The sequence below is a fragment of the Protopterus annectens genome, chromosome 10.part0 (genome assembly GCF_019279795.1).
Source record: "Protopterus annectens isolate FY-2018-M chromosome 10.part0, PAN1.0, whole genome shotgun sequence".
Classification (NCBI taxonomy): Eukaryota; Metazoa; Chordata; order Ceratodontiformes; family Protopteridae; genus Protopterus; species Protopterus annectens.
Genome location: NC_056744.1, coordinates 1,543,121,144 through 1,543,193,232, shown reverse-complemented (window position 1 = coordinate 1,543,193,232; position 72,089 = coordinate 1,543,121,144).

The window sequence follows — 72,089 nt, the reverse complement described above, 5'->3', positions numbered from 1 at the left end:
ACCTGTCCTTTATGTATATTGCTGACCCTCGTCTGTCCTGTGGTGTGATGTCTGTTACATGTTTTTATCTACGCTTTTCACTGCCTCCACCTTCCATGACTTTGCCATACATTCAATTCTTCAAACAAACAAAAAACATGGGGTCTATTCCTACCAAAAATTGCAAAAAGTTATCCATGCCCTTTGACTCTCCCTCTGACCTTCCCCTTCACTCATCCGTCTTATGTCACACTCTTCTTCACCCTCACCGTACATGTGCTTTTCTATCATCGTGTTTCTTAGGGTGTGTGCATTACTTGGTCCCACACAGATGTCACACACCTTTTGTTAGCTACAGTTAGTGCTGGCAATGTGGTCGTGTATGCCACTTTGTTGTAACTAATATTTTTTATGGATTTTTTTGCAGTTTATTATGGATTCTGCAAATACATATGTAGTACTGTGTAATTTTTCCTTTCCATTTTATGACAGAATCTGCACTATACTGTTGATTTTGGCAGTCTAGCAGGGATATTGTTGACACTCATTTACATTCTGACAGTCTTAAATCACATAATAAATATACATACATTTGGTACTGTGTCCCTGCCATATACAAGCCTTAATAATGGGAACTTGTCTACTTACAGACATTTGTTCTTCAGCATGCAGTTTCAGGTTATGACTGATGTTTGTTAACATTACTCCTTACCTGTTGTGCCTGCATTATACTGAGATACACTTTTCAAACTGATACATATTTGTGTATTACCAGCTTTTCCAAAAATCTTGTGCTGAACTCAACACACTTTGATGAGTCCCACAAATCTTATGTAATCCAGTCAAATGTATGAGCGCTGTTTCTTGATAATTTGCATCTGAAAACTAAGCATGAAAGCCTTGCTTTTCTTCACACTCCAGGCTACATTATTTATCTCAGATGTTACGCTGGGAATCTGTGACTGATAAGGCACATTTAAATGCCAATGTTTAAGAGCTCCCCTGTGATCCTCATGTGAGTAATACCGATACTTAAAAATGAAGGCATGAGTGAACTTTATCATAAGATATGGATGGCACTCATGAAATAAATAAATATCAAACAATTATATACAAATCTAATTGAATCACTCAACTAAAGCCCTGTCCCAACCAAATTAACCAACATAATATTTTACCATAGATGCTAGATATACCATAATCTAAAAAGCACAAGACAGCAATGAGCTGAGCTGCTTGTGAGCAATGTTACCTACACTGAGACTGAAGTCATAGTTAACCCACTGCTAAATAAATTAATCTATAACTTTACCCCTCTCTTCCCTCCATCTGTCCCTCAACAACTGGCTCACCTCCAGCTATCACACAAGACCAAGTCCTAAATGTGCTATCAAAGGTTAAACATATTGCATTGATGAGTCCTGACAATATTGCTGGATGCATCTTAAATAGCATGAAGCATGATTTATCCTCTCTCCTAACAATGTTGTTCAATCTCAGCCTCTAAAAAGGTTTTGTACCAAGCGAATTGAGAACAACTACATGTACTCCCCTGCTTAAGAGAAGATCTTCCCCAGACCCAGGGAATTAAAAACCATAAGTCTGACCAGCTTCAGACAGAAAGCCATGGAAAGACTTATCATGGAATTAGTCAATCAGGACACAGGGAATCTGCAAACACTGGACCCATCTCACTTTGGATTCATCAAAGACATATCATGCTTACTCAACCTGGTGGATTTTTTGAAAAGGTCACCAAAGCAATGGATGAAGGCAATACCTTGACCTTGTCAAAGTTCTTGACACATTTCCCAACTCAAGCATAGCAGAAAAGCTAAATAAATTAGCAATAACTCCTATATCACCCACTGGATTGCCAGCTGATTTCCAGATTGATTGCAGATAATCAAAATAGGTGACATTACCTCCACAAAGAGACCAGCCACCAGTAGAGTCCCCCAGGTTCTATGCTGGGCTCTCTCTCTGTTTGGCATCTATTTTTCTGAAATAAAAGTCAACACAAAAGGGTTATGCCTGGCTAAGTTTGGAAATGGCTGCAAGCTAGGAGCAGTCATTGAATCCCCAAATGACTTAGCCACCCTGCAGGAAGGCTTGTCCTAAAAAAATAACTGGTGCCAAAATAATGGATTGAAACTAAATCCAAAATAATGCATTATGGTATACTTTGGGAAGTAATCTATCCCAAGGAACTACCTTATTGGCTCAGTTGTTCAGGATTTGGCAACGTATTTAATTAGTGACCTAACTTTTGATCATCATGTATCTGTTGTAGTAAGAAAGTCCTTCTATACACAGATTATAAACAAATGGATTGTGTACAGAACTAGGGATGTCACTGTCCCCCTTTACTCACATCTCAGTCAGCCAATCATTGCATATAATGCCCCATTTGGCATATATCTGTCCAAACACATGCAACAGCTGGAACACCCACAGAGATATCTTACTGATATGATACAAGGCCCAAACAATATGTTCTATGGACTGACTCAAAGTGCTGTAACTATACAAGGTGTGTTACAGACTGTTAAGAGGTAACCTGTGCCTGGCATACAATGTATCCTCTAACTCATTACTGATGGATTTAATCCACATAAACAAGTCAAATTGGATTAGAAATACTCTGTCTAGGGATCTAAACCTCTTCTGCAACATTAACAGAATGGTATGGAGAGACAGGTATATCTCACAGAGGATACCACTGTTGTGGAACAGACTGCCCATCCACATAAAACAAAGATACATCTCTGTCCACATTCAAGTGCAAATTATATCTATGGAAGGGAAACAAAATTTATCACAGGACTGCCCTCTCTACTACTAATGGACAGAGGCAGTTCCTATATGCTTTATCCCATGCATGCATACTGTTAGAATAGGCCTGAAAATATAGTCAGATGTGTTTTCATTTATTCATGCAGTTTCAGGGAAAGGCAGTTAAGTAGAAGAGAAAAGATACTCTTGCTGGCTAAGCATGAAATGTGCAGAAATAACAGCTCTCAAGGGAAAGTTACAGAATGTTCCTTTCTCAAGGGAAAGATATCTCTATTTGCAATGGAATACTAGAGAAATAGTAGACAGCTAGGCACTTTGAGGCATATGCAAGACAAAGCTTGAAACCCAAGGATAAAGAGGCATGTAAAATATTACAGGGTTTTTGGTATTATTAGGAAACACTTCACACGTCATCAGTCGAGTCAGTTAAGTTAGATTTTGGACTGATATGCAGAAAATCTTTGCAGTACAGACACTCAAGTCCGAGTACTGAAGTCAGGTCAAATATCCAGCATTAATGACACTATTCAGTAGGAAAAGACTGTTTCAGTTTATACTATTCGGGAGAATCAGAATACATGTGCAGAAACTTTGGATATATTTATCGGGACTGTTATATTTATCAGCACTGTTACTGGAGGCACTATTTGGATATTGTTAACATCTACCTCCATTGTACATAATAAAACATTCTTAACTGAACTACTGCGTGTGTAGAATTAGAAGACAAATTGATTAAATAAACAACTGAATCACGTTACTTGCCACAGAACCAGACCGAATACTTCCTAAAAACTTAAATATGAAGCGCTTTTAGTCTTGCCTTTTAGCAAGACTTCTTCAGATAACAAATACTTTCAATCCTACAAGTTATATACACATTAAATTAGTCACATGATCAATTTAAAAGCAATAAAGCACACACTTTTTCACTACACCCCTCCCATAACATTCCATCTGGCATTTAACCCCTCAGCTCCCATTATATAAACTTTTTTTACTCACTACATACAATGTAAAAAATTGTTATAATTTATAAATGCATACTTATGCTAGTTTATCTCATTCCCTCCAGTAGAGCTCTTTTAAGTGTGTACTTTTAACTCCCAGTGGGTGTGGCTTCAGTCTTTAAAAAATTAAGTTATCACCTCACAGTTCTACCAAATACTAATTGACAGAGCTCATATATGAATACAGTTGTGCTTGCCATCATGTATGCTTCAAGATAAAATATTCTGATACCTTGTGTGTAGCATGGTTTTGGAATTATTAATGCGAGTATGAAAAAGTAATATTTGACGCCTAGAGGAGCAGTAGGAAGTAACCGCAGAAACGCCTGGAGACGTCACTCGGCTGTAAAACAAACTTACTTTCACACTTAATATACTTCATAATAAAATTATTTATAAATTAACACAAGTTAAACTTCATCTATTTAAGCTTCTCAACTTTAAAATACAGAAAATGGAACACATTTTTTTCAGACCAAGGTAATGATATGCATCAGAATGAAATTGCCACAACAGTTCCAATCTATCTAGCAACAATATTTCTGGGTCACCCCTTCCAGCTGGTATAATGCAATCTATTGTTCAGAATTTGAACTGATGTGGGTATTCTTTTATATGCCTTGCTAAGGCGTTCTCCAATTTTAATTTACTAATAGCATATTGATGTTCGTAGACTCGATCTCTCAGTCTTCTTTCAGTTTTGCCTATATAGAAGGCTGGGCAACTTTGGCATAAAGCTGCATACACCACTAGCTTAAATTGGCCATCTAGCTTGTGTTTTGTCTTATAACGTTGCCCCGATGGTAAGATTCTGCCCTATAGCTATATATTTACAAAAATTACACATAAGGCATTTAAACATTTCTGTCCTATGTGTAAGGAGATTCAATTTCCTCTCCAAGATGCTTTTCAAATTGGGATCCCACTTGAAGGAAGTATGAGGGCGCTCTTGTAGTTTTTGTCTCACCATACAGTCATTTTGAACTATATCCCAGTTTTTAATCAGGATAGAATACATTTCTTGAGCATTCACGCTATACATCATGACTAGATTGTGTGTACCATGGAATGATTTTGCTGAATTATTCATACATTCAGTCAAATCACTATTCGGTGGCACTAATATTTCCCTCTGTGATAGAATGGATTGATAGAAACCTGCGATCCTTTTATGGTTTACCTCCCACATCACTTCTGATACTAAATTCTGGGGGTATCCTCTTTTAGTAAACATGTCATGTAAATTTTTACATTCATAATCAAAGTCAACATCTAAAGATGTCATGCATGCTGCCCTTAGAAACTGACTCTTGATTACTGACTTTTTCTGGTGAAGTGGGTGACAGCTACTGAAATGTAGTAATGAGTTAGAGTAAATTTCTTTTCTAAAGATCTTAGCTATAACACATTTATTAATACTGTCTTTACTCAAATATACATCTAAGTAGGCAATCCTGTTGGAATTAAAATTATAAGTAAATGTCAGAAACTGGGTAGTAGAGTTAAAGTAAGTCACTAACTCTTCTGCTATAGATGCATCACCTTTGAATATAATAAAAATGTCATCCAAAAATCTAGTATAATGACATATTTTTTCTTTTATTCCAGTTATTTTAAAGATATATTCCTGCTCCCAATAAGCCATAACTAGATTGGTAAAGCTGGCCCCACAAGGGGAGCCCATAGCCACACCAATTTTTTGCAGGAAATATCTGTTGATAAAGGTGAGAAGACTGAGAGAATGAGTCTATGAACATCAATATGCTATTAGTAAATTAAAATTGGACAGCGCCTTAGCAAGGCATATAAAAGAATACTCACAACATTAGTTCAAATTCCAAGCAATAGATTGCATCATGCCAGATGGAAGGGGTGACCCAGAAACATTGTTGCTAGAAAGATTGAAACTGTTGTGGCAATTTCGTTCTGATGCATATCATTGTTTTCCAGTCCACAACCCCTCCTAAGAGCAGCTAACAGGTATCTGCCCGCTACCCAGGTAAAATCAATACCCCTACACCTAACATTCCTCACTCCTAAGAAAATATTGCTACTTCATTCAACACACACTTCACACAAACCATACTATCACTAGGTAGACAACACATCCCCCTTCCCTACACCCACACCTTCACCCAGTAATCTCCCCACACTCTTCTCATTTTCTCCCATTCCTATCTCCAACATAAGAAAACTCTTAACTAAACTTAAACCCACAAAATTAGCAGTAGACAACCTCCCAAGTAAATTCCTACAAATTGCAGCTGACACCCTAGCCTACCCAGTATCCATCTTGATTAACCGATCTCTGTCAGAATGCTACGTCCCTACACTATGGAAAATGTCACACATCAGTCCCCTTCACAAAGGCAGCCCCTCCTCAGATCTAACCAACTACTGCCCCATAGTGATTCTATCTCCACTCTCCAAAATACTTGAGAGATGCATTCACTCTCAAATCTCAGACTACCTCCTTACTAACAACCTCCTTTCTAATACTCAACATGGTTTCCGACCAAACCATAGCACCACCACTGCCTTACTCTCTTTTACTAACACTATCCTTCACCATAAAAACAATGGCCATCTCTCCTCTGCTACTTTCCTAGACCTGTCTAAAGGATTTGACATGGTCCCGCACAAACAATGCCTCTCTGTATTCAATAACCTATCCTTTTCTCAGTCAGTCACTAACTGTTTTCACAGTTACCTGTCTGACCGCCAGCAATCTGTTGTATGGCAAAATGACATATCTCCCCAACTACCTGTCTCTATTGGTGTTCCCCAAGGATCCATCCTTGGACCCCTACTCATCTCTATGTTCACCAATAATCTAGCCTCTGCCACCAAACATGGCACACTCATACAATATGCAGATGACTCAACCATCATCTGATCCACCCATTCCCTACCTGAACTGCAAAAGGTCACACAGCATACCTTTTCCTCTGTTGAAACTTGGCTATCCGATGCTCAGTTAATACTCAACCCAAACAAAACTAAACTCATCTTCGAACCCACCAAACATACTCAAAACAACTCTCACTTTAACATTACAGCAAAAGACAACACCACTATCCACCCAAAAGATCACACCAAATTGCTAGGAGTTGAAATAGACAACAATCTCAAATCTGACATTCACATATCCATGACCATAAACAAAGTCCACCAAAAACTAGGAGCCTTGTACAGAAATAAGCATCTCCTTACCAAAGCAGCTAGGATTTCAGTTGCAGATTCGCACCTTATCTCCACCCTACTTTATGCCTCTCCAATATATACCAACCTAAGGCAATGCGATCTAAATAAACTCGAGACCTGCTACAACAAAATTGCCAAATTCACCACCGGGGCATCCTATCACAGTCACCACTGTCTCTCACTTACTGAACTAGGCTGGCTAGAACTCCCTCACCTCCTTCAATGGTATCAACTCACACTCGCCCACAAACTGGCTAACCATCCTTTAAAGGTCCCATCCCTCCAGTATCTACTCCAACCCTATCTCACCCAGACTGTTAGATTTTATGAATATAAATCTGAAATTAATTATGTTGTAAATATGCTGAAAGAAAAGGCTTGCTTAAATGCAGAAACAAAGTTTAAGTAATATGTGATCAGCAGTCATACTAAATGACCATGGCTTGGAAAAGGAATCTGCTGAATGGACATTCTTCCCTTACAGACTCAAAACAGGATGCATGCAAGAGCAAAATACAAAATCTGCTTTTAAAGAATGAACATTTTTCCCTTACAGACTCAAAACAGGATGCATGCAAGAACAAAAATGCAAAATCTGCTTTTAAAGAACAATGACATGTTATTCTGCATGGAAAAACAGGATGGCACAAGAACAGATGTTTTTTATACAAAGATCCAAATAAAATACAGGATGTTCACACTGTCAGAAAAGCTGATCTCTGACAATGTGTTTTCTCAAAAATATGTTTTTCTTCATAAAAAACAGGATAAGCAATTCTCCAAATAGAATACAGAACAATGTATTTCCTCAAAAATATGTTTTTCTGCATAAAAAACAGGATATGCTTATCAGCATTGGTACAAGAACATATGGTCATATACACAGATCCAAATAGAATACAGACAATGTGTTTCCTCAAAAATATGTTTTTCTACATGGACATCAGGACACTGTTACAGGATATTCACACTGTCAGAAAAGCTGGTCTCTTACAAGACATTGTTAAACAAGGAAGCTTAGTATTGTTTCTACAGGACTAAAACTGTATATAAAGAGCTGTATAAATCCAGCTAGGTTAGAGGTCTGGTAGGGACACAAGTCCCAAGGTAAATGTTATATCTCTCACATCATCTGTACTATATGAGAAGTAAAGTTGGAACAGTACTTTTAAGCTGCAACGTTTGTCCAGTTTTATTTATTATAAAAGTTATTGGTTACTGCTCTTAAAGACAAGTGCTGCAAAGTATATTCTCTCATCAGTGTATATTCTGCAAGTTTCTGTATGCAACAGACTGTGAATGCAAATATAATCAGACTTTGAATTTTAGCAGAATCCATCTCACAGCAAGAAGCAGCAAGCAGTAAGCAAGTAATATTAAAATATTTTTTCAATGGCGAGGCAGCTGAGTAAGCAGCTCCATGTAATTTTTTCAATGGCAAGCTAGCCTGCATTTGAACCTACAATCTGCATTCAAACACAGGAGGAGTGATGGTAAGCCCTGCAGAGGGTCACTTCAGTTCAATTGCAGTAACTAACATTTGTACGTATGTGTAAATCCTAAACAGAAGTATTCCAGTTTATGCAGCTTGCAGTAGTAAAGTTTTTTTAGACGTCTACAATCCGGAGTGAGACTAGTTCAAGAAATTTGCAGTGCCATAAATTCTTCAAGAAAGGGGGATATCCACTAGCCCATCAGTCCACTGCCTGTTGTGCTTTCCCAGCATCTCAAGTGACTTTGGAAAATTTCCAGCCATCTGCAATAGCAGCCTGATCACCTGTTTTCTTGCTAACTGGTAAGACTTTTTTCTGTGTCACATATTTAGTGTGGATGATGTTAAAACAGTTTGTATATTCTTAAGAGAGTTTTTATATTCTTAAGACAGTTTGTATATTCATATATAGTTTCTGTATTCCTAGACAGGTTGTATATTACTAGATAGTATGAATATTATTTATAATTCATGCAGGAGTAAACTAAACGTTAGTAAATTGCAATGTTGGTATACACAGCACATTAGTAAATGTAAAACCTTATTAGGGCAGGTTCATAGTAAGGCATTATGCAAATGTATTACAATATTTGGCTGGTATCTCAAAGAAAATCATATGAAATATGACAAATGTTTATTGTGTGATTCAACAAAAACTGCATTTTGTGTATTATGTCATAAAAAATATTGCATCATATTGCTAAAAAAATAGACTGTAAAGACAGATCTGAAGAATTAACTAAGGGTAAAGTGTTTCCATTGCATTCTGATGTTGAACAGTTATGTCCTGTCACCACATGTGAGTCAAATCAGTTACTGATAGAACCCCTAGTACATTTTGTTACAAAGGAATGTAGTAAACTTCTAAAAGACAGACACAATGAGTTCAGGAAGCTTAGACAAGTTATACATACATCTTTTCAAAAGTGGGCAATTAAATTCTGGGGGTATCCTCTTTTAGTAAACATGTCATGTAAATTTTTACATTCATAATCAAAGTCACCATCTAAAGATGTCATGCATGCTGCCCTTAGAAACTGACTCTTGATTACTGACTTTTTCTGGTGAAGTGGGTGACAGCTACTGAAATGTAGTAATGAGTTAGAGTAAATTTCTTTTCTAAAGATCTTAGCTATAACACATTTATTAATACTGTCTTTACTCAAATATACATCTAAGTAGGCAATCCTGTTGGAATTAAAATTATAAGTAAATGTCAGAAACTGGGTAGTAGAGTTAAAGTAAGTCACTAACTCTTCTGCTATAGATGCATCACCTTTGAATATAATAAAATGTCATCCAAAAATCTAGTATAATGACATATTTTTTCTTTTATTCCAGTTATTTTAAAGCTATATTCCTGCTCCCAATAAGCCATAACTAGATTGGTAAAGCTGGCCCCACAAGGGGAGCCCATAGCCACACCAATTTTTTGCAGGAAATATCTGTTGATAAAGGTGAGAAGACTGAGAGAATGAGTCTATGAACATCAATATGCTATTAGTAAATTAAAATTGGACAGCCTTAGCAAGGCATATAAAAGAATACTCACAACATTAGTTCAAATTCCAAGCAATAGATTGCATCATGCCAGATGGAAGGGGTGACCCAGAAACATTGTTGCTAGAAAGATTGAAACTGTTGTGGCAATTTCGTTCTGATGCATATCATTGTTTTCCAGTCCACAACCCCTCCTAAGAGCAGCTAACAGGTATCTGCCCGCTACCCAGGTAAAATCAATACCCCTACACCTAACATTCCTCACTCCTAAGAAAATATTGCTACTTCATTCAACACACACTTCACACAAACCATACTATCACTAGGTAGACAACACATCCCCCTTCCCTACACCCACACCTTCACCCAGTAATCTCCCCACACTCTTCTCATTTTCTCCCATTCCTATCTCCAACATAAGAAAACTCTTAACTAAACTTAAACCCACAAAATTAGCAGTAGACAACCTCCCACGTAAATTCCTACAAATTGCAGCTGACACCCTAGCCTACCCAGTATCCATCTTGATTAACCGATCTCTGTCAGAATGCTACGTCCCTACACTATGGAAAATGTCACACATCAGTCCCTTCACAAAGGCAGCCCCTCCTCAGATCTAACCAACTACTGCCCCATAGTGATTCTATCTCCACTCTCCAAAATACTTGAGAGATGCATTCACTCTCAAATCTCAGACTACCTCCTTACTAACAACCTCCTTTCTAATACTCAACATGGTTTCCGACCAAACCATAGCACCACCACTGCCTTACTCTCTTTTACTAACACTATCCTTCACCATAAAAACAATGGCCATCTCTCCTCTGCTACTTTCCTAGACCTGTCTAAAGGATTTGACATGGTCCCACAAACAATGCCTCTCTGTATTCAATAACCTATCCTTTTCTCAGTCAGTCACTAACTGTTTTCACAGTTACCTGTCTGACCGCCAGCAATCTGTTGTATGGCAAAATGACATATCTCCCCAACTACCTGTCTCTATTGGTGTTCCCCAAGGATCCATCCTTGGACCCCTACTCTTCTCTATGTTCACCAATAATCTAGCCTCTGCCACCAAACATGGCACACTCATACAATATGCAGATGACTCAACCATCATCTGATCCACCCATTCCCTACCTGAACTGCAAAAGGTCACACAGCATACCTTTTCCTCTGTTGAAACTTGGCTATCCGATGCTCAGTTAATACTCAACCCAAACAAAACTAAACTCATCTTCGAACCCACCAAACATACTCAAAACAACTCTCACTTTAACATTACAGCAAAAGACAACACCACTATCCACCCAAAAGATCACACCAAATTGCTAGGAGTTGAAATAGACAACAATCTCAAATCTGACATTCACATATCCATGACCATAAACAAAGTCCACCAAAAACTAGGAGCCTTATACAGAAATAAGCATCTCCTTACCAAAGCAGCTAGGATTTCAGTTGCAGATTCGCACCTTATCTCCACCCTACTTTATGCCTCTCCAATATATACCAACCTAAGGCAATGCGATCTAAATAAACTCGAGACCTGCTACAACAAAATTGCCAAATTCACCACCGGGGCATCCTATCACAGTCACCACTGTCTCTCACTTACTGAACTAGGCTGGCTAGAACTCCCTCACCTCCTTCAATGGTATCAACTCACACTCGCCCACAAACTGGCTAACCATCCTTTAAAGGTCCCATCCCTCCAGTATCTACTCCAACCCTATCTCACCCAGACTGTTAGATTTTATGAATATAAATCTGAAATTAATTATGTTGTAAATATGCTGAAAGAAAAGGCTTGCTTAAATGCAGAAACAAAGTTTAAGTAATATGTGATCAGCAGTCATACTAAATGACCATGGCTTGGAAAAGGAATCTGCTGAATGGACATTCTTCCCTTACAGACTCAAAACAGGATGCATGCAAGAGCAAAAATACAAAATCTGCTTTTAAAGAATGAACATTTTTTCCTTACAGACTCAAAACAGGATGCATGCAAGAACAAAAATGCAAAATCTGCTTTTAAAGAACAATGACATGTTATTCTGCATGGAAAAACAGGATGGCACAAGAACAGATGTTTTTTTATACAAAGATCCAAATAAAATACAGGATGTTCACACTGTCAGAAAAGCTGATCTCTGACAATGTGTTTTCTCAAAAATATGTTTTTCTTCATAAAAAACAGGATAAGCAATTCTCCAAATAGAATACAGAACAATGTATTTCCTCAAAAATATGTTTTTCTGCATAAAAAACAGGATATGCTTATCAGCATTGGTACAAGAACATATGGTCATATACACAGATCCAAATAGAATACAGACAATGTGTTTCCTCAAAAATATGTTTTTCTACATGGACATCAGGACACTGTTACAGGATATTCACACTGTCAGAAAAGCTGGTCTCTTACAAGACATTGTTAAACAAGGAAGCTTAGTATTGTTTCTACAGGACTAAAACTGTATATAAAGAGCTGTATAAATCCAGCTAGGTTAGAGGTCTGGTAGGGACACAAGTCCCAAGGTAAACGTTATATCTCTCACATCATCTGTACTATATGAGAAGTAAAGTTGGAACAGTACTTTTAAGCTACGTTTGTCCAGTTTTATTTATTATAAAAGTTATTGGTTACTGCTCTTAAAGACAAGTGCTGCAAAGTATATTCTCTCATCAGTGTATATTCTGCAAGTTTCTGTATGCAACAGACTGTGAATGCAAATATAATCAGACTTTGAATTTTAGCAGAATCCAGCCAGCAAGACTGAGTGTCTATAAGAACACTGCAAATCCATCACTCCAAGCAAGTAAGCAAGTAAATCTCAAGATATTTTTTTCAGGTCACACAGCATACCTTTTCCTCTGTTGAAACTTGGCTATCCGATGCTCAGTTAATACTCAACCCAAACAAAACTAAACTCATCTTCGAACCCACCAAACATACTCAAAACAACTCTCACTTTAACATTACAGCAAAAGACAACACCACTATCCACCCAACAGATCACACCAAATTGCTAGGAGTTGAAATAGACAACAATCTCAAATCTGACATTCACATATCCATGACCATAAACAAAGTCCACCAAAAACTAGGAGCCTTATACAGAAATAAGCATCTCCTTACCAAAGCAGCTAGGATTTCAGTTGCAAATTCGCACCTTATCTCCACCCTACTTTATGCCTCTCCAATATATACCAACCTAAGGCAATGCGATCTAAATAAACTCGAGACCTGCTACAACAAAATTGCCAAATTCACCACCGGGGCATCCTATCACAGTCACCACTGTCTCTCACTTACTGAACTAGGCTGGCTAGAACTCCCTCACCTCCTTCAATGGTATCAACTCACACTCGCCCACAAACTGGCTAACCATCCTTTAAAGGTCCCATCCCTCCAGTATCTACTCCAACCCTATCTCACCACCAGACCACTACAATCCAGCAACAAAAATCAATTACAGGTTACTAGACCCAATAACACTGCTGGAGAAGCACTATTCTCCAGTGCTATAGCCAAATTATGGAACACCTTCCCCCCCACAATAACTTCTCTACCATCATGCACCCACTTCAAAGCTTTACTTAAAGCGCACCTAAAAACATGCTGGCTATGCCCTTGTAACTCTCCCCTCTAACTTTTCCCACTCCATCTACCCTCTACCTCTCTTCCACCCCACAAACTACCTTTGATAACAACAAGCTCTGATACTTCCATGCCTATCTACTTATTATATGGCAGTAACTTCGTATTGTAACAATTGTTAATATCTGCTATGACTTCGTGGATAGAACAGATGCTAGTTATCTACTGAATGTACTATGTTCTTCGTCTGTAACTATGTTTGTAATATTTTAATTGCTAGGATTCTTAATCTGTAACTATGTCTGTAATATTTTAATTTGTGGAGCTTTTCTCCCCGGGCCTCTGCTGAAAATGGACCTGCGTCCCGTCGGACATTCCCAGTCAACAAATGTAAATAAATAAATAAATAAATAAATAATTACCCTGGTCTGAATGAAAATGTGTTCCATTTTCTGTATTTTAAAATTGAGAAGCTTAAATAGATGAAGTTTAACTTGTGCTGATTTATAAAAAAAATTTATTATGAAGTATATTAAGTGTGAAAGTAATTTTGTTATAAACTAAGTATGCATATATAAATTATAACTGTTTTTACATTGTATGTAGTGAGTAAAAATGTTTGTATAATGGGAGCTGAGTGGTTAAATGCCAGATGGAAAGTTATGGGAGGGGTGTAGTAAAAAAGTACGTGCTTTATTGCTTTTAAATTGATCATGTGACTAATTTAATGTGTATATAACTTTTAGTATTGAAAGTATTTGTTATCTAAAGAAGTCTTGCTAAAAGGCAAAATGAAAAGCACTTCATATTAAAGTTTTTAGGAAGTACTCGGTCTGGTTCTTTGGCAAGTAACTTGATTGCGTGTGTAGAATTAATTCTGAAAAGTACAAGAAGACTTGGCAGATAAAGGAGAGACCGGCAACTATTCAGTCCAAGTGTGGGCAATCAACAGATAAAAACATTCATTCCAGTATCATTTCAGTTGTTTCCAGTTAATTCCAGTGTACTACAGTCTTATCAATTCTTTCAATGTTGACCCTACCATTGATGGGGGTACAAAAATTAAAGTAAGTCCCAAAACCCCATAGCAACCTTATCAGCAGTCAGACTACATGTATTCCACAGAATGGACTTCAGGCCAAAGTAAAAGCAGTCTCTGAAGTTACACTTTTTTCTAGTCTATCAGTAACTGCAGCAGAAGTGTTTCATAACAGTTTTTAGCAGCACACCAGTGTTTTTCCAGATGGGAGATGGTGAACTCCATACAGAATAAGTAATGTTCCAGATGTAAACTTCATACAAAAAAACAGCCAGAGCAGATGACATAAAGTAATTGTGGCCATTAGACAGATTGGAGAGAACCAGTGTGTTTATTCGAAACACTACTGCAGAAAAAGCCTCAAAGAACATCAACAGATCAGCAGTACTTCAGAAAATCTCCAAACTTGAGCAGTGTTCCTTCAGAACAATATTCAAGACAATATTCAGTTAACAGCAATGTACTTCACCATCTCTGCACAAACTTTCAAGTTTCTAGATTGTCACACAGCCAAGAAGCAAGAAAAAGTTTTGAAAGCTACAGATTAAAGGATACATTAATCATAAAAGAATTTATGTACGTTTAGCTGTCAGGCAGTAACTATCAGAAAAGTTTAAATACATCAGTTATGGTACATTTTATAAATATGTCAATCAATACTTTTATAGTAAAGACACCAGAAAATGTTTGGCTTAAAGTAAAAAAATGGGTAAGCAGTCTAAAAACCCATGTTCCAGAAATATTCATTTAAATTTAAAGGTTATTAGTTCAGGAATGTTGCATCTTTCCAGATGCAAAAGGGTTAAATCATAGAAACACACTGCAACAGACACACAGTCACGTGATTCAAAGAATGAGTCAGCTTCTTTCAGTATGGTTTCAGACTTCACACAAATTCATTCTTTATAGTTTTCAGAAATACGGTTACCACCCATCCCATTATCAGCGGGACACTCACGGGTTAAGCCTTTTCATCCCGTTGCCCGCATTGTCAGGCAGTGGAACTTTAAAAGTCCCGTTTTTCAGTGTAGTTGAATTGCCATGGAAAAGCTGAAAATACTTCCGGTTATTCCACGGCAATGCGGCTACGTCACCAACCTGGACCTGCAGTTATAAGCATTCCCTGTTAGGTCCGGGTGGTGTAATTCAAGCAACAATTGTCTGCAAGGATGGAAGGGGGCATGGATTCGTGTTGGAAGAGCCCTACAAAGGTTGCAGCTGTAGAGCAGTTTTGTATTAGTGCTCTACAGCTGCTAATAACTTCATTTCGGAATTGGAAAGGATTGGTAAAAAGCCAGCCAAGAAGCCAGCAAGGGAGCCTGCTAGCTAGCTAGCCAGCCAGCAAGAGAGCCTGCTAGCTAGCCAGCCAGCCAGCCAAGAAGCCAGCAAGAGAGCCTACTAGCTAGCCAGCCAGCTAATAAGCCAGCAATGGAGCCTGCTAGCTAGCCAGCCAACCAAGAAGCCAGCAAGGGAGCCTGCTAGCCATCCAGCCAAGAAGCCAGCAAGGGAGCCTGATAGTTAGCTAGCCAGCCAGCCAAGAAGCCAGCAAGGGAGCCTGATAGCCAGCCCAGCCACTCAGCAGACAGAGAGCCAGTCATCCAGCTAGCCATTCCAGTAGGACGGAAGCCAGCTAGTCCAGCAATGACTGTGATAGTGGTAAGTACATAGTATTTTGTGACTTTAGTTATTTAAAATGGGAATATCGTGCTTTAAGTTTTTAATGTTTAGAGGTCAATGGGGGGTGTAGTATGGAGTATTTTAATATGTGCAGTGCTAATTTTGAGATTTCAAAGTAGTAGTTTTAAATGGGAATATTGTGCTTTATTTAAATTTAAGTTTTTAATGTTTAGAGGAGAATGGGGGTGCAGTACACAGTATTTAAATTTGTACAGTGGTTATTTTGAGATTTTTAAGTAGTAGTTTTAAATGGGAATATTGTGCTTTATTTAACTTTTTAATGTTTAGAGGTAGATGAGGGTGCAGTAAGCAGTATTTAAATCTGTGCAGTGGTTATTTTGAGATTTTCAAGTAGTAGATTTTAAAGATATAACACCTGTATGTATATGTAGATGTATATGTATATGTATATGTATATGTATATGTATATGTATATGTATATGTAATTGTGGTTGCTGTTGGGGGTATGATTGGGAAGTGTTACTTTTTAAAGGCTGAACTGTGTGCATAGAAGTTTTGTTTATTTCTGGTGGGGGGGGGCAGTCTTAAATATAAATGTAGTGCGATGTATTTCTATTGTTGTAACTTTTTCAGGGTACTTTCTGTTTGCAGATAGAAAATGTTCGAGCATAGTTTGCCCTTTTTAGTGTGGAAATGTGTGCAATTACTGCTGTTTTCAGGAAGTTAGTATATACATTTTGGGTAATTTTTCCTGTTCTTGCAAGTCAATGTGCATGTGGTACAGGTCTACCTTTTGAGGGGGACTGTTAATTGTTAACGTAGTGCATTTATTATTCTAGTAGGTACATGTTGCTAACTTGCTGAAGCTGTTTCAGGATTTTCATTTATAGTTGTAAATGTGTGCATTTTATTTTTTATGCTGCCTTTAATAAGGTTAAAATGTCCTGCTTTGCTTGTAATGTGTGAATATGGGGGTGCTGATTTTGCTTTGGCCTGTTTATTGCATTGCTGTGCTGGGTAAATTACTATTAATTGCTATATTTTGAGGTAAAAGGGGGTCCATGGAGTCTGCCATACATTGTCTTTTATTTTAGCTGCTCTTGCAAGTATTTTTAAAAGTTAAATGTTTACGGACTTTTCCCTTTTTTTTTTTTGTGGATGAATGCTCAGAAGTTAATGCAGCGCATTTGAGATTGTGCTAAACCATGTTGTTGTTACTGGATAGTTTGGTTTATAAGTAGCAAGTCTGTATTTTTTGTTTTTAGTGATGTCTTCAATAAATTTACAATGTACTGCTTTCATTTTAATCTGACAGTGCTGCTGTTGGGCATGTTCATTAATAGATCATTGCGCTGTGTAAATTAGTGCTATACATTTATTTCTTTTAACTGCTGTGGTCAAAAGCTAAATCAGGTCTATGGTATCCCCTGTGCATTCTCATTTTAGTGTGTTTTGGTACAGTGAAAATGTTTAACTTAATTTTCTGGAGGGATGAGGTGGGAGTTATGTTCAACGGTAAAAATAATGCATTTTGTTTACTATGAGCTGTGTTAATGTCAAAGTTTTCAATGGCCAAAATGCCCCCTACATTACCTCATTTTACTATTACCTTTTTCAAATGGCTTGTAATGTTAATTCTTTTCTGCGCCATTCGCCAGTTCTTTCATATGCCAATGTTTTTCAAGACAGTTCTTCCGTATGCCAATATTTTTCAAGTCAGTTCTTTCATATGCCAATGTTTTTCATGCCAGTTCTTTCATATGCCAATGTTTTTCAAGCCAGTTCTTTTGTATGCCGATGTTTTTCAAGCCACTTCTTTTGCATGCCAATCTTTTTCAAGCCAGTGTCTGTATTCATCCATCTAAAACCCCCTTTTCCTGTTTTTGCACATGGGGTCATTGGGACGTTTAACAGTGGCAATAATCTAGAGCCAAGGTCAGTTTGTTCTCAGGTCTTCACTGAATCTATATCACATTAAGCTGCCTCATGTTTTATATGCCAATGTTTTTATGATCTCAGGTGCCAGTCTTTTTCAAACCAATGATTTCATGTGCCAGTGTTTCTAGCCAGTTTTTTCATGTGCTACTGTTTCTAGCCAGTTCATTCATGCACCAATATGTTACTGCACCCTGCTAACACAGTTTTACTAAATATGTTGCATATCAGGTAAGTACAAATTCAAGAATGAAGAGATCAGCAGCTTCATCGCCGTCAACCAGCAACAAGAGAATGTGCAAGTGTCAGGATGTTTGGAAAACGGAATTCGACTGGATCGAGAGATGCAGTGATGTCAAAGCATTCTGCAGATACTGCAAGAGAAAATTTCTAGTGACCCACGGTGGAAGAAATGATGTTGCACGACATAAGGCAACTGAACAACATAAGACTGCTATTCTTCAAGCTAAATCCAGTCACCTGATGACAAAGTGGGCAAGGAACACAAACATTGAGGGACCAGAACTTAGGATCATTGCAGCAGAAGCCTCTGAGGTGTTCTATGTTGTTAAGCACAATATTTCCTGTAACAGCTTGGACTGTGCTGTAAAGTTGGCTAGCCAGTTGTATGGTGACTCAGACACTGCAAAGAAACTATCTTGTGGAAGAACCAAGGCTGAAGCCATAGTCAGAAATGTTTTGGGACCGCACTCATTGGAATGCCTCCTGCATGACCTTCAAAAACCAGGCACTTCATTTGCAATTTCATCAGATGCTTCCAACAAGGGGAACATAAAATTATTTCCACTTGTTGTGAGGTATTTTTCTAAAGAAGAAGGGGGTGGTGAATGGCCTTTTGGACTTCTATGAAGACCCTGATGAATCTGCACAGGCCATACTGCAGAAAATTGCAAACATTATGGAACTGCACTCCTTGCCCTGGAACAGTGTTTCGGCATATGGGGCTGATAATGCAAGTGTGAACTATGGGAAGAAATCTAGTGTGTATACCAGATTAAAAGAAAAGTGCCCATCACTCCAGAAGGCTAACTGTGTTGCCCACATCATTCACAATGCAGCCAAAAAAGCTGCAGCACAACTACCGTACGATGTGGAAGTATTTGTAATTAAACTTTTCAGCCATTTCTCAGGTTCTGCCACAAGGACCAGAGACCTGAAAGACTTCTTTGAGTTTTGTGGCATGGAATTTGAGAGTCTGTTAAGACATGTGCCAAGAAGGTGGCTATCACTACTGCCTGCCATTGAAAGAGTAGTGAAAAATCTCCCAGTGCTCCAGTCTTATTTCCTCTCCCAGGGAGAAGAGGAGACCCCCCCCCCGGCAGATATGGCAGTACTTTTCAGCTAATGAGCATGGTGAGAATGAATTAACTACACTGCCCCAGTACTATTTGCACTTTTTCTGTAATGTTCTTGTTGATTTTAATGAACATATAAGTACATTAGAAAAAGCAGGACTTACTGCCATGGAAACTTTTTGTGTAATGGTCTCTTTGAAGCAAAAACTGCGGGTAAGAGCTGAAGGTGCTTTCTTTGGAGGGAAACTTAGGGCACTTATGAGCACATTAGACAGCACTTCTGCTAAAAAAACTGAATAGAGACTTCAGTGTGTTCTTGGAGACAGCAGTGAAGTACTTGGAACAGTGGTTTGATTATACTGAAAACAACTACTTGTTTACACTGTCTAAGTTATGTTTAACTGAGCCCTTTGCTTTCAGTGACATACTCAATGTGATCACTTCCCTGAGTCTGCAGGCTGTAAATGAAGACCATCTTTTCAGAGACTACTTGACAATTAGACCCTTTCTTGAACAGTTATGTAAGACAAGCTTGACCCCAGGAGAAAAGTGGCTGAAGCTTTTCAGAGAAGGGCCTGAGCTGACTGTACTATATCCGGTAATTGCCAGGGTATTTTCTATTCCGACATCAAATGCATTTGCAGAAAGAGTTTTTTCTTTGGTGAAAGGTAAATGGACAGATGTGCGAAACTGATGTAGTGTAGACTTGTTAAAAGCTGAACTAATGATGACTGTTAATTACCAGATGAAATGTAGTGACTTTCATTCAAATATTGTTTCAAACCGGGCCCTTCTTCAAGTCATAAAATCTAATTCAAAATACACTTTTAAAAAAAAGTGATTTAGTGTACTAGTGTGCAGTATGTAGTACTAGGGTGCAGCATGTAGTTTTGTGGTGTTCTTTGCTTTAGCTTTAATTTGCTAGTGTGCAGTATGTAGTTTTGTGTTTTTCTTTGCTTTAGCTTTAATTTACAATAAAATCAATCTTAATTTTACACTTGGCTTGTGTGTGGTATGTAGATTTTTTTATTTTTCTTTCAGAATAGTCATGGTTGGTTTATGATTTTTTTTTTACTTTTCTAAATAAACAAGTGTCTGTTTAATGAGTAGTGTGTTTTTTTATTCCTTTAAAGTTTGCTTACTGTTACAACTGAGTAATGTGTTTTTGCAGTAATGCTTCACTTCATTTAAATGGTTTGAGTTTTCAGTATGCTGTAATGTCACAATGTTGTACCCATCACTATAATGCTGCATCTCTAACACCTCTGGTGATGTCATGGTGGGGTGTGGCTAGTGTCATATTGGTCACACCCATTGTCCTACTGGCCACACCCCCATGTCCCACTTTGGCCTTATTAAAAGGTGGCAACCTTATTCAGAAATCAGTGTAAATACTACAGCACATGTAATTTAAGACACAAAGTTAAGTCACAAAAAATTTCAAATACCAAATTTTGGGAATATAATAAATTCTAATTTACATGTAATTCAAGGTACAGAGTTAAGTCACAGTATGGTAAATACAGGTGTAAACACAGTCAGTGTACGTAATATTCAGATTTCCAGACCAACTAGAAAGAAAACATTTGCAATGTCTCATGTTCATGGTATTTCAAATACAGATGTTCAGAATGTAATAGATTCTAGTTTACATGTAATTCCAAGTCCAGAGTTAAGTAGCAGTATTGTTATAAAGACACAAACACAGCGAGTGTATGTAACATGCAGATTTCCAGACCAAATAGAAAGAAAAAATGTCAGTGTCTCATGTTCACATTATCTGAAATACAGATGTTCAGACTGTAATAAATTCTGCTTTTTTGTTTTCATGAACCAGTGCAAATATTGCACTGTGGGGGGGGGGGGGGATACAAGGGATCACAGTGTAGATTTTGGTCAGTTTGATAAAGTAAACACCAGCATAAATGATATACAGACTTCAGGTGAAAAATAAGAAGAAATGCAGACCATAGCTCAAGTCAGTGTTATTGCTAGTTCTATAAAAAAGGATTTTTAGCTTATCTATAAAGGATGTGGCAGTCCATCACCAAACCAGTTTATTTATCTGTCATTGTTTAAGGTTGAAAAAAATGACAGTATTTAATTGTTTAAAGAAAAATTATGGAATAACTTACTGATTAATACAGACAAATCAAATTCAGTTACAAATAAATCATTACTAGAAGACATGAATATAGTTTTATCAGGATTTAAAGAGTCAACGATTACAGCAGTTAGTTTGAAGTGTAACAGCTCTGTACTAGGTATAGACGTGATCAGAGTTATATGTTGCTTTAGACTTCAGTAACAAGATTTTATGGAAAAATAAAAATGTTACAGAATGTATAGTAGTGCACACAGATGACATTTGCAAGAATTTCATGCAGTAGATTGTGTTGTGCAAATGTACTGAATCTAAAGAATTGGTTATGACCGGAATATGCAGATTTATGGGTTAAAGATAAAATAAATTCCATTTCAGCTGACACTGCTGAACTGCTCAGAAAGACATATTGGGAGTGGCCAGTGAGAAAAAAGGGTAACAGTACACATTTATGTTGTGTAGTTTATACCAGAAATGATAGTCAAGTTAATTCACAAAATAAAGGGCTTACAGTTACAGATTTGGCAAATTAATTTTTGTGTTATTGTTTTGTTTAGCAGACATTGTTAACACCTTTGCATTACAGTAATAAAATGTTGCAATGTATAAATATTATCTTAATACAGAGACAAAAAAGCATTCACAGATATTAAATGATGGTTTGCTAAAGAATGTAAAATTTAAAGTCTGTGCTACATTATAGAAGTGACAGTACAGTCAAAAGGTCAGATCTCATGCAAGAAAATAGTGGATCATAAATATGTGTCATTAAAGCCACAGTTTCAACTGCTATGTTATATTTTTATAAAGGATAGACAAATACATTTCCAGAATTATACTATATAAAGAAACTTCACATACTTGTATAAAGGGCAGTCAAATAAAGTTCTATAATTAGTTCATTTTAACTCTAGTAATAAATGTGTACACTATATGAAGAAAGTTCACGATTGTATAAATGACAGATAAGTAAATTTCCAGAATTACATCATCAGTTCAGTTTTAGAAATAAATGTGTATACTATATGAAGAAACTTCACATACATGTATAAAGGACAGACAAGTAAACTTTCACTATCAGATAAGTTCAACTTTATTAATTGCTGTGCATATGTAAATGGTTCAAGACTGTATACATTTCATGCAGAAATTGCAATTTACCAAGCATATTAGGTTACAGACCAGGTAAGTGAGCTGAATTAAAGACAATACTGAAAACAGTATGGCAAAGATCAGTTTAATATTCTTAATGAGAATTTATGCAGCCAAAGTTCTTACTATTTATACAAGAAAATTGTAGACAGTAATGATAAATCCTTGTAGCATTAAGTAGTATTGAAAAAAATTAAATGACATCAACTAAAAAAACTGCTATGTTAAGACAGTGGGTGGAGATTTACACATAGAAGGCTATGTTATGACTTGAGGGTCACAGAGTAAACATAGAAATTTCAACAATAAATAATTTTATAGAGGTGAACAAATGCAAAAAATATTGAAATATTAATACATTGTTAGATTACAACTCTAGTTTTATTTGAGGTTATGACAAGAAAAAAATGCATTTGAGGTTTCCATTTGATTTAATAATAAAGTCACATTATTTCCTTTTCATTTAGTTACAGACTTGCAAGATTGTATTTCTTAGTAACATTTGTTTAGTTCACTATAGTACATTATCAATTTGCTTACAGACTTACAAGAATTTATGTTTATTTCATGCAGAAAAATGTAAATAAAGTTAGGGCAACAAGCAATGTGTTTATTATTATACAATCATAACTCTTTAACATTCAAAAACGTGTACACTGATTGGTCATCCCAACCAGTATGCCCATTGTAAATAAAGCAAATACCAATAGAAAAAAGTCCGTTCACCTGGACTTTCTTCTGTTAATATATGGTAAGGCTTTCCAGTTTTCTTGAGCTAAGAGGTCGAGAGGTACATACTGAGGCCAGAGAAAATACAAGGAAAATCAGATATATTTTGAAAAACTAAAGAAACATACCTGATTTTCTTTGTATTTTTACCCTGTCTCTCTAGTACCTCTAAATTGTCTGGCTTTCAAAGTTTTTTTTTTTCAAAAAAAAAAAAAAAAAAGAAGCAATGGAGATCTTCCTTTCTTCATTACTTGCTTTCCAAAGCACTGATGTACTGTGCAAGCATGGGAATATAAGTCCCATATGCAAGCACAGTACATCAACAAAGTGGCAGGATATGGAAACAATGTGTAAGAGCATCGGAAGAACATCACAACGCTGTTATACAAAGACATTATTTAAGAAAAGTAAGTAAATTTCTTTCTTAAATAATGCCATTGTATAATCGCAATAACGGACTCCTGAGTGTGATACATTGAAGGCTCAGTTCCCTTTGTTTAATGACTCAGGCTTCACTCTCATGATTATACCTCACAAGCTGTGGGTAAATCATCAATATGCCCTCCCAGTCATCGATTATTGCTATAGTAACATTGGCTTAGTTCACCATAGTACATTATTGGTTTGCTTATTGACTTTATTTGCAGCATATGTTTATTTCATGCAGAAAAATGTAAATAAAGACAGAGCAACAAACAATGCTATCAGTTTATACTTGTTAAAGCTACAAATGTTATTCTAAGGACCTGATACTGTTTTTTTTTTCTTGCTTTGTAGAAATAATCTCCAAGTTGATTTTTCAGTTTGATTTTAAATACAGCCAAGAACATCAGTTACCCAGCGCTGCACAAGAGATGTAAAAGGGGAGGTTTGGAAGCAAAAAAGGGATACAGAAAAGGACACTTCGACATTAAAACAGCCTCCAGTTCATGAGTAATGAGTGGGACAATGCACACTAAGGCCTAAACTTGGCAAGAGCTATGGTACATAAGTTGACTATCTATTAAAAAATGTATTTCAGTTATCTGTGTTCAACAGATGTGCATTTATGTAAATTAGAGTTAAAGCAAGTATGTAAAAGTTCTCACATTTTCAGACAGTTGTATAACAGTGCTAGTTTTCACTTAATGTTTTTATCTATGTTCAGACAATACTAACAGAAAAAATGTACTAATAGTTCAGTTTCCAGAAAATAACATTTACCAGATTTCAGTTATACTTTTATCTGTGTTCAGCTGACACTAGCAAAAAGATATTCCTTTAGTAATTGCTCAGTATAAATATATGTCACTTTAATGTAAATTTGAGTCAAGGTTCAGAATATGGCATTCATACTGAGTTATGCATTCAGTATAGTACATTTCAGTCACATTTCGGAAAATAACATCAATGCAAATTTCAGTCAAGTTTCATAATATGACATTCATACTCGATTATGAGTTCAGTATAGTACATTTCAGTCGGATTTCAGAATTTAACATTCATACTTCATTACAATATGTAATTACATCACACGTCACATGATTCTTAGGTTCATAGGTAGGTTCATAGGTAGGTACTAGAATATTGGCCCTAGGGCCTATATAAGCCTAGCCAAAAAATGTACCCTAGCTTTCGCCACCCAAGAAAATTATTTTCCTGTGCCCCTGTTGAACAGAGCCACAGAAGTGATCCATGGGATGAATTTCCCATTTCCCATCCAATCATCAAGATTTTTCTTGAAGAGTGCTAATGAGGAGCTCTATTTGACATAGATAGGTAGTCTGTTCCAGAGTATGGGAAGTCTCTGGGACAGGAATCTATCCCTCCAGCATGTTCTGTTTATTGTGGTGACAAGGTTTAGGTCCCTAGAGCGTGTAGCTCGGAGGGATTGGGGTTTCTTTAAGTGGAGCATGTCCAACAGCTCTGGGTTTGACATAGCTTTGTATGTTAGGCAGAAGTGACAGAATTATTTGTAAACAGTATTACGACATCACATTACTCAGTCATTACTTTTAAGGTCAACAGAATCATTAAAATAATTTATCTAAAGAATAGGTAGTAATGATTATTTAATATACTCAAGGCACAACAGGACTTGCTTAATTTGTTAATTAATTTACAGTTTACAGTGCACTTTACATAATTATTGTACATTAGACCGAAAGTTAAAAGGACACTGATAGAATATGCAAAGGTATAGATCTGAAGTACAGAAGGCATAGATTTTACTAACTATTACAACTCATAAATATTTATAGGATATTTAGGACACACATTTAAAAGGCAGACATCTATTACAGCACATAGAAATTAAAACGGTAAATAGAATTATTAGGAAATCTAGCTGAAGATTTACAGACACAAGTTAATACAGTATATGGTAATCATGCTTCAAGACCAGATATAAAGGTATGCCTCCAGTGCCAATTTCAGAATGTTTCTGTTTTCAGAAAATAGCCATCGTGCTTGACAGGCTGTATAGTAAAAAAGAAGATGGACTAAACAGTACAATGCTTGGGGATTTAAATCTATGGACAACTGGAAAAGGTTTAATTTGCTATAAGAGAGAGACATCATGGTATAACAAGGCGACAATTAATAAGGTAAAAAACATAGACAATAGACAGTGTAATTTTACTATTACAGCATACAGAGCTAGGGAAGAAAAATAGGCAGGGTTAACAGTTCATACTCTGTCTAACTTAACTGATGACTCATAGAGACAGGCTGAGGATGTGTATGGCATTTTCTTCATGCTGTTTCTGGAACAGCAAGGTTAAAAGTATTACCTGGCCTAGTAAGTTTTAGAAACCATAGAATTAAAAGACACTGATTTTCAGAATAATGCGCAGGTTTTAGATACATTACACATACATCAGAACTTAGATTTAAAGACTGCAAAGACTACGGATCTAGTTAATGGGGTAATCACTGGATCAGGTATATTTCCTACACATGAAGCTGTTAAAGCTATTAGGAAATTATGTAAATTAGCCAAGTTGCTGGAGGCATTAGCCAACAGTACTTTTGAGACCATAAAGGACATCGCTATTGATCAGGACACATCTGCAGGTTTTGAATGAGGTGACATAAAGCCTGTATATGCAAACTAGATTATAGTAGTTAGTAATACAGATATAAGGTAAGGGTAAGTACAAAAGAAGGTCTCTATAAAATTTCTTAGGGGACCTTAAGGGGATCTGTTAGAATAGGCCTGAAAATGTAGAGTCAAATTTGTGTTTTTATTTATGCATGCAGTTTCAGGGAAAAACAGTTAAGTGGAAGGGAAAACATAATCTTGCTGGCTAAGCATGAGATGTGCAGAAATAACAGTTCTTAAAGGAAAGCTACAGAATGTTCCTTTCTCAAGGGAAAGATGTGTACTTGCAATGGGATGCTAGATAAAGAATAAACAGGTACTGTGAGGCACATGTAACACAAGGTTTGAAAAACAAGGTTAAAGAGATGTGCAAAATATTACAGTGTTTTTGATATTATTAGGAAATACTTCAGACATGGTCAGTTGAGTCAGTTAAGTTAGTTTTTGGATTGATATGCAAACGTTTTTTGCAGTACAGACACTTGAGCCTGAGTATTGAAGTCAGATCAGATAACTAGCATTAATGATACTATTCAGGACAAAAAGACTGTTTCAGTTTATATTATTCAGGAGAATCAGAATATACTTGCAGAAGCTTTGGATATATTTATCAGCACTGTTATATTTATCAGCACTGTTACTGAATACAGTATTCGGATATTGTTAACATCTATCTGCACTGTACATAATAAAGCATTCTTAACTGAAATACAGCATGTGCAGAATTCATTCTAAAAACTAGAAAAAACTTCCCCCATAAAGGACAGACTGACAACTAATCAGCAGAAGTGTGGGTAATCAACACATAAAGACATTCATTTCAGTCTTATTTCAGTTGTTTCCAGTTAATTCCAGTATACTACAGTCTTATCAATTCTTTCAAGTACCCTCATATTATCTATGGCATAATCCCAGTTATCCTTATTGACATAATGTATAATTATCTGACTATGGGAAGGGTAAGACAAATATATAATTAAATGAGATGGGTTATTTTGAGCACAAAAATGGAAATTAGCTAGGCTTAAAATGGCCAACAATGGTAGCTAGCCTAGTACTTACCCATGAACCTATGAAGCATTAATATCAGCTTATATACTTTCTGATGCAAAACTCGAGTCAGTTGTTTTTGCATTTAATTTTGCTATTAAGCACAGTGTCTTAAAAATGTTTTGAACCTGGAAACTCCTACCATGACATCATGAAAGACTGAATTCACAGTAGGTCATTACCTAAATGACTGTATAACATACTATACCATGTTAGGTGGAGGAATAGACGAGTCTTACATCCTAGTAAGACTAGGGTCTAGATTCCAAAACATGGATATAGTGATGGATTCCTAAACATGGACATAACAAGGGTGCACAGTATCTAACATTTCACTTTCACTACATTGAGTATTAAAATTCAGCCCACCGCAAAGGTGACATAATCCCATGGGACAGGATCTGCCACATTTAATTTCTCCAGTGCTGACAATAGGAATTCAGTGGGAACAACCAGTGTATTAAATTGAGTGGGAAACCACTACACCCATATAAAATAATGAAAATCAGAAGTATGCAATGCTACAAAGGCAGTGAGGTGAGATTGTTTAGGGTTGGACATGTGAGGAGCAGGAATGCTGGGTATATTTGGAGAAGGATGCTAAAGATGGAATTGTCAGGTGAGAGGAAAAGAGAAAGACCTAAGATAAGGTTTATTGATGTAATGAGAGAGGAAATGCAGGTAGTTGATGTGACAGAGCAAGATGCAGAGGACAGGAAGAAATGGAGGCAGATAATTTGATGTGACGACCCCTAACAAGAGCTGCTGAAAGAAAAAGAAGAAATGGTATTCAATTCTAGTCAAGTAAATTACATTGTCTGAGAGCAGTGCAAAGCTGACCAAAGTCTTGACAGGGTGGAAGATCTTGAAGAGAGCACTATGCCTTTATGAGGGAAATGGCATTACTGGCTGGGTGTCTGCATACAGTAGCAATTTTGTCTTACAGATGAAAAAGTTTTGCCATAATATCATCAACGTTACAACTCCATCTGTAGGCCATAGAGGTAAATGCAGCCTTGATGGCCAGTATGGCCATTATGCTTGCATTTACCACATCCAAGAAAGGAAATGTGTGTCTGGGGCCACTATACCACCAGGTAATTACTTTTTTTTTAGCTAACAAAGTTAATGAGATGTCTTCAATGAGGTTAGGGGACAGCTCGTACTACTCAGTACTTTGCATTTGTGAAGTTGCAGGCAGCAACCCCAACTCTGGATCACACCTATCAACTGTCCCTGATTTGACTCAAAGAGTAGCTCATTATCTGTTAATTCTTTCTAAAACTGGTGAATTTTGGAGAAAATGTGGTGTATTACACTTTAGTAAATAAAGAAAATAATTAGAGATGGATGTCTTTTACTTAAAAAAATGTATAATAATGCACATGTCTCATATTCACAGATGGGTACTAAGCTAGCTGTCCTTGCAGGGCATTTTGAGCTAAGCCAATTTTTCTTCAAGGATGAGAATCAAAGCTTGTGCTTTGTGTCTTATCAGGTAAACATCTTGATCAATATGCCAAGCTCCTCCACTCCCATTAATAACGCTACTATTTTAAAAGTGTCCTTGATTATTTCAGGATTTGTCCCTGTTTCTGTTGAGATTTTTCCCACAGTACAGGTCTACCTCTATGTGGAAATACATACTGGAGGCAGTCCATCCACTCAATCATTATTACCTGCGATAGCTTTTTCCACATACAGGCATTCCGTCCTTCATGCCAAAAAGCTCTTTCATTTTAAAAGGCTTCACCACTGATTTTGACTTGTGCTGCTTTAGTTTGGGATGGGGTGCACAATTCCCTGTTTTACAATTGCAAAGGAATTTGCTGTTATCAGTAGCGTACTCAAAATGGGAAATGGCTGAGCCCTTTCTTTTTAGTAGCTGGTATGGTATGACAGTTCAGTTAGCCATTTTAAATCATGTGATGTAACAGCTCAGGTAGACATTTTAATCCATTTGAAAGTGTGTAGAAAAGTATTGCTAGTTGTCAGCGGTCTCTCACTGGCATAACTCTCAACCTGCAGACATGGAAAATGAATACAAAAGCCCTTGAAAAGTAGAGGGGAAAAATCTTGACATCTAATTTGCATAAAACTTGAATAGCAAATAGCACATAACTCTTTTCCTCCAGTAGGAATGTAGGATACTACTTAGAAATACATTAAATATATATATATATATATATATATATATGTATTTGGGTCTATCTTACTACGTCGACAAGTCAGAACGCCGACAGCGAGAACACCGACGCCAGAAGATCGAAAACGGAGAAGACCGACGGATCAAAACCCCGACGCTGAGAACATCGACATGGGAAAAGGCTGTGTATGTATGCGGTAGTGACGGATGTTAGGGTGCGAGTAAGGTAAGTGTGCGACTGTGATAGTTTGTGGGTTAGGGGCGGGTTAAGTGAGTTAGGGTTAGGGCGCGGGCTAGGTAAGTGTGCGACTGTGATAGTTTGTGGGTTAGGGCGGGTTAAGTGAGTTAGGGTTAGAGGCGGGCTAGGTAAGTGTCGACTGTGATAGTTTGTGGGTTAGGGGCGGGTTAAGTGAGTTAGGGTTAGGCGGGCTAGGTAAGTGTGCGACTGTGATAGTTTGTGGGTTAGGCGGGTTAAGTGAGTTAGGGTTAGAGCGGGTTAGGTGAGTGTGCGATAGTGGCGGACCTTAGGGTTAGGGTTTGGGTTAAGGTTGTAGGTAGTTGTGTATGTGAGGTTTAGTGTTGGTTTGTAAGGATTTTGGTGTGCTTGTGTTGTGTGTGTGCTTTTTGGACCGGGGATTTGTTTTGTTTGTTGCTTGTCGGGATTATGGTGTGTCGGGCATGTGAGGTTTCGTGTTTGTGAAATGTCGGTTATGTGGTGTCGGTGATTTTGTTGTCGGCGTTTTGACATGTCGACGTAGTAAGATAGATCCATATATATATATATATATATATATATATATATATATATATATATATATATTAAAGAGAGAGAGAGAGGGAGAGAGAATGTAAGATCTGTAATCTTTAAAGAATTGTATTTGAAAATTCTACCACACAAGGTAACTTATTTTTGTTTCTGGAAAAAGGAGAATTATTGGTGCCAGAAGTAACTTGCTCATGGGTCATGTAATGTGATGTTCTCTGTACTGAACAACTTCAGAACTCATGTGTGACGAGGGGAATTCAGAAAATTCTGTGAATGCGATAAATCAAACCCAAAAATAGGGACACACCACCAGAAATAGGTACAAAATGTGCTGGGGTAAATCAGACCTGAAAATAGGAATGTTCCTCCAAAACAGGATCGACTGACAACTCTGCTCCCAGTTGGGACACCATACACTGAAAACTAAAATATGTTATGAATTGTTGAGAATGGGTTGTTGGTGAATATAAAAAATTGTCAGTGCTTATATGATATCATTTTTGACATGGTCATAAAGACTGAGTAGACAGTGGAATTAATGCATAAGAATACTGTAATCTTAATTTTTTTCAAACTGTTTGTAGCTTTAACATTAGAAGTATAGCCAGAAACAAGTCAATCTCAAAAGGAATATACATACGTGCTGCAAAATACTTTAAATGCAATAAATTATGTTTTAAAGAATCTTCCATCCTTTTAACTAATTGTTGTAGAAAAATAAGTTCACTGTCCTACTAAAATAATGGGTGCATTATATTTAGTTCTTATTTTCAATTAGTATGAAATGTGACACCCCACCACTGGCCCAATAATCAATAAGCCTCAGTCCTCACCACTAGCCCCAATGGGGGACATACATTGGGAGGATGACAGGTACACACACAGTATTTCCAGATGCATAGCTGATAAAGAAGCTTTCTGCATCAAGTACAATTTCCCTTAAGAGCACATAGAGAACACTGTCAGTCCAGGGCTAGTTTCTCTCTCTCTCTCTTTCTCCAGAACCCCAATAAGAGTCCCCAGTGGACAGCTATAGAGTTGACATCTCAGTTGAGTGGCCAAGCCATGACCTCCAGCACCCTCTCTGTCCAACCAGTGCTTCATGTCCCTGCTCAAGTAGTTGACACACACACACACACACACACACACACACACACACACACACACACACACACACACACACACACATGGGAAAAGCTGGCACAGGTTTACTAGCTATGCCCCCTTTTGCCCTGACTATAAGGTAGTTATCACTGCCACCAGCCAACCCTTTATCAGCTATGTTAAGGCCCTTAACAAAGAGTGTCCAATCTTACTGTGTAATGTTACTATCAATATAAATGGCCATTTGACCAAGAGCAAGGCTATTAGGAGTGGCCCACAGAGTCACCAAGTAAATATGCAAGTGCTCCCAGAACTTAAATATCTCTAGAGGGATCAGCCACAATGAAAGGTTTCCAATATATTTAATAATAAATAATAAACGAACAAGACAATACTAAATATATTTACAGTAACATCAGAGTTCAAAATCATAGGAAATATATAAAACAACATTGCAGGACAGTCTCAAATAAATAAAGCAAAATATCTAAGCTAAGCTTTGCTATATTCCTGACTATATCTAAGAGAATTACTATACCCTGGTGCATTTACTTAATTAGAGCAGCAAGGCAGATGTGGTGAATAGATCCTCTAGCTGATGTTTTCAGGTCAAAGACAGAATACAGAATGCTATCTCTCTCAGAGAGTTCTTAAATTAATATCTCAAATATCATTGCTGGGATAGCTTGCAGAATGACACCATTTCTTGTCATCTGACTCTATCCCAGGTAAACCCCCCACTGATGAAAGCTAGCAGTATTTAGCAACCACCTGTGAAAATACATACACAAGGGCTTTTCCTCAGATCTTTGCAGACCCTAGAAGTCATAAAACAATAAAACACTTCCAAGACAAGACAGAAAATTTCTCTAGTACAGGCATTATATCTCCTGCTTTGCTGACATTGAAATATAGCATCTTTTTATTCTGTGGCCATAAAGCAATTTAATTTCAGCTATTTTTCTGAAGTTAACCTTCTGTATTCCAGTTTCCACTGTTAAAATATATGCATCCAAACAATTACAATAGTGCAGGTACATTTCTGTTCCATTCTAGTAGGGTATGCCTTGGTTACATTTTAAGCACTTTGCAAAAACCTTTTACACACACACTTCTGTACCAGCAGTTTGATATTCATCTGACATACAGTTCTAATACATTTGAAACACAAGTACCTTATATGAATCACGTTGATATTCACAAATGACATATAATTATTTGCACAATTCCAGCTAGTTGTCCTGGCAGTACATCCTTTGTCACATTTCTTCCCCCTTGAAGACTCAAGCAAGTTTTTCAAGTGACCCCTGAAAAACACTGTTTGAGTGTGGTGAGCCTATCTGAGAATACATTACCCAATTCCCTGTCTTGAGATCTCAGCTGCCATGGCATTTCTGACCCCAATAGAGTGCTGCAGTGTCTTATCATATGCCTGCAACCCTAGGCTCCACCATACTAATTTGGGAATTTGCTGGCTGACTCCCTGTAGCCATAGATCCCCCTCAGACACCTCCTGTCTTCTACTGCCAATACTTAACACCAGGGCCTCCCTATCATGGTAAGGTTACATGGTGTTAACATGGTACAGGTTGTGCCCCTGCCTCCTGCCTAGCAGTTCTACTATGTAGTTAACATCACTGACCTTCCTTACCACTTTGAAGGGTCCATCCCAAGCTGCCTGCAGCTTGTTGTGTCTGACAGGAATGAGAACCATAACCTGCTGCCCTACAGCATATTTTCTAGCTCGAGCATTCCTGTCATACCAGACCTTTTTCTGCTGTTGGTTTTCCACCAAGTTCTCCTGGGCCAAGCCCATGAGTTCACTGAGCCTTATCCTGAAGTTTAGGATACATGTCAGAACAGACTCCTTGTGGGATTCACAGTCACCATCCCACTCATCCCAATCAGATCTAGAGGTCCCCTCACCCTGTGCCCATATAGCAACTCAAAGAGTGAAAAACCTGTAGATTCCTGGGGCACCTCTCTGTAAGCAAACAAGATATGGGACAAATATTTGTCCCACTCCTCCTTAAACTGGTCTGCAAATGCCAGTAGCATGGTCTTTAGTGTATAGTTTAACCTCACTACCAGACCATTAGTCTAGAGATAGTAGGAGGTGGTCTTTAGATGATTTACCCCACAGTACTTCCACAGACAAGCCAGCAGGTCTGACATGAAATTTACAATTCTGTTAGTTAGTACTTTTTTTGGGAAATCTACCCTGCTGAAAATCTCTAACAAAGCATTTGCCACCTTTGCTGCCCCAATGGAGCACATAACCACTGCTTCAGGGTATCTGGTAGCATAATCTACTACCACTAAGACATACTTATTCCCTGTGGAACTTGGGGTACTCAGGGGCCCCACAATATCCATAGCTACCCTATGAAATTGCTCCTCAATCACTGGCAAATGCATCAAAGGAGCTTTGACCTTGTCTCCTTCCTTGCCTACTTTTTGGCACTGCTCACAGGTCCTGCAATACCCTGTTACATCCCTGTAAATACCAGGCCAATAAATGTTTGCATAGTACAGCTCTTTGTATGCTTTATGCCCATATGACCTGCAAAGGGAATGTCATGGGCTAGGACTAGAAGTGCCAGACAGTACACTTTGGACACTACCAACTGTTGTATTCTCTCACCCTCTAGCCCTCCCTCAGATGTCCACTCTCTATACAGTAACCCCTTGTCCCAGTATACAGATTCCCCCTTTCCTTGAGAATCAGGTGCCTAACGAGCTATCTCCCTCAGGCCTTTTAATGTAGGGTCTGAGAGCTGAACCTGTCTCATATCCCTCTTCGTGACCCTTCCCAGCTCCCCTTCAACAGGAAGTCTGATATTCTCCGAGAGTGGTGCCTCACTGTCAGCCTGGGTACTACTACTCACCTCTGCCCTTGCAGTGACTCTGTCCAAGAGAACATCAGTACCCACCAGAAGCTATGACAAATCTTCAGTCTCACTGCTACAGGGTAGCTCCCACTCTGAAGTAACCATCTCAACAGTCCTGGCTTCAAGTGTGTGGTTTATCTGGGTCCCCCACAGGCTACCAGACCCACGTGCTTGTCTCCAAGCCTGACTGCATGTAACTGCATGCAAATAAGGTGCTGCATTATCAAAATCATTCCCTATCAGGACATCTTCAGGAATATCCTCAAACACACCTACTTGCTTGCTTCCTTTTCCGGCCTCCCAGTCAAGGTGATTCCTAGCCAAAGGTATTTGGAATGGGATCCCACCTAAAACTCTGACTGGAATATACTTCCCAAGCAAGTACTGCTCCTCTTTAACCATTGCAGGCTTCACAATGGTTAGGTCAGAGGCTGTGTCTCTCTTAGCAGTGGCCTATTTCTCATCTACTAATACAGGATATAACCTCTTGTGGTAGTTTGGTACCCTTGTTGTCTCCAGAAAATGTACTGCTGGCATTCTGTCATTCTCACTTACTATCTCTCCCACATTTTGTTCCCCATCTCGCCTTCATGGATTGTGGGCATCTATATGCTACATGGCCCCACTGGTTACATTTAAAACATTTAACTATTGATCCTGGCCATGTACCATAACTAGTGGCCTCCCCTGCTACTAGCAGATTTTGTTGTGGTGGTTTAGGCTGCCCACCATGGGTTTCCATAGACCCATGAGCAGCACTGGGTATCCCTTTCCTGTGCAGTGATGTCCTGCTTACTTGGCATAGGTCTCCTTTTTTCCCAATCCATCTCCGGTCCTGCATTTCTTATTTGCTAACCAGATTTTCGTGTCCTCAGGCAAAGTGTTAATGGCTTGTTCCCTCACCAAAAGGTCTGCCAGCCCTTCAAAAGTGGTGACTTGACATCCACTCACCTATCTATGAAAATAAGTATTTAACTCAGCAATATATTCACACACATTTTCATCTGCTTTGAGTCTATTCTCACACAACTTTTTCCTATAAACTTCAGGTGCTAACTTAAAATACTGTAATGAACCATTATTAACAGTATTATAACTTAAGCAACCAATATCAGACAATTTAGAAATAACATATACAGCTTTACCATGGATTAAGGGGGTCAGGCACTGTACCCAGAGCCCTTGATCAGCATTATACTGTTTACATACCCTTTCAAACATATGAATAAAAATATCAAAATTATCACCCTTTGTAAATTGTGGAAGAAATTTACTGACCTTTGTTGCCTCTGAGGTTCAGTTACTCCCTTCCCCATTACCTCCATGCCCTGGTAAAGAGTCAGCATCTCCTATTCATGTTGCCTCTGCCTCTCATTCTTTTCAGCTTCCAGACATCTTCGTCTCTTTGCTGATTCTCATGCCATCTGTTTCTCCTTTTTCTCAGCCTCCAAATGTTGAAGTCTCTGCTGATTCCAGTTCTGTTTGTCCTCCAGTTCAAGTCTCTTTAACTCCAGACGGATTTTTAAGTCATCTGGGTAAAGGTTGAAATGTCCATTTTCTGACAGTTGTACATCCTCGAGGCTCGTCTGATTGTCCGGGATGCTGGTCTGTGATGCAACTGTGACTAAGGTGACAATCATTTCTGCTTTAGTCAGGTTGGAATGGACCAGTCCTTTGGCCTGGCATATCTCAGCCAGCTGGCTCTATGTCAACTTGCCATACTCCTCTTCTGACATCCTTGCCTACTCTCCCTGACTAACTAAGCTAACAAAAAATAAAACTATTGTCATGTGAAACTCTGAATGTTCACTGTGTGGCTGATTCAGAGTACAAACACCTTCTTTAGTGACCAGTGTTTACAGACTACAAGGGTTTAATATCCACACCAATGAATCCCAATATGCTGTTATCCCACCACAGCGAACCAATAAATGTGACGTCCCACCACTGTCCCAGTAATCAAGGAGGTTCAGTCCTCACCACTAGCACCAATGGTGGACGTACATTGTGGGATGACAGGTACACACGTGATATTTCCAGGTGCAGCTTTCTGCATCAAGTGCAATTTCCCTTAAGAGCACACAGAGACCATAGTCAGTCTGGGGCTGGTTTCTCCCTCTTTCTCCAGCTCCCCAATAAGACTCCCTAATAGCACAGCTATAGAGTTCACATCTCAGCTGAGTGGCCAAGCGAAGACCTCCAGCACCCTCTCTGTCCAACCAGTACTTCGTGTCCCTGCCCAAGTAGCTGACACACACACTCTTTGAGGTTTGATTTACACATGCACAGACACCTAGGAAAGGCTGGCACAGGTTTACTAGCTATGCCTCTTTTTTTCCCCGACTTCTTCTTTCAGCTTTTCCCAGTTAGGAGTCGCCACAGCAGATCATCTGTCTGCTCATGATTGGCAGTGGAGTTTTACAGTGTCGAGTTGCCAGCCCAGTGCCCAACCTTCCAAAAAAGGCACACACACACACACACTCACACACACACACACACACACACACACACACACACACACACACACACACACACACACACACACACACACACACACACTCACACCTAGGGCCAATTTAGTGTCCAATCCACCTACTGCATGTCTTTGGGATGTAGGAGGAAACAGGAGCACCCGGAGGAAACCCATGCGACCACAGGGAGGACATGCAGACTCCACACAGAAGGCACCCCAGCCAAGAATCGAACCAGAGAACCTCTTGCTGTGAGGTGGCAACCGCTGCACCACCATGGCCGCCCACCTCTTTTTTTCCCAGGCTATAAGGTAGTTATTAGTGCCACCAGCCAACTCTTTATCATCTACTTTAACGCCCTTAACAAAGGGTGTCCATCTTACTGTGTAATGTTACTATCAATATAAATGGTAGTTTGAACAAGAGTAAGGCTATTAGGAGTGGCCCACAGTGTCATCAGATAAATATGCAAGTGCTCCCAGAATTTAAATATCTCTACACAGATAAGCCACAATGAAAGGTTTAAATATATTTAATAATAAATAATAAAAGAACAAAACAATACTAAATATATTTACAGTAACATCAGAGTTCAAAATCAGAGGAGATATTTAAAACAACATTGCAGGACAGTCTCAAATAAATAAAGCAAAATATCTTAGCTAAGCCTCAGATCTTTGCAGATCCTGGAAGTCATAAAACAATAAAACACTTCCAAGACAATGCAGAAAACTTCTGCAGTACAGACATTTTCCGGGATTCAAGAAGCTCGGCGCAAGGATGGTTTTAGCCTTGCGCTGAGTGTCCTCACTACAGATGGAGGAGCAGCGCCATATGAATATGTATGAGGGAACGCCACAGCACCCTCGAAGTGCACAGGAAATGTGTGCAAGTGCAGGGGGCATGTACAAGTGCTCTACTGAGGTGTAAACATGCCCCGACACTTGCAAAACCTACTATGCCTACTAGTAGAGCCTGCCCCAATAGTAAGTCAGTAATTCAGTGCCTATGGATACCGAAATGTATGCTAAGCATACAAGTGTGCCCATGAACAGTGAAATAAAATCAAAGTAGTAAACACACAAGTACGTAGTGGAATGTTGAGCCCTGTCCCTAGAACTTTTATAATTAGATTCCCTGTGTCCCTATTATACATTTGAATTAATGCAATATTGAATGTGTAAGCAAAGGGCAGTATGTTTGCGCATCGCTGCCCTCCGCTGAGCATAGCTTACACATCATATTCATTCAAATAGAGAAAAACATGCAGAATCAACGTAAATGCCAATAGTGTAGTGTTTAGAGCATCTGCCTAACAAGCAGGCATTCACGGTTCGAGCCCAACAATAGCACATATCATTTTCCATGTGGAATGAATGTCGTTTAGCCGTAAAACCAACAGAAGAGTATCGCATGAGATATTTAACTTAAATATCATTCAAGCAAACTGGCACTGTCATAATGAATAAGGTACTAGTAAGCAGGTGTAAGCACAAATAAGCATCAGTAAACACATATAAGTACCAGTAAGCAAGTCTGAGTGCACTTGCCTGGGTCTAAGCAGTGCCCAGCATAGGAAATGTATATACAGATATATATATATATATATATATATATATATATATATATATATATATATATATATATATATATATATATATATGTACGAAGAAAGAATGACGTAACAATAAAGCATACAAAAGGAATGAGAACGAAATCAATAGCAACCCCAGTATTATATATACGGCCGGCTTTAGGCATAAGCGAACTAGGCGACCGCCTAGGGCGCCGTAAAGGCCAGCCTCTTAAAGGGTGCAGTTTTTATTTATTTTAATTAACAAAGGTTTGCGCTCTTCTCGGCGCCCTGCTGAAGTGTAACTGTAAGCCAGAACTATGGGGGAGGGGGGTTAGCGTCCTCTCACTTACTACGACAGTTTTAAAAAAAAAAGTTACTTCGTGTGGTTTGAGAGTCTGCTGTAAGGATTAAAGGTATGTTATGTTTTGGAGATGGGCGTGGGTGCCGCCGCGCCGGAACCCTACCTTTCATTTTTTCTCGTTCATCATATATCTTGACTGTTTCTGCTGACCCTTGTAGGAAAGCCGTCTGCAGGTTTTGCTCCTCAGTTCTGTAAACTGCAGTGCCAGTCATAACTATAAAGCCTATATGTAGTTCAGGTTAATGCAGCCTTCTATCTGCTCTTTAAGACTGACATGCAGACATGATTTAGTGTTATTTTAGGGTAAGGACAAACAGTCTTTGTAGTTCTCAATCTTTAGAACTGACTGCAAGTGTAAGATGCAGTAAGCATTTTGATGTTTTTGATATAAGGCAACTATGATTCATGTCATGTTTTGTCTATGAACAAAGAAGCAGAGAGTCAGGTTGTCAGAACAGATGAGAAATGAAGAAGATAGATAATTCACATTTTGTAACCACTGTGGCCTGATTACAGACCAAGGCTCTTTTACTGGACAAAAGCATGGATACAGGTATGAAGCTGCAGGTAGCAAACATTGTTTAATTTGTCCTGCCAGCAACTTACTGATGATGAATATCTGATGTAAAGTACAAACTGACTCATTCTTATGTAAAATAATTCATATAACACATTAAAAACGTTTGTAAGATGTAAATATTTAAATACTCAAGGTGGTTTATATCCTAACAGAATTTATGAGCATATGTATGAAATTAGGAGGAGGAAGGAAAGAAATGCTTTGTTTAAACACAGTTAAAAACTGGTTGATTTCTTTGAAACAGTCACCAAGGCCATTGATGAGGGGAAGGTGGTCCACACAGCCTACCTGGACCTCGCAAAAGCCTTTGATACAATACCCCACTCGGGCATTATAGATAAGCTCACCAGCTTAAATATAAACCCCTATGTTACTAGATGGATTGCAAACTGGCTCAAGGACAGAACCCACATGGTTAGAATTGCTGGAGCCATGTCAGACTCCAAACCAGTTACAAGTGGTGTCCCACAAGGCTCAGTCCTGGGACCTCTCTTGTTCGGTATATATTTCTCGGAGGTACAGGCCAACACGGAAGGACTGTGGCTGACCAAGTTCGCAGATGACTGCAAACTGGGTGCCATAATCGACTCTCCAGCCGACACAAGCATCCTCCAAAAGGGCCTCATAGAAACAGACAACTGGTGCCAGAGCCATGGCCTCTAGCTAAATGCCAAAAAGTGTATAGTCATCCCCTTTGGCAAAAACAAAGTGCCCACAAATTACCACATAGGTGGTAATCCATTAAGTACAGAAGAAGTAATTAGGGACCTGGAGACCCAAGTTGATAGCAGTCTCTCATTTGACAACCACATGGCCAAAGTGGTTAGAAAAACATTTTATATAGCCCACCTAATCATGAAGGGATTCACATCTAGATCAGGGGAGGTCATCGTGCCTCTTTACTCATCCCTCATCAGGCCCATAATTGAGTACAATGCCCCTTTTGGGATGTACCTTACCAGACACCTGCAGCAACTGGAAAGACCCCAAAAGTACCTCACCAAGAGGATCAAAGGGCTCAAACAGATGCCATATGCTGCCCAGTTAAAGAAACTCCAGCTCTACTCAGTGGCATACCACCTGTTCTGAGGCGATCTGTGCCTGACGTATAAAGCCATGTCCAACCTGGAATTAATGGACATGCTGCACCTCAGAAAATCCAAATCCCATTGAGCTACGCGCTCAAGAGACTTGAACCTCAGCACTGAAATAAATAGGACATGCTGGAGGGACAGTTCATAACCCAGAGGCTCCCTTCACTCTGGAATAAAATCCCAGTCCAGGTTAGGCAGAGTCCCTCATTGACTCTCTTCAAGAGGAATCTTGATGAGTGGATGGGAGATCGTAGGTTTACCCCGGGTATCACTTCTGTGTCACTGTTAGACAGAGGCACAGTATACTAACCTCGAAAAAGGGAATAGCAAAATAAATTTAAAATGGGTGACGAAAGCCAAACATATTCTGGCTAGGCTTATAAATGCCCTAGGGCAGATAGCCTAGTATGAACCTATGAACCTAAAAATAATGGCTATTTATTTTGTGTATTATAACGAGTAGGTAGGGACCCGAAAGGGGGGTGGGTCCTTGGTTAACAAAATTAGAATATAAAGAGTTATGCTGGCAGCTAGTATTGGACTCTGGTAACAAACCTGGTTTAAATTATTATATTTCTATAGTTCCAGTAGTTGAATTAGGAGCAGCCAGCTTATAAACATTATATATTTTATAAATGTATCTTATAACTTAAAACATATTTTTACATGTGGTTTTAAATGAACTAGTTTTAAGGTTATTGTTATAGTATTGTGGTTTGATATGTCAACATTTCCATATTTGTTTATTTTGAAATATATTTGCATATGGTCATTTTTACATTTTGAACACAAGTTTACATGGTTGTATTTTAATTCCTACTATGTATTTAACTGTTATGTTTTTAAATAGTATTTTCATCATAATTTATTATTGAAGTAGTAGGATGGCGTTGATTGTTTAAATTCCTTGGGAAATTATGTAATTAATTGATTTTTATATAAATTGCTTGGATTCTATAATGGCTACTACTTCTGATGAAGTCCTGTATGTCTTTAGGATGAAAATGCTGTGTGTCATTAAATTAAAGTTTCTTATGTATATATTGGTAAACAAGCGTTTTTTTATGATAATCTTTTTGAGTGGTAGCATTTGATTATATGTGTGAACAGATCTTCTTTGATTTATATCCTAACATCATGAAATACTACACACACCCACACAGGGACACATGCACTAACAAATCTGTGTCTGTATGTATGTGTATTCATATGTGCACACTTTCATGGTCAAATAATTTTGTACTCAGGAGGCAGAAAAATGACTGTATATATGCACAGTACAGCAAGCTATGTATATCATATTTAGTGATGCATATGCATGGGAACTCTTAAGTCACAGACTGGAATCCTAACAATTACATCAGATGAGGTATGAGAAGTAAAACAGAGGAAACTAGTTTTTAAACTGAAGAGGCACAGTAATATTCACATGGTGTTTGTGTCACAAAACAGTCACATCTAAGGATGGCAGGACAACAGAAAGTAGCTCAAAACAAGTACACATCCATATTTGTGCAATCTCCATTCCACTGATAAAGAAAACTTAGGCACATTCACCACAGGAAGAAGTTAGGCCACATCAACTTCTTGTTACATGATGAAATCTTGCAGTTCAACATAATGGCATTAATAGATCACAGCTGATATCAGTGCCATGTTGTACCATCTGACTATCAATAACTGGTTTCCTTACATGTGTACCATACAGACTGCTTATGCAAGGCACATAAAAAAGCACATCACCAAATGATGGCGACAACTTACTTTTACCCACAGCACAGCCAGCCCCATCACAAAAAACAGAATATATATCTTCTAAATTATCTTGCACAAATGTACATAGCCCGTAATGCCAGACTTTAAGTAGAGCAAACAAAAAGGCCCAGATACTATAATCCACAGCACAGCTAGCACCACCATCTTGTTGCCTGCTAGCATATTAAAAAAATTAGAGATGACATTTCTGCATTTATTTCACTGATATGCACACTAGTCCTTAATGCCAGAATTTACTATGAACAAGTGAAGAGAGCAAGTTGCTTTTGTCTACAGCTCAGATAGCACACCCCAGAAAAAGAGAATAAATAAATGAATGTCATGCACATCTAAAGATGTTACTGTCCCCGTGTAGTCAACACTAATCAAACCAATTACAGAACACAATGTCCCCTTTAGGATGTACATCATGAGACATGTCAAACAGCTGGAAATATCTTGTAGGTCCCTAACAAAGAGAATAAAGGGCTTAAAATCCCTAAACTACCGTAAAAAGACTAGAGGTACAGTCTCTCTTTTTCTGTATCTTACATGCTCAGAGGTGATGTATAATTTGCCTTCCGAGCAATCAGGGACCCAGTAGTCCTGAATGTCTTGCACCTTCACAGATCAAGCAGTCTCACAAATACCAGAATGGGGCATCTAAACATGCTTCAGTAGGCTAATTAAATTTAATGTGGAGAAACATATTCTTTACTCAGCATCTCTCCATCACCTCCTGCTGCATATAAAAGCAATGTAATACAATATCATCCCTAAAATGGGACCTAGATAGTTGGATAGGTATTCATAAATTAACCCTGGATTTGGCTGGCCCACCCCTCCATGAAATGAAAGGTACAATATAGGGTGGGAACTGGCAGGGCATAATAGTCACAGGACTCACTAGCCTTGCACTTCCCATGATCCCTGTGATCTGAGAATACATAACATCCCTGTATTCTTCCCTTATAAGACCCATTATTGAGTACAATGCCACTAGCCTAGTAGGACTAAAGGTAAACAATTAAAATGTTTACATGTGGTCTTTGTACTTGATGTCAATGAAACTGTAACCTTTTCACTATACATGGCTTTAATATTTGTGTTTGATGGATGTTTAGAATTTATTTTTATAAAGAATCTTTTTTTTTTTTTCCTGATGGAGGTACATAGTTCAAGTGCATTTCTACTGGCATATAGCTTTGCACGTGTTGAAAGTGTGGTTTTAATGTAGTAGGTATGTCACAAGTAGGTGTGGAGTATCATTAATTACCAAGGAGAGATCTGGTGTGTTTAACATTCTTCTGGAGTAATGTTGACTTTTTTTAAATCCCCTTTTGCATTTATTTCTGATTCTTTTATTATTGTGCAGAATTCTGTGTGTTTTGTCTGTCTCACTGTTATGGTTTTGTATTACTTGCATTCCCCTTCAAGTTATTAAAGATTAGACTTTGGTTCTCACTGTAGTAACATAACATCATGGCATGGTTGTTAAGGTTTCTGCTACACATCTCCAAAGTCTGTGGTTAGTTTCTGATCTCTGTTCCCTTCTCTGTGCAGATTTCCATGTAGATAGAGAAGAATTTTGGACTGTTGTCAGCTTTATCTAAGGGAGGGTTGTGTGTGTGTGTGTGTGTGTGTGTGTGTGTGTGTGTGTGTGTGTGTGTGTGTGTGTGTGTGTGTGTGTGTGTGTGTGTGTGTGTAATGACAGAAGTCTTGAGTGGCCTTTTATTTTTGACATTTTTTGAAATGGGTAGTTATTGGTTCATACATTTTGTTTCATTGCTTATTAAACGAATGTTTAAAACTACAAATTTAAAACGTACTCTAACAAGCGGTACTGTATTATACAAGGAATATAATTCAGTACAATCGGGAAAGTGAATCCAAGAATAAGTACGTGTATGCATGGCCCTAAAAATGTGTGCAAGGAGTTTTTTTTGAAAACAGCCCAAAGGTAAACTCAGTTCTCCACTAGCCAGATGCATTTCTATGAATGGATTTTCATGCTGTTTCAATGAATGTGAGTTTTGCCGTTTCAATGAATGTGAGTTTCAAGTGCAGAGAAGTGTACTGCTCATGCTAAGTCTCTCTTCATTGTGAGACTGTATTATTTATTTAGCAAATGGCTGTCTGTGTTTGTGCTATTTTATTTCAATATCTGTAATCACTGTAGAAGCGAATAAGAGAACAGCATGCATGGTAACTGGTGAGAAATAACCAAATAATGGACCACTGGAGTGGCTGAGGAGGGGGCTGCTTCTGGGGGGAGGGGGTTGCTGCTGGAGTGGCTGCTCTGGGGGGGGGGGTAGTCTGTTACCCTGCTAGGGCCCTATTTGACAATGATCTGGCTCTGGTATTTAAAGTAGAAAATATGTATGCAAAGGTAGTTACAGTTTAACTACATTACAAGGTTTCTTTTTTTTCCCTGTGCATTTAAATAATTTAAGGAAATGACTGGGGTGGCTTTCTTGGGGAATGCCTCTGTGGGTGTGGCTCAAATAGGGGTGTTTCATGAGTGTGGTGTGGGTTTGGCTTAAGGGGCACCAGAACACTACTTCGCCTAGGGTGCCATTTCAGCTAAGGCTGGCCCTGATTATATGCAGCTGTCAGCGTATGTCATATCAATCTGGGCAGGAGTGAGCAAAGCACTGCTACTCACACCACAGGCAGGGTATTACCAGTGAGAGTAACACTGTTGATCTGCTAAGTCTACTTTACACACAGAGGGTAGTCCCTGGTGGGACTACACAAAAATTGATAGACCATTTGGCCATCCGACCATTACACAAGCAAGGGCAGATATGTTCAAGGACTAAATGGTGGGAGAGCCTGAGAATACATGGGTTGGGACAACATACGTGTAGGGCTCCTAACGCTCGGGTGAGGGCAATGTGTGGAGATGTGTCATGGCTGCGATAACAAGTGGACAATGGATGGTATGCGTGTATGTTGAACACGGGTGGGGTGGAGGAACTATGGGTATGAAATTATGGAGCCAGGCATGCCAGGGTTGGATGGGCTGGTTCTAATTGGACCACACCCTGGAGGTCAGCGAGTTCATTATAAGTATATATGCATACACACATGCAGACATCAATATGTAGAAGTACATTCTCTGTAACACATTCATTCCATTTGCAGACATAAATAATATGAATGTGCCCTTACCAATCTCAACAGTAGATAGAATAATAGGTTGTGCAGAAGAGGGATGGGACGAAACTGCTAAAATGCAGAAGTCTGTACAATGTTGGAAGTCAGTGCTGTGCTGAAAAAAAATCAAATGTGAGGACTTTCCCACACATGGAATCATTCCTGTGATCCGCCTGCTACGGCAACACCAATTACTAAACCGGTGTATTTGTAAAAGAAATCCACCAAACACATATATAATTAGGCTCTCGTGTGTAACGTCTGCGTTATCACATAGTCATACTTATTAATTTATTGTAGTGTCATGTTAACGGGAGTAAGGATGTAATGAAGTATTGAGTCTAATCTTGACATTAACACATGCGTGTCCCATGTGGTACAACCCAAAAATTGTGAATAGTATTCTTTTGGTCACTCATGTCACCATTGTTTGTGGACTAAACGTTTGGGAGTTCTGAGGATACGTGGAGTGAGTCAACAGATGGGATGGGTCTATAAGAGTAGGGAGTGGCCAATGTGTAGTGGTGTGGATACACTGCGAATCCAAATGAAGAATGGATGACTGCAGTGTTAGGAAGGCATTGGGGTGTGTGATTGGGGAACCAGGAGCCATGGGTATATGGGTATATATGCAAATGAAGCAGCACAGCAATAGTGTATTGGTTAGAGCAACCGCCTAACGAACAGACATTCCCGTACCGAATCCCACTGCATCACATACAATTTACCATCGGTAATCTGTACATGAACATATTGTGACATCTGTCCACTGTATAACCTGCAAAATATCAATTAAAAGTTGACTGGAGTGAAGTGTCAGTGTCATAATGAACAAGGCACAAGTAAGCAGGTTCAAGCATATATAAACACCAGTAAGCATGTGTAAGTGCGTTTGCACAGGGTATGCATTCTTTACAGACACACACACACACACACACACACACATATATATATATATGTGTGTGTATATATATATATATATATATATATATATATATATATGTATGTGTGTGTGTGTGTGTGTGTGTATATATATATATATATATATATATATATATATATATATATATATATATATATATATATATATATGTGTGTGTATATATATATATATAGATATATATATATAGATATATATAGACATATAAATATATATATATATATATATATATATATATATGTATATATATATATATATATATATATATATATATATATATATATATGTGTGTGTGTGTGTGTGTGTGTGTGTGTGTAGATATACACAGATATACAGCTATGGTAGGAAACAGCACACAAGAATGACATATGTTTATAGGCTATGCCAATAGAAGTGAGGGGCTCAAGCAAGAAACATGAAACATGTAGCATTACCTTCCACTCCCCCCCAGCAGGACATGGGAAACATACACACAAAAATGTAAAGAGTCCACTGCTCCCCAGATCACAGGCAGGATACAACCGGAGGGGTACACAGTGCTCCCGTGAATTCTAATCTTGGAACACAGACAGGAGCATCCCTTTGGGACACCCCAAAAATTGGCAAGACGAAAAGAAGGTGATAGACCGAACATTCTGGCTGGGGTGTATACATACCCGGAATACAAGGGTGGGAAAGCCTGATGACCCATGGGTCGAGACAATTGTATGAAATGGGTCCCATGAAGTGGAGAGTGGGCAGCATGTAGTGGTGTGTCCAGAACAGACCAGGACCCAGAGTAAGGATGGATGCTGTTGAGGAGGTGCGGGTGGGGGAACTATGAGTAGCTACTTATGGGTCTAGGTGTGCAGGTGTTGGCTGATGTGGGCCTATATGGACAGCCCTAGGGATGTAAGCTAATGTGTTCATTGGGCAGAGGCGTCGCCCAACGAGGAGCCACACCCACTACGAGTCCCACTGCAGCAAAGTGTAATCTATATGGCAAGGAACGGCATAACCAGATGTAGATGTATATATGTAGATGTATGTGTGTGTATATCTACCCATAGCGACATAGAGATAAGCCTCTCCCTGTCCATAGTACAAATGTATACATACAGAGACAGAATACAGATACATACCCACATATAAATATATACATATGCAGACACCCATAGACCTATATGTTGTTTTATATATATATATATATATATATATATATATATATATATATATATATACATATATATATACAGCAAAATATAAATATACATGTATGCATACATATACAGATATATCTGTTTATAGTAATGTATATAGATATATATATGTGACTGTAAATATACACATGTATATAGCTAGGATATGATACAGCAGTTACGAGTTACATATGTTCACAGGTCGTGCATATGGGGGTGAGGGGTCCAATAAACAAATGTGTAACATGTAGCATCAACCCCCCCCCCGCTAGGCCGGTGAGACATACAGACACACAATAAAAGTAAACACACCACTGCTTCCCAGACCACCGACAGGATACTACCAGTGGGAGAGACCTGCCAGGTCTAATCTTGAAACATAGACATTGATGTCCCTTGTGGGACACCAAAAATTAATGATCATCGAAGGCAGTCCCAGTAATGACTCATCAAACCAGGCTGTAGATGTACACAGCCCAGTAGGTTGTGTAAGCCTGATAACCCATGGGTCGACACAATGTACGACATGTGTCCCAACACGGGGAGAGTGGGCAGTGTGTAGTGGTGTGTTTATACCCCACCTGCACCCACAGTAAGGATGAGTGCTGTAGAGGAGTGGCAGGTGGGGGAACTATGGGTATGCAATTATGAGCCTAGGCATGCAGGTGTTGGCTGGCGCAGTCGTATTAAGACCACCCCAGGGATATAAGTAATATTCTGAAATGGGCATAGCTGATGCCCATACCTCTCAACCCCTAAGAGCAAATCCACTGGACAGGGCATAAACCATTGGGGGAACAAATAGGGATCACACCTCTGAACTGTCCCCAATTTCCAGGGACGTCCCTGATTTTGACTCAATTTCTAACTCTGGCCTACTTAATCCCGCCTAAAACTAGTGACATTTGGAGGAAAGGTGGTGAATTTCATGTAATGAATAACGACAACAATTAAGAGTTATAAACATCATTTACCTCAGAAAATGTGTATGAATTCATATGCTCTGAGTCTGTCAATGTATCTGGTTAATAGCACCAATAATTTAAATGTGACCCTGATGTTATGCCATGTCCCTGATTCAGTTTGTATTTTTCCTCAATCGTATGAGAGGTCTGATAGGGACAGAAAGCACATATTCCACTGACAACCTTAGAAAGATGATAGAATATTAGGTATGCAATAGCATGACTTGGCTGAAGGATGCGTGTTCCAAAACCCAATTACTTGTTTGTATTGAAGAGTGTAATTTCCCATGTATTAGCCAGACAGATGCAGATTGTAAGAGGAACACACCAATAATATGAATCAAACTCTGGACAGGCCGTGGATTCCGTACAGTCGAACGACATGCTGTCGCTTAATGGGCAGCCATTCCCGATACTGTAGGCATGTAATCCGATGTAATAGGCATCACAAGGTAATATCATAGTCCTCACTCCCACCCAGGGGTGTGAGTGTCAGATGCAAACACCAAATGCAGTGCATTTTCAAGTGCAGGAGCAAGAGGGTGTAAGCCTGTTTGGCCCCCAGTATGAGAGTATTACACTGGTAAAGCAATGCAGAGTCTAAATGAGTTTAAGAAACTGTAACCAGAGGTTAGCATTGCTTAGTTCCATGCAAACCCACGCACACCCGCTCACAACTGCTTTAATGTGCCTTAATCACTCCGTATCCAATGGCCTTGTTCTGCCCAACAACAAAATAAATGGCCTCTGCAAGGCTTGAAACCAGGACCCTGCACACACAGCTATTGTGATTTACCACTAAGCCATGGCAGATATACAGACATCAGACCTTATCACAAACATGTCATCCAGTGCAGTCATTCAACAGTATAGGAAATATATTCCATCATGTAGATGTATGTGTGAGTGTTTATGTCCAGATATAGATACATACACATATATAGATATATCAGGAACATCCCATGTGACAACAAAGCATTACAAAGGAATGAAAAGGGAAACACCAGCAATGCCTGTATTATGTAGTGGTGTTGTCCAATGTAATATTAAGACTCCCTCAGACAGACATGTGTCATTCATACACACAAACATTTGTACATTGGCCATATACATCACTCTGTGCATGTTATTTACATTAACACAACAGTTCCTGTTCAATCATTATGTGAGAACAGTACTCTTGCAAGGTGCTGTGTGCGACATTATTATCATGATAAAGGTAAAGGGGGTAGCCATAGAGGGAACAGTAGTGTTGTGTGTACAATGGGGTCATCCGCATCACGTGTACCTGGAACATTTAGGATTCATGTGCATACTAGGATCATGTTCCTGAGAGACAGGGGTGAGGACAACTGGAGTATGTTGTGATGCATATTAAAAGGGTTATATGTGTCCAGTGGACACGTGTGTGAAATGGACAGCTATGTATGGGGCAAATGTTGTTCTAGGAACCGATTGGCCTTTTGTTTCCATAGGGTAAGAGGGGGATGTGGGGGAAGGAGAGTAGGTATGCTCGTGGAGGATAGGTAGGGTAGGATGACAGACAAGACAGCATACAGGGTCGGTATATGACACATGTGGGGGCATACACCTCGGACAGGAAGGTGTGTTCGGCAGTCACATGCCCATGAGCCCCCAGATGGAAACAGTGGGACGGAGGTCCCCAGCCATGGGCAGCCACCTCTGCACCAAAACAGCCGCAAAAATGGCAGTGCTGGGGGCTGTCTAGGAGGGGCAGCCTCACCCTGTAAATGTGACACTCTGCCCTTGAGCTAGCGTATCTGGCCTCAAAACCCCTTATTCAGCCCCCTACACACCAGGTCTGGGACTATATGACAGCGGACATGTTCCTGTCTGGACCTGCTCCCAGGGGGGACAAGCCCCATTCTCAGTGGCAGTACCATCAGAACGTGGTGCAGAGCCAACAGAGGTGGAGGTCCAAGGCTGGGCCCCAGATGTGCTGGTGCCCAGTGCCATGGCCAGCTGAAGTGGGACAGGATGTTCTGCCGGGACCTCCAAACCCATACAGCCTATGGTGTTGCAGTTTAAACACAGATATGGCTTAGTAATAGTCAACAGCATTCAGGATTACTTATAACAACATGCATAGATATGACCATCAACCCAACACAACAGATGGTATACATTTACAGAGGGAGCACAACACATGCATATATACTGCATGACATCTGTACAAAGTGTAGAAGACTTGTGACTGCAGCTATGAACAATGGCCCATTATCGGCATGTCACTAGGAATCCCAGACAGTGTCTGTCATACCACTGTTTCATGTGACATATGTCCAATCAGGGATGCGATGGCAGTAACTCATCACTATCACCATGTACTGACTGCAATCCTCACACTATGCTCCTGCAGTTCACAGATGGGTGTTCAGTGAGTAACACAGGAAACAAATGGTTCCACACACTGACCAGTCCACAGATGACCCTACAGATGGGGTCCCTCACAAACAGAGCACTGTCTTGTCAGTTTTAAAACATGCAGAATAGCCATCACCACATACAACTTGTTAAGCCTTTCTAAGCTAGTATAGTCCAGTTTTGAAGTTAGTGCTGAATTCAGGGCTGTGTTACAAATCTTTCTGTTTGCCCATACCTTACTTGGATAGAGGAAGTTTCTTTGCTCACCTGTGAGAGTGGGGAGCTTTGAGCAGCCTATCTGTCCCTGGAGGAGTGGTTTCAGCCCAGAAATTAGTAGTTTATTGGCCATTTTTGGCTAATTTCTGTCTCTTTCATTTCCCTGCTATAAATACCGTATTTGCCCAGTTTTGCATGCCAGGCAGTGCCAGTTAGCTAGGGTAAAACTATTCCCGGCTCCACAAAGTCTTCTCTTTAATTTTTCCCTTGGAACTAGACAAACTTTCAACTTAAGCACTCAAGGCATTCATTTCTCAGCCTGGCACTTGCTCAAACCTTATAGTAAGCACTTATAAACCCTAGTACTAGACCCTCCTGTACTATACAGATGGACAAGGCTCTCTATTCGACCTTACCAGCCATCCAGTAAAACAGTTCACTGTACCTATCCAGGCATGTCCAAAGGGCAGTTTCAGGTGTACTCTCCAGTCCAACTGGTGAATCTGGGCATTTTGAGGCATTGTTACAACTGCCTAATGTACACAGACAACCTCCACCTCCTACCACCAAACACTGATACATGCGAGAGATGCAGTTATACAGCCAAACTCGAGGCTAAGCTCTCTCATCCCAAGACTGGATCAGACAGTCAAGAGGAGAAAGTGGATCACATAAAAACAATATAGGCAATCATAGAAAGGGTACTAGCAAATGTAGTTCTTGCCGACAGTGTAAATATATAAATGAGAGCAAAACCATCTTTTTAAATAATAGTATCAAAAGTAAGTGTAGATGTGTAGCAGGGAATTGTAACACCCAGGGGGTGGTCTACCTCACTACGTGTACCTGCTGTTCAGTTTATTACGTAGGGAAGACCGAAAGAAAGTTAAAAACTCGCATCTATGAACACACCTATAAAGTGGAAAAAGGTGATACTAAAAATGCCCTTAGCAAACATGCGATTGATAAGGGGAAAGAACATACATTTAAGTTTACAATAATAGATAAAGTTGAGATGTCACTTGACATGGGTAATTGGAAAGTATATCTTAGTTTATTGGAAAGCAAGTGGCAGATCATCCTTGATGCTACAACTTATCCAGGCATTAACGAATACATCAGCTTAAAACCTTTTTTATTAATGAAGTAAGATTAGTAAGCATTTTTAGCATTTTGAGGCATTGTTACAACTGCCTCATGTACACAGACAACCTCCACCTCCTACCACCAAACACTGATACATGCAAGAGATGCAGTTATACAGCCAAACTCGAGGCTAAGCTCTCTCAACCCAAGACTGGATCAGACAGTCAAGAGGAGAAGGGAAATACTTGTATCACACCACCAGTCTTACATAGTCCCATTAAACCAGCACCGGCAAAAAACACACATAAATACATGAAAACATACTCGGAGGCTTTGAATAAAAATCTGCAAAACCAACAGAGATCTCCAAAGCAAACATCCAAGCAACCTCCACCCCCAACACAAGCCATGAAACACGTACTTCACAAAACCAGTGTGCCATGCAATCACAGCCCTTAAGGCAAAATAACATACCCAACATACTAGTAATAGGTGACTCTATAGTCAGGCACACTGACGTCCCACTCACTAGGCTGAATAAGGAGAAGGTTACTGTTTGTTGCCTGTCAGGTGCCAGGATCCGCCACATAACACAAGCACTCAGGTCACTCCAGAACAAGTACAAATATGGCTCTGTCATTGTCCATGTTGGTGTGAATGACCTGAGCCATACCTCCCTGGACTATATGAAAAGGGACATGGAAGAGCTCTCTGATCATGTAGCCCAGGCCGGTATGACCCTGACCCTGAGTAGCATCCTGCCCTTACCAAGAATGATACCATGGTATAAAGAAAAAAATTCTCAATTTCAACAATTGGCTAAGCTTCTGGTGTCATTCAAAGGGGATCCAGTGTCTGTCCGCCTGGGATGACATGCTCGACAAGCCACGCTGCTTTGCTAGAGATGGCTTGCACCTGTCACCCTTAGGCTTTCGAATACTGGCCAAGGCTCTTGCCACCTCCATAGTGCCTTTTTTAGGCAAGGCTCAAAAGACAAACCCACTGCCATAAATAGCACAAGTAACAAAAAAACTGAGGGTAATGCTACTCAATGCCAGAAGTCTAAATCTCAAAATACATGCACCCGAGGCACTCCTCAGTATGGAGAAAATCGATACATGTGCAGTAAAAGAAACCTGATTTAAGGCTCCAGAGAGCACCCCAGCACTACAAGGTTACAACTCATACCATACATTTTGGCCACAGAACCCAAAATGAAATACAAAAGATGGAGGCATATCCATATTCATCAAGGATACCCACACCTCCAGGTTAGTGGCACAGCACAATGATTCAAAGATCATCCATGTGCAACTTACAATGGGCAAAACTGCAATTCAAATTGTAGCTTGCTACAGATCATCCACCATGTCCCAGGACCCCCATTCCGTATTTATGGAAACACTGGGAAACATAAAGGTCCTACCAAACACCCTAATATTGGGTGATTTCAATTACCCAAACATTAACTGGGAGAACTACTGAAGTACTAACTCCCTTGCCCAACTTTTCCTAGAATCTATAAACTCAAATGTCCTGGTTCAACTGGTCAACACTCCCACCAGAGGTGACAATATATTGGACCTGGTCATCACCAACATGGGCGACCGGTGTTCCACACCAGAGGTCAACCCCTCGCTGGTTAGATCTGACCATAAACAAATCAGTTTGGATATCCATATTCCACCCCCACCCCTGGACAAGAAAACCACCATGAAAAACATTTCAAAAGCAAACTTCACGTTACTTAAGACCGTGGTGGAAAGTTTCAAATCCCCCATGCTGAAGGATAACACTGTCCAAGCTGCAAAATCCTTTACTAATGCATTCTACGGGCAGCTACAAGAATGCATGGATCATGCCATCCCAAGCAAAACCAAGACTCACTCCTCCAAGAAAAGGAAACCAGTCTGGTGGACTCCTGCCATAAACAAGCTATACAATAGAAGGAAAAAACTAGTACAGAAAAGAGTAAAATCCCAAGAAGGGAAGACATCCCTGATCAGTATCAGCAAGAAGCTACGCTCCCTCATAAAATCATCCAAGGTGAGCTTTGAAAGAAAAATTGCCAAGGACTCCAAAGATAACCATGAGGCATTCTTTAGCTATGTCAAGAATCTAAGTGGCAATGCTCAGATCTGCTTGGAGTTAGTGCAGAATAGCACAAAATACACTGAACCGACCAATATTGCCAACATCCTGGTAGACAGGTTCAGCGCATACTTCACCCCCCTCTCACCCCCAAAATGGCCAATAACCATACCAGAAGAATGTAGAGTCCCTGAAATCACAGACACTCAGGTTAAAACAGCCCTCTCCAAAGCCAATAACACAGCATCAATGGGACCGGATGGTGTCCCAGGCTGCGTCCTACACGAGCTCAAAGATGAACTAACCCCTCACCTAAACACACTGTTCAAACTCAGCATCTCCACAGGCTACATACCCATAGAGTGGTGCACAGCAACGGTTATTCCACTCATCAAAGGTGGCGCCACAACAGACCCCAGGAACTATCGCCCTATAAGCCTGACTATCTTGTTCTGCAAGGCTATGGAGTGCATGATCATGGAACTCATTAACAGAGACATTGGGAACCTCCAACACTGGATCCTACCCAGTTTGGCTTTGTTAAGGGCAGATCATGCCTCCTAAACCTGGTGGACTTCTTTGAGACAGTTACCAAGGCTATAGACGAGGGAAAAGTGGTACACACAGCCTACCTCAACCTCGCTAAGGCCTCAACACCATTCCCCATTCTGGTATTATAGACAAGCTCACCAGCCTGCACATAAACCCCTACATCACAAGATGGGTTGCCAACTGGCTCATGAACAGAACCCACATGGTGAGAGTTGCGGGAGCTAGGTCCAACTCTTAACCGGTTAGAAGTGGCATTCCCCAGGGCTCAGTCCTAGGACCCCTCCTGTTCAGCATATACTTCTCAGAGGTACAGGCAAGCACAGGAGGACTATGGCTGACCAAGTTCACAGACGACTGCAAACTAGGGGCTATAATTGACTCTCTGGCTGACACAGACATCCTCCAAAAGGGTCTCATTGAGACGGATACCTGGTGTCAAAATCATGGCCTCAAGCTAAATGCCAAAACATGCATAGTCATCCCCTTTGCAAAATCAAAGTACCCCCAAACTACCACATAGGTGGTAGGCCCCTAAATACGGAAGATGTAATAAGGGATCTGAGGACCCAAGTAGATAGTAATCTCATCTTTGATAATCACATTGCCAAAGTAGTTAGAAAATCCTTCTATGTGGCCCACCTAATCATAAAAGGGTTCACATCCAGATCAAAAGAGGTCATTGTGCCCCTCTACTCATCACTCATCAGACCCATCATAGCGTACAACGCCCCATTTGGGATGTACCTTACAAGACACCTGCAACAGCTGGAAAGACCACAGAAGTACCTCACCAAGAGTATCACTGGCCTCAAACAGATGCCCTATGCAGCTCGACTGAAGAAACTCCAGTTGTACTCGGTTGCATACCGCCTACTCAGAGGTGTTCTCTGCCTAACATACAAGGCCATGTCCAACCCAGAATTGATGGACATGCTCCACCTAAAGAAAACCTTATGCCCTCGAGCTGCACGCTCTAGGGATCTAAACCTCACCACAACAATGAATAGGATGTGCTGGAGGGATAGATTCATGTCCCAGAGACTTTCCATGCTTTGGAACAAGATCCCAATCTACATTAGGCAGAGCTCCTCATTAACACTCTTCAAAAGAAACCTTGACGAGTGTATGGGAAAAGGAAAGTTTACCTCGAGCATCACTTCAGTGGCTCTACTGGACAGAGGCACAGGGAACTAATCTAAGGGGGTGGTGAAAGCCAACACATTCTGGCTAGGCTAATAAATGCCTTTGGGCAGATAGCCTAGTACCCACCTATGAACCTTTAAACAGGCAGTAGTCTCAATGAAGCACAGCTACACTTACATGCTGTAGTCATGTCTGGCACATTACCCTCCTGTCTTTAGGCTATTTCCCATTGTGTATGTTGTTTGAGGAACATACAGATATCATCTGTGATGCTGTTTACCAAACACCAGATCCAGGTGCCACTCACAGCGACTGTCATGGGCAAACACCAACATGATGTTCATAGATACTGTACTGTGTTTTTCATGTGATTGGCTATGGGAACATCATCACAGCTGTTTCATATGCAATCAGCTAGAGGAGGACTGCAATAGGTGCAGAGGCCATCACCTGATCATGACCATCACTTACAAAACACAAGCTGCTACTGAGCAGGTGTACACCTCCACCTCCACCAGAGAGTGTGTGGGAGGGACAGACAGAGGCAAAGTACATCAGAGAAGGGCTTGGAGACTAAAACCTAAGCATCGTCTGTCACACAACTACCAGTACAGGGGTTCAAACCCCTAACTGACTAGTCATTACTATTACAAGTGCATGCAGTTACTCCATGTGCCACAAAGCTGACATGCTGGTGTGCTGTAAGAACATATATGTGTGCTGGTGAGCGACATCTGCAACAGAGATATAGTAGACATACATTAGGTGTAGTACACATGCTTGTCCACATGAACGGATGTAATTGTCAACACAACCACACTCTCTAATGGACTCACATTGACACCCTTTGCCAGGCCCACAAATACACTTCCAAACTACTTAGTTTGCCACACTGCAGTAATGCACAGGTACTACATGCACCCCAGGGGATAGCCGGAGGTTCTTTGGGCTAGGGCATGTGAACATGTTTGACATCTGTCGGTATGCCAATGGGAGTTATACTGGGAGTGACTGTGGATGGGAGCATCATACCCCACATGCAGACACAAGGTGTAGGTACTGACATGCATGTGTGCATTGCTTCATGGGTGTGTAGTGGATGGCTGTGCAAGATGGCTCTACAAGGCTGGGTGAGGGGTAATCCTTGGCATCACGCACCCGACAGTGGTGTGCAGTGTGGTACAGGGGTGTAGTGTCTGCAATGTCCCACAGAGATGGGTATTGTATGAATTGTCCTGACATTCTAGTTACCATTGTATGTGGCCATAGCTTTGCAATGCATGCCATGTCTGTGTTTGATAGTCCTTGACATGGACATTGCCTGGGATGTGCACGTCCCACAATAATGTACAGTAACATGTACAGGTGTACCTGGTTTGGCTGGCACATGTTGTGTACACAGACTGTTATCCTCTGATATGCCAGTACTGGCCTGGTGTAGTAGGACCTGCTTATAAACAGCAGGTTGACCCTGCACCTGCATTGATAGCATGATACAGGTACTCCCTGGTGTCAGTGGCATCGGTCCATACAGGGCACATGTGTAAGGCATTGTATGGCCTCTGTGGTCCACATTTGATGGCACCACATATGTTGCAGATATCCAGTGGGGAACATAGTGAAGGCACATTGTCTGTAATTATGTGCCTATTATACTGCTGTACAGGGTGCCATGCCCTCTGCAGCCCACTGCAATCACACCATGCCTATTATCTGTCATCAACATGTAGGGTACTAGCAACATAGCGGGATATTCTAGGCAAGTGTGTTTGTGTATGACACATGGGTTCAGGACGTATTCTGGGTAATTGTAGGGTTGCATACTTTGCTCACCAGGCCTTTTGCCAGATGTAGGGGTATGGTTTGCCAACACAGTCCCTTGGCTGACTGACATCTGTACACCTCATGAGGTGGGCATTGTGACATATAAGATGGACACCATATAGGAAAAATCTGTTCCTCAACATGTCCAGTGGTTAGACACTCACAGCCACCTCGACACAGGCTCTGACAGTCAAACAAACACACACACCTGCCATGTCTTGGAATAGAACCCCTACTGAACTAGTGTATTACACTACAGCATTGCACAGTTACAGCACACGCTATGGAGATTACTGGGTTATAGCAATCCCAGAGGTGTATGTCTAGGTGGGTGACATCAGCAGGATTGCCAAAGGTGGTAATGTGAATTTTAAAGAGTGTGCATACTCTAAAAAGCACTGTTTTTGTCTCAGGCAGACAGAGACACACACACACACACTTGGCCTTTCTTGGAAAAGAACCCCTACCTAACTAGTTTATCACACTACAGCAATGTGCAGTTACAGCACACAATATGGAGAATACTGGGTTATAGCAGTCCTAGAGGTGTATTTCTAGGTGGGTAACATCAGCAGGATTGCCAAAGGTGGTCATGTGAATTGTAAAGAGTGTGCGTACTCTAAAAGGCATTCTTACTTTCTCAGGCAGACACACCCACACACACTTGGTCTCACTTGGAACAGAACCCCTACCTAATTAGTTTATCACACTACAGCAATATGCAGTTACAGCACACGCTATGGAAAATACTGGGTTACAGTGGTCCTAGAGGTGTATTCCTAGGTGGGTGACATCAACAGGATTGCCAAAGGTGGTCATGTGAATTGTAAAGAGTATGCATACTCTAAAAAGCATTGTTTTTATCTCAGGCAAACAGAGACACACACAGGTGGCCTCTCTTGGAATAGACTCCCTAGCTCACTACAGCAATATGCAGTTACAGCAAGCGCTACAGAGAATACTAGGTTACAGTAGTCCTAGAGGTGTATTTCTAGGTGGGTGATAACAGCAGGATTGCCAAAGGTGGTCATGTGAATTGTAAAGAGTGTGCATACTCTAACAGCATTGTTTCTTTCACAGGCAGACACACAGCCATAGCTCTATATATATATATATATTTATATATATATATATATATATATATATATATATATATATATATATATATATATATATATATATATATATATATATATATATATATATATATTATATACACGTCTAAACACCCTTTGTGACACAGAAGGGTACCAAAGGAACTGACATGTACACAAAACAGAGGCATCACTTGTGTTATAACATTGAAATCATAAGCAGTTCACCAGAGAAGGGATAGTGGAGTTTGGTGTGGGGAATGATGGCTAATGTAATCTACTGTGGGGATTGTGGCGTTAGGGTGGGGGAATGATGGGTATGGACCTACACCCCAGCAACCACTTCTGTGTCACTGCTCGACAGTGACACAGGAGAATAACATACCCAACTGTAGTCATGCTTGACTGTGTATTCTTTACCATTCCTAACTATGTAATACTTTGTAGACACCGGTCACCACAGATGGCTACCATGTTGTGCTAAAAGACATTACACATGTGTATGCCTGGCTACAGGGTAGTCACAAACACGCACATGCTTACCAGTATTGTGCATACACGTATTGCCTATGTAAAGGTAACTAGTACAGTGGTATGCAGTTGGGGTATGTTCCACAGAACACATACAATTACACTTACTCTGATTCCACTTTTGAGTTGGGTGACATCACATGACAGATTACTTGCAATGGGGAGGGGGAAAGAGAGAGGTTTAGCAGTTGACAAGGATAAAGGCCAGTGCAAAAGGAGGTATCTCTTTGGAATGCAGCAAAACCCACTCTCATGACAGGATGCAGACACAAATACACATACACACTCAGCCATCTGCTGACACACACACTAAGGCATTTGCTGAGACACACACACACACAAACACACTCAGCCATTTGCTGACACACACAAACACATGCGCACCATTGCCAGTGATAGGATCAGAACTCCTGCCTATCTACAGATCATTATTACAGTACTACGCAGTTACGAGACACACCACCGAGATTACACATTCCAAGGTAGTCAGACTGCCCTTCTACGAGTGAGGACAACAACAGGGAGACTGACAGTCACGAAGTACATAGCTGTAGACCTGTTTGTTTAAAGTAAGTGTTCATTACAACCTGTATGCACAAACAAGACACATCATCTGCAGGTAGGCCTGAGAGGTATAGTTGTAGCACAACAGGAACCTGAACTGGAGTATGGCCATCTATGGAATGGACAACTGCTATCACTATACAGGGTTACAGTGGGCATGCTCATACACTTAGTAACAAAGGGCTTGTTGGATGCTCTGACTCAAATTACACAAGGTGGGAGTGGGTACGCTCATACACTTAGTAGCACAGGGCTGTTTGGGATGCACTCCGATTCTAACCACTGAAGGCCACAGTGTGCATGCTCAAACACTTACATGTACAGAACACATTGTAATGGACTCCTATTGTAAACACTCTGATTTACAGCTAGGTACATCTTACCTGTCAGTATATATGCACATCATACTAGTTTACTACCTGATACCTGTATGTGGCCCATAGATTATATATCTGTGTCTGTGCGGTGTGATACACATGCATACATGTACATGAAGTACTGACATATATATGTTACGTATACACATTCATGCATGTGTGGACGTGACAGACAATAGGTTACCTGGGTCGCACAGGCGGATGCTACCTACAGCATATGTTACACACCTTGCTGCCCTGAAAGGCATATATTGATAGCAGGTTGTGGACAGTGGCATTATAAGTGGAACAGTGGCATGTGCAAGCAAAATGTGTGAGCCACCTTGTGTAATGGTACTGAGGTGCAGGTGTCAAGATGACCTCTCCCGGCTGTGTTAGTAGTTGTCATTATTAGCAGGACTGCTACCCTAAGTATATCTCACACTGGTCATATACACAAGTTCTGCTGCTGTCCATCACCTTACATGAGGCATTTGCTACCAAGCACATTAATGCCATGTGCAGTGATGTCATGGTATGGGTGGCAACTGCTAGACCAAAACAATGAGCCAATGTCCTGCTGTTATTATGAGGTTGTCCAGTGTCTGTCATTCTGGGTTGTCATGACCGAATGACGAGCCTTCAGCACAGACCACACGCATCCATGCTACATGTGTGTGTGGATAATACCTAGGTCGCATTTACCCATATAGCCACATTCCAATGCAAATGTCCTAGACACAGAAGTAACACCCTGACACCTACATGACAACTGCATTGGATGCTTATGCTAACCAGTGCTAGATGTGTGGCTTTAGTAATCCATTTGCTCAATGTAGAACAAACAGTGGGGAATACTGACATCTGTGCAGTGAGGAACACCTGTCTGAAGGCTCTGTAGTGCACAATTGCACTACCACCATATAACTCAGATCCAGACTTGTGGGCCATAACAGTGGTATGGAACATTCCAGGTGGTGGTGTACACATATTCATAAAGGCTACTCACATGTAAAGACCACTACTCTAATATAATGCATCACAGATGAGTCAGGTACAAGTGACAGTGTCAAATGCTGCATTCTAGGTTGTATCCTTATATACATCCACCACCTTGTTCCCAGACTACCAACACACATCCATATGTGGTATGACATAGTATGGTAGACCATCAGACAACCCTCAATTGGTGAACTGTAACTAGGCCTACATCAGCTGTGCAAAGTACCCATGTACAGACACAGCTGCATAATGCGTTATGCAATGCCAGTAATACCACTGTTTGTAACCAGCTCAGCTGTACACATACCAGGATCCCTCGGATGTTGTCAGCATTAACACGGTCGACTGTTGCTGTACACCAGTAAACAACACCCTCATGGTTGGATATGACCTAACCGTACCTGCCCTGGATATGTACATCCCACACTCATACAACATAAATTACATTACCATAGCTTTTGTTTTCCTTTCTACATACAGGTGGCTACAGTCATTACACACATGCACATGGCAGATAGCATTAAGTACATAAGGTTCAATATCTATGTTGACAGAGGTAATATCCCCTCTCTACTGGTCACCCATGACACCTATCATATCATACAACACCCCATGTGGCATGTATGTCTTTAGACATGTCCACCTAATGCAATGCCTACAAACATACCCAAATAACAGGACCATAGGACCTACACAAGGCCTGTATTGACAGACTCATGGAAATCCAGCTCTGGTCTGTATGTTCCTGAGTAGTCACAGGTGATATGTTCATGACATGTACAGCCCTGTGTGGCCACAGCTCCTACATATACCCCATGTCAACAATTGCAAGCCATGCATGCTGCGTGCTGTCTGGACATTAGCCTTAGTACCACAATAGCCAGTACATGCTGGGGTGAGATGTTTACAAGCCACAGACCTCGCACATGCTTGTATGAGTGTACTGCCTAGCTCTAACAGAGCACATTGCTGGCACTCTTCCAGTACACACGAGGTGTGTGTGACAAATATGATGTGCTCACTGTTGACCATTAAAGTGCCCTGGCGTCACCATGGCACTGTCAAGTAACAGTTTGAAGGAGCATGACATGGAATAATGCTGTGTGTCTCTCGCTGATATGTGCTGTTGTAATATATGTACACTTGGCTACTCGGTGAAAGTGGTGGTATTCTACCAGTACATGAATACAACATCCATTATGGTGCAATGCTCAGCTATGTTTCACACATGGTGTGGGGAAGGTGTGCAATGTATCCTCTTGAACTGCTAGTGCACGTACTGATGTAGACTGCATATATGTACATGTTGATGTTTGTGTAGATTCCATGTGTGTGCAGTGTCTGATGTCTGAAGGTGACTGTTGTCTTAGTACATCATGCTGTTGCAATACAGCCTCAGCATTGCCAACTGTATATGGTGATATGCTCTAAGTACAGTAAGCCATACATGAGGTATGGACAGATGTTTGGACATGACTACTAAGTGGTGGAGCTTCTTTGCAGATGAATGATTACTGAGGACAGCTCACTGGTATGTTACAACCAGTCCTACAATAACCTGTGTACCTGCTAAGGTCAGGTTTTGTTAATTGAAGTGGAAGAAAGACAACGTAGAATGCTGTAAGGGTGACACTGGAGGCAAACCCCATGACACCTGGAACAGTAATACCTCCCCTGTGCATATATTGTGCATATATCAGCACAGTTGTCAAAGGAAAGAGTCAGTAAGCACTGTACCAGATGCAATAGTGTTGTACTTCTGTAGTACCTATCATGAGATAGGCAGGTGTTTGATTCACAGTACTGGCACGTGTGAGTGTGTGTGTCCATATATGTCAAGTATGGTTGGGAATACATCCCACATGTTATCACTCTCCTGAACACTGTTGTTGACACCAGTACAGAGTGAAGTGTAGAAAGAAAGGCATAGGCAGGTGGTTAAACCTCACACATGTAAAGTGTCTGCATGTGTGTGACATAGGTGTATATCTTTGTGAATGCCAGTGTGTGTGTGTGTGTGTGTGTGTGTGTGTGTGTGTGTGTGTGTGTGTGTGTGTGTGTCTGTGAGTGTGTGTGTATGGCTGTCCAGTTCCTGGAGTGAGGCTATATTTTACCATAGTGAAATGTTAATGCCCCCTCCCCCATCCACTCAATGCAATCTAGCATCCCTGTTGATATCATCAGTCGTAGATGGGCATACTAACCACCTGTTAACATGTACACCCTGGGGTGTGACCTGTTGTTATATAGCCTACTGATGGACCCCCCTCCCCACATACACTCACTTCACTGTAGTATCTCTGTTGATGTCCTCGATCTTAGGCCATTCCAACTACCTGTACATGTGTAATCTCTGTGGCGCATCTTGTAATTGTGTAGTACTATAATGATGATATGCACATAGGCAGGGGTTCTCATCCGAACACTGGCAACTGTGTGCGTGTGTGTCAGAATGTGTGTTACTGTGTTTGTGAGTCCCTGTGTGTGTGGGTGTGTCTGTGTTTGCATGTTGTCATGGCAGTGGGTATTACTGCTTCCCAATGAGAAGCCACTATTTCCACTGACCTTTACCCTTATCATCCGGCATACCACTCTTTTATCCCCTCCACGCTCCAGGAAATTATACCTGTGATGTCACCCACTATAGATGTGACGACTCTGAACACAGTAGCTTACTACACTGCTATCATGCTCTTGGAGCATTAGAACAGTAAACATAATTGAAATATGGGAGAATATAACTGTGATGTGGAAGCTACAAAGTGCATGCAGGTATTGTCATACTGACCTGTGGGTAGTCAACATGTACATATGGGACACCCGCAAACACTGACATCCCCCAGCACATGTGAGGAAGGCAGAACGTCAAGATCAACATGCTGTTAGTGTTGTTACACATGATACATACTGTCAAATGTATAAAATGCATTTTAAAACTGCAATACATGGTATGTCTGCTGCTTGTCAACACTACTCAACAATATTAATCTACAATTGTCTACCTAGTATGTTCACCCTGTGCATCAGACCATATGAACATGTCCCTGCACCAATGGTGTGGATGAAAGGGATGTGGCACAGGCATCATCATATACACAGGGTGATAATGCTTGCCAGAGGCCTAGGTTGTGCCATTGGATGACATCATGTGTGTGTTAGGGCCTGTGATATCATTGGGCCTGGGTGGATGTTATGCGTGTGTGTGTTGAGGTGCCCTACATTTGTTTCCAGTATGTGTGCATGCATGCACACAGGTCTGGCACGTAGCTGGCCTACACAGGGGTATTATTGACAGCTGCAGACTGTACAAGACAGGTTTCATAGTACCATCTGATGATGCATGTCCACTGGAATCATGTCTGTGCATGTGGCCTGCTGTGTCCTGGTGTGGACTGCACAGCACCAGCTGCACTGCTGCTGCTACTGCCACTATGGGAGCTGACATGTGCAGTAGCATGTTCACATAGACCTTCAACAGGTAATGTAGCTGACCTACCTCCACATGCCTGATGCCTCAGTCCCACCAGATGTTCCAGCACAGACATTCCAGGCTCGACGATTGACATACCATGGTCAAGGACTCCCACCATGTCATGCAATCGTCTATCCAAAACATCTGCAAGATGATAGTGAGTATTTGCAAGTGCCTAGATGTTGTCAGTTAATGAACGGACAGCAGCCCTCTGAAGCCACAGACCTTCTCTGTTGTGCCATTCAGCATGCGCCTGTGCCTCCATTACAGCCCAAAACATGTGTCTGGTGACTCCAGCTGATGTGCTTTGTCTCGCAGGGGCATGTTGGGCAGTGGTCCTCCTACAAGCAGTGCTGGGCACATGCCTGTGTGGGACATTACCAGTCTGTTGACTGGGATCATGGTGTGCAGGCACACCTTCCATAGTCACCACACTTCCATGTTCCATGCTACCACCTGCCAACTGTCTTTCCTCTATGGCCAGTGGTGATGGGGTATGGTGCAGGCAGGGGAACTGTGTGCGAGGATGAGGGGGGACAGGTGGAATGGCAACCAATGGCACAGATTCAGCCCCTGACAACCCTGCCTGTGCCTCAATCATACTATCATCATCACTGCTAGAGTCTGTGGGGACACTAACATCAGGTGGACCGCAGGAGGGCAACGCACCTACATCAACACCTGTGAGGGGAAGACAAGAACTGTACATTACAAGTTATACCAGACACACACAGACAGACAGACAGACAAGAGACACACACAGACAGACAGAGACACAGACAGACAGACACACACACAGACAGACACAGTTACACAAACACACACAGAGACCCACACACACAGACAGAGACACACACACATAGAGACACACACACACACACACACACACACACACACACACACACACACACACACACACACACACACACACAGACAGACACACACACACACACACACACACACACACACACACACACACACACACACACACACACACACACACACACACAGACACACACACACACACACACACACACACAGAGACACACACAGACACACAGACACACACAGACACACATGCTACATGCAGGTGATATGGCAGATGGCATTCAGCTTAGACAATTATAGTGGCAGTTATCATACATCCCTGAGATGCATACAACAGCATGCATGTGTTATAGCAGACGGCATGTACCTTACACAATTATAGTGGTGGTTAGCATACATACCTGTATAGCACCATTTGTGTTAGTAGCCTATGCCCCATACCTGAAACACAATGCATGAACTTTGCACCATTGCACCGCACTGCCATGGTGTGTGCAACATACACCACATGTTAACAGACCATCGCTGACCTTTGTACATCTGCCACTGATGCTTTGTGTTGGCCACCACTCCTATGTGTGAGGACATGAGCAGTAGGGTATGTTGACTGCATACTATGTTTGCCTGAGCCCTAGCTTGCATATCTCCCCCAAAGCAGTGCATGTCTGTTCAACATTATTCCGCTTACACCTGAGCTGAGTCTAGACATTGTGCATGTGGCTGTACACACATGTTTGACATGGCTGTCCCTACTTTGCAATGGTGCCACAGGCCACCTCAGGTTTATAGTACACCGGCTTGCTGTGTGGCGTATGACCTTGCCAATCACATGTAGTATGACATGTCTTCTGCTGACGTGTTGAATGACATGCATACATGTGTAACACAATGGTGTTCTTTCCAATCTACAGTATGGTAATGGTATCCCAATGCAGGGATGTGTTATACTAACATGGGCCTTCAGCTGATGCAATGTTGTCTGTCCACCCTACAAATATGCAGGGACATACTGCACATTGAGCTGATGTGCATAGCCATTGCAGGGCATCATGTGGCTTCACAATTGCTATACAGTGTGAGCTACTGACACAGTTCATAGCCATGACTATGTTCACATACAATACATATCTAATGTGGAATGTGACCCACGTCACTGAGGTATATACACACTAAACCCTAATGTGGAATGTGTGACACAGGTCACAAAAGGGTATACGGATGACACCCCTGCACATCTGCAACCATATTACTGATGCCTGGCAACTATGCCCACACACGGCTAACTTAGCAGTATTCTATGTCCTGCATGCCATCTGTGTACCTCAAACACATGAGGAGCAGGCATGATAGTGATGTCTGACACCAGCAAGGTGCATGTACTGTATCTGTGGCTTGATGTGGATGTATGTGTATGTTGTGCAACACATGTATGTATTTGGATACTGTATAGGTGAATGCTTCCATGACGTGACACACTCAAAATGTTCAAGACATGTTATGTGGTGGTTTCATGTTATGCCTACATAAGCTGTGCACAGGCCTGTATGATGTTTAGTGTTTCACATCTGCAATATCATCATTACACAAAGGCCATAGTTGTATTGTGTCGAGCCAATGTACAACAGGATATACACACATGTACATCACTTCTACTGTGTCTGTTGCTTCATGTCTATGGCCATCCTCCATGGCCATATGTACACATGTTTAGTCCAATGGTTGTGATGGCCATCTTATTCCACATGTCAGTGTTATCCCATATGACATACACCCATAGATGTCATATGCTTCACTGAGGACAGGGTTATGCAGACAAAGGATGGTATGTATGGGATGTGAGACATGTTTTGCAGGATAGTTGAGCAGTGTTGCAGTCAGGCCACTACATGTTATGGACATGTCTGATAGCACATGACATTGTGTGACATTCATAGCAAGGGTATACTCCACAAGGGTGTATCCTGTGTGCTGGTCATACTCCAGCTCCAACACATTTAGAGTGTGTGCACACATATGCTCTCTGTACAGTACTGTTCATATTCCCAACATGTGTAATGCTGATATGTAGTACCTGTCCCTACAGTGGAACACACCTCCAGCATTGCATTCACTGTTGTCCACACATCTGGCAATGACAGTTTGGAAGGTTTAGTGTAGGTGTTTCACATAGTCTTCAAATGTTTCACATAGGTAAACAGTGTGATGCATTGCAAGTCTGACCAGTGTCCATTAACATGACCACCATACATTATGTGTATGTGTGTTATGGAAGATAGCATACAGTTAATATGTTTGTGCATTATCAAGCTGGGTAAATAATAACAATCTCACCTGACACAGGCTGCTGTCGCTGGAAAATGCCAGAGGTATCTAAACAGGAGTGTCACAGCAGTAAGATCATTATCCACACCTTTGTGATAGCTACAGGATGCAATGTCCATGTTAGCACATAGGCCAGTACAATACGCTATATTATGGAGTATGCACATCTGTGCATACATAGAGTAGCAGACTATAGTATGTGGCATGTGTGCATACATGCCTTGCATATGATGTTACATTACATATTATACAGTAACACATGTAACTATATGAAATATAGTTGTGTTATATGTGCAGTAATGACTTACCAGGCAACTCCAGGCTCGGTGGTTGAGAGACACCCACCTCCACAATATCAGCTAAAGCTTGTGGATGGAGGTCTGCAGGTGTCCCCAGGTTGGCCAGTAGCTCCTCGGTACGTGTGAGTGGGGGCTGGGTGAGTGGCCCCCCACCTGTTGCACCTTGTTCCCTGGTGATTGCATTAGCACGCTGTTTTGCCCATCTTATGAGGTCCATGCAGTGTCGGTGCACCTGCTGATAGGTGCAATTGTGACCGCCAACATCATTTATCCTCCTGCAGAGTTCCTCCCACAGGGCATCCTGCTGCTGTGCATCCTGTGGCACATGGCTGAAGAGCGTTGTGTAGTTGTCGAAGAGGTATTGGATGAGGACCTCTTCCTCCAAGCAGCTGTATGCTGGCAGTCTGCTACACAGCATACCTGGAAGACATAATGATGGAGACAAGTCACAGTAACTCACAGAGAAGTACAGCAGTACAGCTGAACATACATGTGTATCACATTTATTAAGATTACAAATACGTCTTTGCAAATCTACATGACACTAACACCACTGACATGTATAAGTCACACACATTTGACACCTACTGGTGATGTGCTGTTATCGCCATATATGTGTGTGTGTCATGTGATGATATTGCTCATACACCATGTGGATGTTGTCTTGACATGGGCATGTCTGTTTGCCTGTAGTGGTGTCTTTACCTATCACCACATGTCTGGATGTGTTCACATTAATGCAATCGACCTTAATGCTGTGTATATGTCACATATATAGTCATACATAGCCATTAGGGACATGACCTGTGACCCTGCAGACTTGCAAGCATGTATGTGTTTTGCCATATACATCTACATGGCACTGTACAGCTGTGTAGCATCCTGCCATATATTGCCTGTGTTGCACATGTGTAACACATCGGACAATATCTAGCCTGATGGTATTTGCAAGGTTGGATATCAACTATAGCATGTATGGTCATAGTGATCTAGTAGGCTATATGCCCTGGGCCATTTATGAGCCTGGACAGACAGGTTACCTAGCTGTAGGCAACAGACAGGTAAGTTTCAGTGGCCAGTTCAAGCAGTGCCACAGAACTGATACACATGGTTACTGATATATTTGGCATGCGGTCATCACAACATGTTACAGAGAGGGGCGATGTGCAGCTTCGCTGGACTGGGATGCATAGTATGGCAAGAGTATGTTAAGTGTATGGAACAGAGATCTGTCATGCATGTTGTGATCCTTGTACTAGAAAGGTGGATGTCCATGACGTATGTGTTTATTTGAGATCAGGATGTGTTAAGTGTAGCATGTCCAACACCTTTGGGTTGGACATGGCTTTATTCAGGGTAGGCTGCATGCTACATAGTGCAGCTAGGGATTGGGAAGGGCAGTGTAGGCCATCTACACATGGGCAATAACCCTTAAAGGAAATATGTGATCTATTATGGGTCACATGGGTGTTGAGTATGGCCAAGCAGTTATCTCTATATTCCTGGATGGCACCCTGTCATGATTAGGGGTGCCACATATGACTACCTGTCTTTTGTGGTGATGCAACTATCAAAGGGAAGTACTGTCCAGCTGCATCCCATACACACAGTTGCCATTATGTTGACTGCTGCCTAGGTGGTAGTTAATGGGTACAGGGTTTGTAACATAGGGGATGACAATGCAATACTTAGCTGTCAGATTGTGGCCATACATCACACACCACACATCTGACACACTAAGGCCCTTTTGTATGTTGAACACAGCCCACATTGAGTCAATTATTGCTCCTAGTTCATAGTCATTTGCAAACATCAATAGGCTGATGCCTTCTGTGTTTGTCTGTGTGGTATAGATAACAAAGAGGGGGAATACCAGGAATGACCACTGTGTTACTGTGGCTGGCACTGGTTTGGTGTGCGTGTATTAGTCAGACACCTTCTGTAGTGTTGGTTCTGCCAGCAGTCCAGTTGCCAACCACTCCTGTGACATAGGAATATGCACCTAGTTTACTGAGTGTAGGTGGAACACAGTATGGGTGATGGTGTCCTATGACATGGCAAGGTCATGATATGCAGTGTGAATCAACCCTACTGTCATCTACATCTGTACCGAGTACATCAAATACATTGACCATGGTTCATAGCCATACAGACCAGACTCAGCAGGGTAGTTGTGCACTATTTCCCATTATCAATGGTGTCTCCCCCTTTGTGGGGTGTGCTAACTGTTGTTGTGCACTATTCAGTGTGTACACAGCCTGACATGGAGCTATGATTGAACATGATGTGTATGTGGATAGTTGAATGTTCTTACATTTGTGTAGAATACACCCAGGGAGGTTGACGGGTTCCATGAAAGCTGTATGTATGGCTTTAGAGAGTGCAGCTTATACCAGCATAGTCGTTAGTACAGGGGCCCTGTAGTGTACATGGATATATTACTAAGTGTACCTGTTGGGGGGGAGGTGGGAGTGGGTTTAGGTTCTCCAAGACTCTATCTGGATGAACGGGTGCTATTTCTGTAGGTGCAGTACTTCCCATGCCATAGTGCCGTGCAGTACGGCAGGTCTTGTCGTTGCCATTACGATTAATGACACAGCTATAGAATGCTCTGTGCTTGGCCACACAATATGTGGCTGATTAGTTTCACAGTAGCTTTGCTTGGTTTTATATGGTGTATCTGCATCTTACTGAGGCTGACCAGGGATCACCTACACTCATGTGTGTTCACTCTTGCTGATGCTGACCAGGGATCACCTACACTCATGTGTGTTCACTCTTGCAACAGTTACTACCTTCTGTGGTACAGTTTAAAGCATGGTACCACCAATTTGCCTACTTGTTTGTGTTGGGTTGAATCCTGGTTCTGTTTCAATGGCACAATCACTGCACATATGTGACTGCTTAAGGTTCCTTTGTGTAGGATTCAGCATTTGCACATACATTGTCCATCTGCATGGGTGCCATGACACTCACCACTCTGCTCTTAGGAGACATAACATTGGCATTGGAGACTAACTATGTGTAGCATACTGTTAGCCCTGTTTGTGTGACTACTGTGATCCAGGTCAGTGGGGTCAATGGAATCCAACATGCATTGAGAGCAGGTGCTGGTACATGAGGAGTCTTCCCAGTTCATAATGGAATAGTTGGGAGTAGCCATTATTATGGTTCTGTCTCAGACCTAATCTTCCCCATTACAGCATATTATAACAGTTGGGAAGTCCACGGACTGGCGGGTGATCTGTCTCAAGGTGCATTTTGAATTCCACTTTGGCACAAAGGTAGTTGCTCAGCATACTGCATCTGATGTTATGCAAGTGCAGTTAGCATGGGGGTGTACATATCCTTCAGGAATATGGACACACCTGCAGCCCGTGTGCTCCAATAAAGGATAAAGGGCAAGAGGTGAGGTATGTGTTATAACATGGTCATGCAGGTGTGCTCTCCAGAGCATTGAAACATGTCTCAGCCACTGCACAGACATGTTCTCCATGTTAGGGATTGACATATGTGTGTCTTTATAATGTTTCTGACATGTATCATTGTGTAGCAAGTCCCACAGTTTATTGCTTGGCTGTCCCTGTAACAGCAGTGGACCCTCACTTGAACCATGCATGATGAAGGCACTATAGGGGAAGCATGAGACCTAGGCAGTATCCAGATTCACAGGGATGACAGGTGCAGGCCCTGTCTGGCAAAGCATCA